The sequence below is a fragment of the Pipistrellus hanaki genome (assembly GCF_964339955.1).
Source record: "Pipistrellus hanaki genome assembly, chromosome: 7".
Taxonomy (NCBI): Eukaryota; Metazoa; Chordata; class Mammalia; order Chiroptera; family Vespertilionidae; genus Pipistrellus; species Pipistrellus hanaki.
The window spans coordinates 19694852-19750200 of NC_140509.1; the positions used below are offsets into that span (position 1 = coordinate 19694852).

At 42.4% G+C, this 55349-nt stretch overlaps 2 protein-coding genes across 2 annotated transcripts; both read right to left on the reverse strand.

Moving 5' to 3' along the window:
* Positions 1 to 2683: 2683 nt before the first annotated feature.
* CILK1 (ciliogenesis associated kinase 1) lies at positions 2684 to 33408 on the reverse strand. Its single transcript, XM_084889453.1, has 13 exons — positions 33289 to 33408; positions 31712 to 31766; positions 26687 to 26808; positions 25115 to 25194; positions 17970 to 18102; positions 17071 to 17242; positions 14252 to 14419; positions 12887 to 13207; positions 11338 to 11528; positions 11075 to 11223; positions 10086 to 10214; positions 7721 to 7843; positions 2684 to 6493 (listed from the first exon to the last, which is right to left on the reverse strand). The coding sequence occupies exons 1-13, from the start codon at positions 33387 to 33389 to the stop codon at positions 6339 to 6341; spliced, it is 1899 nt and encodes a 632-aa protein (XP_084745579.1). The 5' UTR covers positions 33390 to 33408; the 3' UTR covers positions 2684 to 6338.
* Positions 33409 to 33418: 10 nt separating this feature from the next.
* LOC311625324 (uncharacterized protein) lies at positions 33419 to 33538 on the reverse strand (the record flags this gene model as incomplete). Its single annotated transcript, XM_084889479.1, has 1 exon — positions 33419 to 33538. The coding sequence occupies one exon, from the start codon at positions 33536 to 33538 to the stop codon at positions 33419 to 33421; it is 120 nt and encodes a 39-aa protein (XP_084745605.1).
* Between the last annotated feature and the right edge of the window lie 21811 nt (positions 33539 to 55349).

A 55349-nucleotide genomic window follows, 5' to 3' on the forward strand; every position in this document is an offset into this window, starting at 1 on the left:
GATCTGGCTGGCTAGGCGGGTGTCCCCCTCCTCCCTCACCGATCCATGTGCGTCCCTCCCGAAGCTGCGCGCTCGGTCGAAGAGGACGACTTTCCCCCAAGAGGAGAGGACCGGTCTTCGGTCAAGGGTATACGAGTAGCTGCGCTCCCCTGCTAGAACCTCCAAACAAGCTCTCAAGGTCCATTTGTAGGAGAACGTAGGGTAGTCAAGCTTCCAAGACTCCAGACACATCCAAATGAGGCGCTGCACGTGGCAGTCTGCCTTTCTTTTCTAATTGCAATCAAAAATTATTTTTTTTTAAACAACCTTTTTGGTCTTATAGTACCAACTACAGTTAAAGATACATTACTACTGCTGTTTCACAAACTAATTTTTGTCGTTTGTAGATGTTTTTTATTATTGCCTTGAGAACCTATGGTAGGTTTACCTGAGAGAAGTGTGAAGAATAAATTGGGACAGTGCGAGTGTAAGGTGAAGGATGAGATGGGGAAGGGAGAAAGAGGGGAAAAAAAAATCTACAATGACCGCGACCCTCCCCACCACACACATTTCCTTTTCCACTTTCCTTGCCTATTTTTCATCACATTTATTATCATCATACATTTTATTTTGTTGCCTGTAGATTTAATAGGATGTAAATTCCACGAGGTTAGGAATTTCTAACATACTTTTGTATATCTTGCTCCTAGAATAATGCTGAACAGAGTGGAGATATTTACTGAAAGAATGAATGATGCCTTGGTTCCTAGCTCCATAAAGCCTGTTGAGGGAAACAATGAGCAGATTTGTCTTTCAATCCTTTGAGCCATCCCATTGGTAATGTCCACTAGACAGTTATACATATAAGCCAGTGATGACTCAGGGGGGAGGACTGGCATGGATCAAACTGGCAGCAAAAGGCTGAGCTTATCTAGAGGAAGCATGTAAAACAAGAAATAAAGCAAAGTGAGAATAGTCAGAAAAGTCACTTTCAAATATAAGTATGTTCAATTTCATCTTTCTAATTCTGACCTAACACAGATGACTCGCTCAAACATAGGTACGAAGCCCCATTTTCCAGCCCCACTGAAAGTGGTCATTCATTAAAAATATATATATATATATATATATATATATATATATATATATATATATATATACATATGTGTGTGTTTATATATGTTAGTGTTAGATATTACAAATATCTTCCTTTACCCTCTCCAAGTGATCATTTTTTTTTTAATTTCTTTATTGATTATGGTGTCACATAATTCTCCTCAGCAAGTGATCATTCTTGACCCATCTTTTCTAACCTACCTTTCTACACAGATTCACTTTAATTGAACTAGATAGCACAAGCATTATTTTAACTTTTTAAAATCTCATGTATCTTCATTCCCTTATATCTAATTGGTTGAACCGTATGACATTGTTGATACTTTACTATTTTTTTTCTAACCTACAAAAATGACAAGTTCCTATTCCAACCTAATAAAATAGGGGTCACATCATCCTAGCAATCTTGTTTACGTGAAGCAGTATCATTGGACTCTATTAATTGCACAGTCTTGTGGAGAAATAAAAAGTCCTGTTAAAATGATTCTGCCATTCTACAATATGTACCCTTAGGCCATTTTCTTCTTTGGAAGCTCTTGAAATCTTTTCTTCTTGGTGTCCACCTACCAACCAGATATATTTTCAGAGGTTCTGGGAAATCTTGTCTTTAAACCTTCACCCACCTACTCAGTGGTATGTAAAATTGCCTTAATAATTTTAAATTAAATTAGCTTTAAATCATAGTTTAAGAGAAGCTTGATATGTAAACACTCCAGGAAGAGGGAAACAAATTATTTAGCTACAAATGGCTAGAGTCAGACTAAATCCTACAGGAGGTTTTTGCCAAGGAAGAATGGCTGAAAGCTTGAATCTGCATGGCTCCTCAAGAGTCACTCTTGCCTAGAGGTTACACAAGTGCTGACGATTATACAGTCGGTCGGCGGTGTTCTGATCATGAGGAGCACGTTTAGGGATTCACCAACTCAAGTCTGATCGGTAAATCACATTCCTATAAAACTCCGTGGCAGATTCTAAGAAGGTTTGGGAAATGAATTTCCTGTGGAATGTTGTATACCACATGTGTCAAACACAAGGCCCGCGGGCCAAATCCAGCCCGCCAGGCCTTGCAATGTGGCCCGCACCGCGCTGTCATCACTGCACTCCGCTGTCAGTTTATGACATTGTCAGTTTATGACTGTTCAGTAAACCATTCGGCCCGCGATTTAGGCTGGATTTTAGATTTTGGCCCCTTCTCTGATTGAGTTCGACACCCCTATTGTATACAATTCATAAAGTTAGGATTTTCTTTTGGAGGTTTGTATTGTACACATGAGTGCACTGTGAAAGCTAAAAACATACAAGTCAGGTATTAACCATGATCGAATCAAAAGTTTTAGCCTATGCTTGTGGTTTTATTGTTGTTGTTGTTTTTTAATATCTTTAGTCACCAAACTTACTAAAAGCTAAAGCAAAAACAAACAAAAGCCCTCCACAATGCAGGATAACTTCACACTGCTGCTCTAAGTATATACTTCTAATGTACAAGTATTAAGAAAAGGTTTTAAAATATCAAGATGCCAGTTAGGAAAGATTAATATTATCTTTTGATGAAAGAAAGAACATGAAAAACAAAAATAGAACACTCAAATCAATTTTTCTTAAACCATAACTTTATTTGGAGCAGAATTTTATAAATGTAAAATTAACATTTTTAAAACACCTTAGGATGAACTATTCAAAAAGCAACATTTTTATTTCAGAGGGGCTTACATAAGTGGTTTTCTGTCCTCTTATCTTCTCATCATTATGAATATTTGCTTTATAAATAAATATATTTTTAATTACTCCCTTGTAATCAAATCAGATGATTAAAATTTCTGCCAGTGCCCATATCTGAGATCAGAAGACTATTTACTTATTCAGGTCATTTTAAATTCACTTTAGCACAGTGTCTATAAGAAACCAATAATACAGATGAATGTGATATCTGCCCCCAGTCTGTCTCCTTAAGGGTTTCTGTGAGAAGGTCCTCACAATAAATTATACAAAATACAGTACTTTGGTTGAAAATGTAAAAATAATTCTAGAAATTAACCACATATATTAAACAAACAAGTTGCTACAGTATGCTTTAAATGATATATAATTAGTAAGTCACATATATTGCTTTTGGTCATATACTGAGCTGAAACATACAGCCTACTTCCTTTTTCTCTCCTAAATGGCACAAACAATGGCTTGACGGAAGGGAAATGCTACTTCATGAGGAAATGCGGTGCCCATGAACTCCAGCAGTACTGTGATTTGTACTGGAAAACAGAAGTTCTTGACAAAATCTTGACCATTCTTGACAAGAATTGGCTTTTACATGTGTTGCCTTGATTGTACTCAGTCTTTGAGAACCCCAGAAGATGACATAGATATTATCTACATTAGTTAGTCCTTTCGGTGAAATGTGCCTTAAAACTTGTTTGAAAATCTATATTCTTCCTATTTAAACCATATCATACATGAGCTGGGGGAGGGCTTAGCAATGAATGAGATTTTTCTATGAAATGAACAATCACACCAGGTAACGTCTGTGCCCGGGCAGTTCACATGTGGACCCCTTGGCACACCTGTCACTGAACCTCTGGGCCCCAAATGAGAGCCATCCTGGAAAGCATTCTCACTGGAAACGAGGTATAGTCATGGAAGGTACAGTTAAACTCGGCGTGCCTCTTGGTGTCTTGCAGTACACTTTACAATTCAATTTTAAGTGAAAAATACATGCATGGGTAGCATTTATTTTCACTAAAAAAAAGTCACTATTTCCTTCTATCGTAAACAGCTTGCATAAACAATTTGTCCTTTACCCGCATTAGGGCAAGGGGGAGTATTTTATAGAAATTTGCTAGTTCTTTAGAGTTTACAGTTTTTTAAGTTTTCTCAACTGAACATAGTTTCTTGACTTTCATATGGATAAATATGTTTAGCTTCCCAAAGGAAGTTGTTTTCAGATAAATGAAAAGGAAGAAAAGGGAAATATTTCCTGAATGTGGACCCTACAAAAATATTATTTTTAAAATTTTTAATAATCCTCACCTGAGGATATTTTTCTATTGATTTTTAGAGAGAGTGGAAGGGGAGAGACAGAGAGAGACACACATCGATTGGTTGTCTCTCACACAGGGGATTGAGCCTGTAACCGAGGCACATGCCCTTGATAGAAATGGAACTCAGGACCCTTCACTCCAAGGCTCTATCCACTGAGCCAAACCAGCTAGGGCCCTACAGAAATGTTAGAAAAACCACTTTATAATGTGTATTAACCAAGTAAGTAGTTTTTCAATTAAAAAAAAATGTAATGACCTTAGCATAAGCTAGAGTTTCAAGAATATGGTATTCACAATCCATTTGCTCCTCTACAGGGTATTTACAATTTAAACCCAGCTTTCCAGCAAGCTGAGGGAGGTTACAGATTAACTTACTCTGTATACATAATACAGAAAGGGAAATAAATATTAACCTCAGCAAAGGACTCGTCTCTGAAAACACATTTTCTGTTGCTTTCAATCATGAGTTGAGGATATAATACAGAAATGAATTCAGGTTCAAGTTGTGCTTACACATACACATTTATTTTCTGAAGCTCTGCCGCCAGTTTGTTAACAGGAAAATATTACCTAGTAAGTCCACGTCCATTATGTGCTTTTCTCCCGGCCCTAGGATCATAGCGCTTGGTCAAGTATGTTTTTGAGCCAGATTCTCCAAAGCAGAAATTACTCCCGACTTCAGGTGAGCGCTCTTTGGGAGCCACGGAATAATTGGTTCAGGTCAGGCTACAACACAGTATTAACACACTGAAGTGGCAATTTCCCGCCTTATTAGGCCGAGCCATATCAAAGGGCCAATATTCATTTCAAAATGACTACAAAAATGACAATTTCATATGGTTCAGCTTGCTATCTCCTGGAACCTGGAACCACACGAGAGTACTTGAGCCCTGGGAGAATGAGTCCGTACACTATTGAGATTATACTGCATTCTCTGGAGGTGACCTTCCCTCTTGCCTGCCAGGCAACCACGAGTGGAGGCAAATGCGTCCTACAGAGATGGAGGAGAGTGGACCTCTTGTCTTTTTCTGTCTCCAAACTAGCTTTGTCATTTTCAAAATTGCTGTAAACATTCCTCTCAGTGGAACAGCCACTGCCAACCAATAGAGTTCTCACTGTTGGAAGAAACTACACAAGGGTTAAGAGTTCAAAGTTCAAATGTGGCACACTATGACACTAGCGTCACGGTAACTGTGGCTTCCTCTGCCGTCAATCTTTTCTGGTCCCCAAGGTGCCCTGAGAGTTTGTTTGTTGTGTGTTCCCAGCCAGGCCTGGGGAACTGAGCTGAATGCAGCATCCTCTCAATTATTATCATAAAAAAAATCTGCTGTGTCAAAACTTAGCTTCTTGGTCATGCATCTTGGCAGGGATCTCAGTTTAATTGACTGTATTCACCTGTATGTTGAGAATCTTGTGGTTACAAAAGCTTCCCTTTTGTGGTACTGATAGAATTTGATTTTTAAAATGGAAGAAATAGAAGGGAATGGCATAGCACAATAGAGCCTGGGTTCAAATTGTGGCTATCTCCAACCACAATAAAGGGTGTTGTAAAAATTTCAAGAAATATTTACTTAAGAGTTCTTTCAGGTGGGGAACAAACACCAAACCAAATGAATTAATTACATAACAGTACTTTCAGAAGGGCACAGCGGTCTCAAAAAATCAAACCAGTGACATTGAAAAGCAGAAGACCATTTTTCTAGTGCTGAAGTCAGTCCAAGGAAGCCTGAGGTACCCCGTGTACCACATTTAAAATGTAACCACTCCACAAATAATCCGCACGCGCTGAGTAAATAACCCTCTGTCATGTAGCTCGACATTGCACCCCTGTTGCAATACTGCATCAATATTATTACGTTTTTTTAAAAAATCTGTATAAAATATTATCTGGAACCCCAAAAGAAAATCAATTAATCTTTAAAAAGTTTGTTACAAAGTTGACTGTATAAAACACTAAAACATAATCCATATGTACAAAATGTTGCTGTTTAAGAAAATAATGGGACCCAGTATTAGAATAAAATAATTTTGTACAAATCAATATTTAAGAAAAAAAACTTTAAAAAAGAATATTGAAATGTCTCAGTTCAGAAGAACGACTACAAAGTGTGTGTTTGCTTTTACGCCATCCGAAAGTTTCCTGCAGGGAGAACACCAGTGGGCGGAGGGACAGGGTCCGGCTTTCCCCTACGGAAGGGATCCCGACTGTCATCGCCGAGAGGCGTACTTGGAAGCCCAGTCGGTCCGGCCGTGCACGGGCTGGGCAGCCGGAGGCCGTGGGATCAGCCCAGGAGTGCTCCTCGGCTGGGTGTGGAAGAAAGGCCGTCCAGGGTGAGGTCTCACAGCCTTCAAGGAAGAATAACCTGCAGTGAAAGAGGACAGTGAGCCTGGTAGGTAGAGCACCCATGCAAACAGGTGTAGATAAACGCATCTCAGTAACAAAAATTATGAGAAAAGGAGAATTCAAGAGGAGAACTTTGCCTCCTACTCATAGTCTTCCCTCCCTCCATTTAAGACAACCTAATTCTATAGCGTCAGGCCAAAAATACATATGTCAATCCGGACTCCTCTCTTCCTCTCAAATTCCACTTGTAATTTGTCAGCAAATCCTACTGGCTCTACCTTCCAAATATACCCAGAATCTGGCCCAACTCAAACACTAGCACCCCAGCTCGGGCCAGCACCATCCCTTGCCTGCCAATCAGTGTTGCTGCCTCCAATCGTGCTCTTCCCGTTCAGTCTAGTGACAGCTAGCTTTTAAGTGAGCGTGAAAGATGCATGTCAAATCACCTCACTCCTCTGCTCAGAACCTTTCAGTGGCTCCCATGACAAAATGCACATGGTAGCTGCAGGGCCTCATAGCATGGGGTGTCTTCTCACCTCTCTGACCCCCTCTCTTCTTCCTACCCCCCTCCTCTCACTCATGCCATCCTGTACTCTGTCTCCTTGGTATTCACTGAATATGCCAAGGCCTGTCCTGTCTCAAAGCCCACACACCTGTGCCAAACCAGTGTGGCTCAGTGGTTGAGCGTCAACCTATGAACAAGAAGGTCACAGTTTGATTCCTGGTCAGGGCACATGCCCAGGTTGCAGGCTAGATCCTCAGTGTAGGACTTGTAGGAGGCAGCCAATCAGTGAGTCTCATCATTGATGTTTCTCTCTCCCTCTCCCTTCCTCTCTGAAATCAATTTAAAAAATATGTATTTTTTAAAAAGCCCACACACCTCAGAATCCCATATGTGAAACAGTCTCAGCTATTTTGTCCGCTTGCTCACTCACCTCCTTCATACCTCCTTTGCAATGAGGTCTTATTTGATTACCCTATCTAAAATTGCAATCTGCACCCCACCCTCCAACTCCCACATTCTCTACTTCCTGCCTGCTCTATTTTCTCCTCAAAAGTTACAAGCATCTTATCTGGTCCTCTTATTGTCTATAGAGTATAAGTCCACGAGGACAGGGAGTTCTGTCTGTCTCCTTCACTTGGGATCTTAGACCTACAACATGCCTGTCCATGTCTGCAGTGACAAAGCCATTGTTCAATAACTATTTGTTGAATCAATTCATGAATAATCCACAATGGAACTTACCAGGGGAAGGGTCTGGAATAGGTGCCAAGTGTACCCTCTGCACAGCAGAACCAACTTCTTTTTTCAGAAAGGAAGGGATATAGTTTCCAGTCAGTCCACTAGAACTTGTAGAGCCGGAACCAACTGATTTGCAAAACAAAAGTTCATTAATACAAAGTCATGTGTACATGACAGGGTTAAAGGGAAGTAGTACAGAACAATAAGGAATTAGGTTTTTATTTTTGGAGGGGGAAGAATTATGATAAAAACATATTCTGATCAGAGCATTCCAGCACACCACACTGTCAGAAAGGTGGGGTTAAGGGGAGGTTATGCTCCTGTAGCCCACCCCCAAATGGAGGATAGTTGGTTTGTACGAGAAAAGGGAAATTTGGAATTTTCTTTCTCTTAGTATAATCAGTTTGGCCTGTTCTGAAACAGCTTTTTCCACTGCATAATAATATAAAACAGTTATCATTGCATGTCAGTATATGCAAATTCTACAATTCGGCTACACCATAATACATTTGACTACTCTTTTATTCATCAATACATGGGTTATGTTAATTATTTAGCTATTATAAGTAGTTATATATTAAGTATTCTTGTCTGTAATCAGAACAATTAACCATTATTAAAATATATTAAATACATTCACATATGATGCCATTTCCATCTTTAGAATGCTTTAAGGGCCAGAACTATAGCTACTCATCTTAGTATTCTAGGATGTTAGTGGAATGCCTGACATAGCAAGTAATCAATATATATTGGATGGGGGAATGAATATCTATAAGTCTTACTATGAAGGCATAAACCTATATATGGAACGATGAAGAATGTTATTATGGCCGTTGTACAATGGAAGTCCTAGCCATTAAGGAAAGAGTTACTGGGTAGTAGAACTGCTCTATGTCTTCCCAACACACAGAGCATCCTTGCTCGGAGAAGGGCAGGAACCATGGTCGGAATGCCTGTCTGGGGAGCTGTGTTGGTCAGCTGGAGCAGATTTTGCATTTTTGGTGAATAGACAGATATGAAGAAAAAGGAGAAGAAAACTTGGATAGATAGTCACAAAAGGGAAAAAATGTAGTCAATAAACGCAAGATGCTCAACCTCATTATTGAACAGGACATGCAAATGTAAGCCACAATAAATGCTATTTCACACCCATCACATTAGCACAAATTTTAGTCCAGACAGTACCAAGTGGCATCAAGGATGCAGCACAACTCCCACACCCTGCTGGAGAGCAATCTGGAAATATCTGCAGAGTCGAAGATGAGCACACTCTTTAACCTCGCATGTTCACGGCACACCCAGGGAAACCCCACACAGGTGCACAGCAAGACCCAATTCAGCACACTTTCTAACAGCAAAAACCATACACAACTCACATGTTCATCAAGAAGAGAAGGGATAAGTAAATATGGTCTAGTAGAAGTAATAAATGATGGTATTGTATGGTTATATATATTATATATATAATATGACATATAACATACATTCATTCTATATATGTGTAATTGCCACATACATAATATAATTATTAAAATGAGTGAATTGGAGATCCAGGATGATGGGCATATGAATTTTAAAACACACAAAACCATACTATGTGTTCCATGTATAGATATGTTTAAAAGCATAGAAATAGTAAATACCCAAATCAGGCAGGTGTAGGGTAAGAGAAAGACAGAGGGAGAGGGAGGAAAGGCCTAGACATGGGCTTATCATCTATTAGCCAAGTTTGACTTTGTAAGCCCGCAGCGGGTATGTGGGTGTTGATATATTATTTGTATTCCTTGAAATAAATGCCCATGTAATGGATAAAGGCAGGAGAAGTGAAGCCCAGATGTGTCCTTGGAATGAGGAGGGGGAGCAGCACAGAGCAGGGCTGCCGTGTGAGGGACCGCCATGTGGGAAACTGGCCGGCTGGGAACAGGGTTAGTCAGCCTGCACAGCTTAGAAAAAGTCATTTTCTTATTTACGAAGAGTGGATGGGCCTCCCAAACTGTCCTTCAACAGGAAGTCTCGATGGCCTGGCAGGGGCTGGGTAATCAAGCAGAGGGGACAAGCTGGAGCTGACTTCTGAGGTCATGCACCTTAGAGGGTCAGACTCTGTCAAGTTTTTTACTGTTTTTCCCAGGAGCCAAGAACAACTATGCTTTTCTCACCAGATACTCCTGGAGGTAGAGCCGTGGAGCAGGCTGAGTCCCCAGGGCATGCTGCTGAGAGAGAGGAGCACAGGCCAGAAAAGAGGCCAGGGGTTGGTGTAGCAGAAAGGCCCCGTGGTCCCACAATGGGTACCCTCGTCTCCGTTCCCACTCTGCCACACCCAGAGAATTTGCTTCTCGCCATTTAGGAGTCAATAACTATTACTCACCCGAATTTATCTTGCTGATTACTGACACTGTCCCTGAAGACTTCCCTGACAAACCGGAACTAGACCACGGGTTCGATGGAATGTAGTCCTTGCCTGGAGTCGGGAGGATGCCATTCCTTATATTTATGCCTAACAGGGGAGAAATGTGTTTTAAAGGCAAAATATGCACCAGACTTCAGAGATAAAACTAATGCAGAACTCAGTTTGTCTGAAAGTTTCTATGGCTCAAAAATCTAAGCAAAAATTGACTGTGAAAACGAAAGACGCTGTCTTTGGGTTGAGTATGTTGCCTCCCTGGCACATGGCCTGAGAGAAGTGTCTGAAACTTCTACTACCAACCGCTCTGTCCCATGGCCTATGTTTTGATGCCCTCTGGTGCTGTCCTGGGCTTTAGTGCTCCTGGACATTCCTACTTGTCCCCTTCACAGACCACGCCTTTCTGTCATCTAAGTTCCTCTCCACCCCCCTCCAAAGTCCCAACCTCTGTAGCTCTTCCTCCTCTTTCTGCCTCTGTCTCCCAAGTTCCATCTTCTTACCTGACCTAGACCACTTCACCATCCCATGCTGATGGCTCCAGTCTGTATCAACAGCCCTCACCGACTCCCTAATGTCCAAGGTTGCCTTGACCTTAACCTCAAGCCAAACCACTTTCCCTCTAGATGCCTTCAACCCCACTTGAGTCAGGCACCGCAGGTTTCGGGGAGGTGGGATGTTGGGGGGAAGAGAGATCTCAGGCATGCTGCCTGGCTCTTATCAGTTCCTCCCTCCCTGGGGGCTGGGCCCAGTATCCGCTACCAAATTTCTTATCTTAGGCAACTATAAAAACTAAAAATATGAGGCCTGAGCTCCAGCAAATATTTTTACGATGTTCCCAACAGTTGTGAAGAGAAGCCCCAAGTGCCCTCCAAAACAGAATCTCTGTGAACATGGGATTCCAGGGAAATGGTTTCTTTATTGATGGTCAGAGAAAAGGGAATTGCTTCTATTACCCGGCAGGTATCGGGAGTGCTTCAAGTAGTGCTGCTTGGCCGAGGATCTCAGGGTCGGCGTGTCTCGCCTCTGATACGAAGTCTGGGTGGGGGCGCTGTTTCCCGTCCCCATGGGCTCAGAGGGCTTCAGGTCCAAAACACTCTCAAATCTGAATCGAGAGAACATGGCTCAGGTCATGCTCGAGAGGAAGCATCGTCAGGTGGGTAAAGGGCCCTCCCAAGTCCCAGATCCAGTCCGTCCACAGACAGAAGCGCACACTTGCCTGCAGAGAGTCTCGTCGCTCTGTCTCTTCTTGTTTTTCAGGTCTATCCTGGTGAGGGATGGACTGAACTCCAAGTCATCCAAGTCAGCCCAGTCATCGGAATCCTTTGTTGACCAGGAAACAAGACCCCACCTTCTCCTACTCTTTGGCTTGATCTCACCGTTCTTGTGCTCCAGCCCAGCGAGGATTTTCTGTGTTCACAAGGAGAGGGGTGGGGAAGCGATACTTGGCATTAATAGAGCTCACCCAGGGATATTCCCCATCCCAAACTTTCTTGGTCATTAAAAGGAGGATCCTGGGGCATAGCATTCCCTAATATGCACTGCTCATCGGAAAGGGCAACCGAGGCGGCGCATACCCAGACTCTTGTCTCTCGTCTACCCTTCACAGATGACATCGGTGTTCATCCTATGGAGACACGAGTCGTATGGGAAAAGGACTTTAAAAAAGAAATTTAAGGAACTTCTCCCATAGTAGGAAGATGGCTGGATTCTCATTCAGGCCTCGTCTCGAACAGTTAACGTGATTTATAGTGTTATAAATAAAGATGTAAGAATATAGTGTTATCATTTGATTAAATCTAACACCTGTTGATTCCTTTTGACCCCCAGCCCAAGAGAAGAAGAAAGATCTGGGCTCAGTTAACAGCCCAGAGCCATTGGTGGGATTCATGGGAATAACAACCTAAAAATATTCATATGGCACTTGGTGACTTTCAAAACACCTGCACAGTCCATCCAGCTTGGCTCAATGGTTTAGCATTGACCTATTAACCAGGAGGTCATGATTCGATTCCCGATCAGGGCACATGACCAGGTTTTGGGCACAATCCCCAGTGTGGGGTATGCAGGAGGCAGCTGATCAATGATTCCCTCTCATCACTGATGTTTTCATCTCTCTCTCCTTCTCCCTTCCTCTCTGAAATCAATAAAAATATATTTTTTAAAAACCCAAAACAAAACAAAAAACAGGTGTACAAGCATCAGGAACTTTGATCCTCATGAACAGCCTTGTCAGATGGGCAAGACAGATGTAATGATTTTCTGTTACAGATGAGGAAACTGAGTCCACAGGGATCAGCATCAATAACTAATACTTATTAAGTTCTTCCTAGGTGCCAGGTATTAGTTTAAATTCTTTCAAGCATCAACTCATTTAGTGCTCAAAAGAATTCTGTCAGGCAGGTGTTATTATTTCTATTTACAGAGAGGAAACGAGGAGCAGAGAGCCTGAGTCATGTGCACAGGGCCATCGAGCTGTGAAATAGGAGAGACGGGACTTGAGACCTTGGCAATCTGGTGGCAGCATCCAGCACTCACCCACCACAGTGCCATGATTATCAGGCAGAGCCAGAATTTGAACTTGGCCCTTTAACACTACGGCCAAAGCTCTTTTCACATGTCCATGATATTACAAAGATAAATTCATTACAGTTAGACTCTAATCTAATCTATATGCTGAAAAGGAAAACAGGCCACACAGTAAGTGAGGTACTAGTAGAAGAAGAACAGACCAGACAGGGGGCTCACTAGCGAATTTTGCTGCTTACCGCTGGAGGATTCTTGACGTGGAGGGATGGGAAGAGTAAGGGGTTTGACTTGTCCTCCGGCAAGTGGCTCGGGTGATCTGTCCTGGGCGCCTCTGCTTTGTAGGGGTACATGAGATGCTGAGGGGGCTGGCTGGCTTGATGCTGTCTCGAAGAAATCCTCGTGTGTGGCTTGGTCGGGGGCTGGGCAGGAGGGACTGGCTTCATGTGAGGCGGTAGGCCTGCCTTTTCCAGGATGTCCTTCTGTGGTTTTCCGGAATCCTGAAGGCTCTGTATGGTGCTGCCCAGGGGATGCCTAATGTGGAAGTAAGGATATCGGAGCGCCTGGAATGACACATATGGCTGCTTCAGGAGAAAAGTCTAGTGGGCAGGTTAGCACCATCAACTCACAGGGCTACATTCCACTGACCAGTTTACTGCAGTTTCTTAGCCCAAACCAACTACAGGGTGGGGCAAAAGCAGGTGTATAGTTGTTTGCATGGAAAATAATATAATAATTAATAAATAAATACAAAAGAATAAATCTGTATTTTTTGTACTCACAAACCTGCTTGCCAGCACCTTGAATCTGTAACACCCCTTGTGATTTTTCTTATCTGAAGTATTATCGAATGTATGAACATAAAATTACCTCACTAAAGCAGCCAGTTACACTGCTATGACCTTTGCTACTTCTGAAAAGTATTCTGGCTCAACACAGCTCATAGCTTTGTAACTTATTATTTGCTATATGTCTTAAATATAATACTTCACTTTTCTAAGCCCATTTCCTCATTCCAAAGAAACTATGTTGTTTAAACCTTGACTATTTTAACTTTATAAGTTTCAAACTATTTTAAGTTCTTATATATAACTAGAGGCCCGGTACATGAAATTCATTTGGGGGAGAGGGTCCCTCAGCCTAGCCTGCACCCTCTCTAATCCGGGACCCCTTGAGTGATGTCCTGTGGGGTCAGCCCTAAACCAGCAGTCGGACATCCCTCTCGCAATCTGGGACCGCTGGCTCCTAACCGCTCCTGCCCTCCTGATTGCCCCTAACCTCCTCTGCCTGCCAGCCTGATTACCCTAACTGCTCCCCTGCTGGCCTGATCGCCCCTAACTGCTCCACTGCCAGTCTGATTGCCTCTAACCACCTCTGCCTCGGTCTCTGCCTCTGAGGCTTTGTCTGGAAGGACATTTGGAAGGTCATTTGGTCTGATTAGCATATTATGCTTTTATTAGTATAAATACACCAACAGTGGTATTCTATACTTTTTTTTTTTTTTTTTTTTACCATATTAAGTACTTCCTATGAGATTATAGGACTTATTCAGAGTTAGATATGAACTTCATAAGAAATGCATCACACAAAAGAAGATGGAAGAAAACCTGACTAGCTGTTGGCCGTTTCTTGGGATCCCACTGAAGCAGGTCTCTGAGGAGCTGAATTGCTTCGCTGCTAGCGTTGGGAATCAGGGTCTTCAAGTTATTGGGGACGCACTGGGGCCAGTGGAAGTTCATAGCACTTGAAAGTTGGTAGCCTTCCGGCCAGTCGGTCTGAAAAAAGGAAAGATAGAAAATCTTGTTCAGCCACTCTCTGTGACAGGAGTGCATATCCTGGCATGTGCTTACAACGGAAAGGCATTCATGTCATGACCACGTCCATATCCATTCTGGTGGCACCATGATGACTGACACACAGGAGGATTCTAACGGGGAGACCAGAAAGTACGTGAAGTCTGAGAAAGCGTAGAAAAAGACACTGGTTTTGCTACCAACCTGCTTTATAACCTTAACACAAGAGAGCACCTCTCTTAAGATTTGGAGGTTGAACCAAATTAGTATTTTCCCAATTGTGATCCACGAGACAGAGGATTTAGAAACTGCTACCGTAGTGAGATATTTTTTGGGGGTGGGGGAATAAAACAAAACACCTGTCCCCAGTTAAATAAATTTATCAAAACCTACATGTCCCCATCTTGATGAAGTCCAGCGGTAAAGAAAGCAATCCCACGCAATCTCAAGTTCCCCACTTTTTCACCCATGATACCCATGACTAAATGCTGAAGTGGCCGAAACCGGTTTGGCTCAGCCTAAACCGGTTTGGCTCAGTGGATAGAGCGTCGGCTTGGGGACTGAAGAGTCCTGGGTTCGATTCCGGTCAAGGGCATGTACCTTGGTTGCGGGCACATCCCCGGTGGGGGGTGTGCAGGAGGCAGCTGATCAATGATTCTGTCTCATCAATGTTTCTAGCTCTCTATCCCTCTCTCTTCCACTCTGTAAAAAATCAATAAAATATATTTTTTTTTAAAAAGAAAGAAACACAAATAAACACAAGATAAATCCTTGACCTGGATGAGTGTAACGCCCAGGAAACAGATATGGACACAGATGATTATAATAATAACACAGACCACAGTGGAAGGCGGAGAGGAGAAACAGTGAGGAGAAAGATTGCGGGGACTTAGAAAAACAGCGGATGGGGTCACGGGCGACACTTCAGTTGGGCAGAGTGTGCATATGCAGAGCACTATAGTGAGGAGATTCGGGGTGCATGGTGTGGGGGTACAGGTATGAGGTGGGGAAAGAGAATGACAGTTAAGGTGATAGGAGCCAGCAGCAAATATTTTTAGAAGCAGACGCCAGTACCAGAGCTGTTCTTCAAGAAGGTGAACTGGCTACAGACTGAAAGATTAGCTGGAAGGAAAAAGACCTGAAGGCAGAACGATTGATACCCTCATTCAGGGATGGCGAGCATGGCCCAGTCTGTAATGGGGCCAGTGGACTCCAAGGATGAGAGCTGCCTGAGACTGTGCAGCAACAGTCAACAGGATGTAAGAACCCACTACTTAGGTGAGGGGATGGGGTGTAAGGGAGAGAGAGAGAGTAAAATGGACATTCAGCCCCAAGGCTGGGGCTCTGGGACTATGATGGGACCACAGACAAAAATGGAGAATGAAAGCAAGAAGCCAGTGGGGGTAAATGAAAAACAATCTGGTGCACCTTAAATCTATACAGCACTGTGTCCATTGTATCTCAGTAAAATGGAAAGAAAAAATTGCAGTATGTTTGTGTTCTTTGGAAGAAGTTTAAAAAAGCAAACTGGCCAAAACCGGTTTGGCTCAGTGGATAGAGTGTCGGCCTGTGGACTCAAGGGTATCGGGTTTGATTCCGGTAAAGGGCATGTACCTTGGTTGCAGGACATCCCCAGTGGGGGTGTGTGCAGGAGGCAGCTGGTTGATGTTTCTCTCTCATCAATATTTCTAGCTCTCTATTCCTCTCTGTTAAAAAAATCAATAAAATATATTTTAAAAAATAAATAAATAAATAAAAATTAAAAAGCAAGCTGTCAGATGTGTTGAGTCCGAGGTGATGGGGAGGGTGTCAGGAGACCTCTCACAGAGAGATGTAACTATGTGAATGGAGTTACAAAGGGAGGTGAGGGCTACAGATTGCCTTTAGGAGACTTCTGAATAGCTCCTAAGTGCTTGGCCATGAGAACAGAGAAAGGCTACAAGGGAGGTGCGGTGCCCTGGAGAGGAGAGGAGAGGGAGACAGGACAAATGTCTTCTACTTAAGAGCAGAAGGTATGCACTAGCTGGTTTGGCTCAGTGTATTGAGCATTGGCCTGCGGACTGAGAGGTCTGATTCTGGTCAAGGGTATATGCTGGGGTTGTGGGCTCCAGCCCCAGTAGGGGGCATGCAGGAGGCAGCTGATCAATGATTCTCTTTCATCATGGATGTTTCTCTCTCTCTCTCCCTCCCTTCCTCTCTGAAATCAATAAAAATGGAATCTCAGAGGGAAGGCAGGGGCGGGTGTGTGGGTAGAAAGTTATCAACCAAGGACCTTATACTAGTATGCATTTATGCATGGCCCATGGATACAGACAATGGGGCGGTGAGGTCCTGGGGCGGGGGTGAGGTGGGGGGCAAGGGAGAGCGGGGGGAGCCTGGAGGGGGTCAATGAGGGGAAAAAGGAGACATATGTAATATGTTCAACAATAAAGAATTATTTTTTAAAAATAATTTAAAAATTGAAATGAATAAAAAGAGAAAGTAGAAGGAGGGAGCCAGGGCCAGGTCTGAGAGGTGGGCATGTCTGAGGGCATGGGCGTGTATGGAAGATTGCTGAGGCCAAAAGAAAGATTCCAGAAGGAGCAGATAGTCATGGCTCAGCGGAGGCCAGGGAGCCTGGGGAGCCGGCTTACCTTTTTCGGGGTCCCCAGGACTTGGCAAATTTTGAAGATTGTGTCGATCTCACTGGCCCCGGGGAAGAGGGGCCTGAGGGTGTACACCTCGGCCATGATGCAGCCCACAGCCCAGATGTCAATGGGGGAGCTGTAGTTGGTGGACCTCAGGAGCACTTCGGGGGCCCTGTACCTGGAGGGACAAAGGGGCACTGCCTGTTACTGCCTCCACTGGTTGGAGCAAGTTAAGTACATCATCAGCGAGCAGTGAGAGGGCTTCCACATTCCCGTTATCTGTGTGGCTCAGGGTGGTACATGCAGGCGTGGAGATTAGCAGCTGATTGTGGCTGCTGTAGAGAGCAATGCCTTAGGGTCATTTCTATTGTGCATGTCACTACAGGACTCCTCTCTGCAGCCTCTTTGGGAAATGCAGAGTGAGAATAAAAGCGAGGAAGAGAGAGAGAAGGGAAGGGAAGGGAAAGAGAAGGGAGGAAGGGGAGGGAAGGGGAGAAATGGAGAAGGGAGGAAAGGGGAGAGAATGTAAAACATTGTCTGTAGGCTACTTCTTGCTCATGGCCAACTACTTAAAGCAAATTCTTAGGGTCTGGAAGTTTTAATGATAGCGGTTATTCAGATAGGTCTTTGGAGAATCTTTTACACGACTCTTTTGTAAATGGTCTTTAAGAAGGTCTATAAAATATGATTCATATTACGGAGAAGCATAATGGATTTCCTTTAAAAATTATTTACAGCACAAGCTTTTAACCCTTGCACAATGCCAACATATTTACCCATATGTTTTAAACTGCACTGTTTCTCCTAGTGAAAAGTTGATGTTTGGGACATGAGTAGCACCCTCAGTATGATGACATATTTTTAAAGAAATGTAAACAAATACTTTTGAAGAAAATGGCATTCACCATCTGGTAGATACGTAATCTGTGTAGGGAGGTCTGGATCGGATTTCCCGGGCCAATCCAAAGTCTGCGATTTTCACCAGATCTGGTCCCATGCAGAGCAGATTCTCAGGCTTTAAGTCCCGATGGAAGAAGCCTGAGAGAAAACAGAGAAGGATTCCAAATGCAAGCTGGCCTCTGTGTATACTCTTCCCAGCTGAATCGCTCTTTTCATAACTGCCATAATTTGAATTATAATTCAGGTATGACACTGGAGGCTCTATACATCCATCCCACTGATAGAGTCCTTCAGACCTCTCAAAGGACTTCATTCATTTCCCTTTGATGAATTCAAGACGTAAAATTATTCCTAAATTGATCATCAATCATACTTTTTTTTCCAAGAGAGAAAACTTATTCAAAATCATCAAAAAACTTTATGTATGCAATTTATACTTCTATAAATCTGACAAGAACGAGACATAAAAAAAAAATCTTCAAGGAGTTCTTCCCTAGTTTCTGTATCCGATTCTCATTTTATTCCTTGTTTTCTTATTTTTAAAAAAGCCTTAATAGCTGCATAATATCATTATTTGGATAAATTATCTCTGGCACACCAGTTCTTCTATTTGAGCATTTAAGCTGTCTTTTCATTTTTCACTATTATAAATAAAATTTGAATATAAAAAAATAAAAATAAATAAGTAAAATATCAAAACTCAATTATGGACTGAGATAACTTTGCAAAAAGAAATTGTCATTCAAGGAAACTGTCATTTCAAAAGATGAGTCTTACTAAGAGTTTATACCACAAGCAGAAACACAATTACAATTTTTTTTTTCAAGAAACAAGGGATTTATGAATAGGACTTACACATTGCTGAGATTCTGTTGTCACAGATGTTTAAATATTAAATACTACTTTGCCTAATGAAGAAGTACAAGTGCAGTTCATATCTTGAAAGGCAAAGCTAACTGATCAAATGGGAAGCCGGCCTCAGCTTTAGCAAAGCCTTGGGGGTACATGCAGCAGACACTCTACATGCCAACCTTCCAGGCGCACTCAGACACCACTGATCAGCAGTATATGCCTCTGAAAACCCAGAACCCCCCACTTACAGAGAGCATTGCTGACAGACATCTTAATCTCAAACTCCTAACATTGTACCAACATATACCTAATGGCCTTCCTTAAGTTTCCTAACCAAATTAAGAGTAAATTAAACCTAAATTGTAGGAAGAACCAAACTTGAGGCTGATTCAAATTCAAACAGTAATTCAGTGTTGGTCAAAAATGGCCTTTAAGATGAAAGAAAGGATTTCAGATGTGGGCAAATTTGGATGGTTTCTGCTCAGCCTAATTAAATAAAGATGATCAGCGCCCACCAGAGTGGGCGAGGCCTGTTCTGAGCCTGAGTCACTGTGTTTGGACCCTCTGTTCCTCAGAGCACCATCCAGCTCTCAGAAGGCCTGACAGCATGCTTCCATCTTGGAATTGACTTAAGAACGTGAAAATGCATAAGCAGTTATTAGAGAGTGACCTTTTATCAGTGCATCTAAGATGACTCCCGTGACCCCTGAAGATATATGAACCATGAGACCATGGTCTCTCTTCCTAAAAACTCAGAGAATTAGCCAAAACCAGTTTGGCTCAGTGGATAGAGCGTCGGCCTGTGGACTGAAAGGTCCCAGGTTCGATTCAGGTCAAGGGCATGTACCTTGGTTGCGGGCACATCCCCAGTAGGGGGTGTGCAAGAGGCATCTGATGATTCTCTCTCATGGATGTTTCTAACTCTCTATCCCTCTCTCTTCCTCTCTGTAAAAAATCAATTAAAAAATATAAAAATAAAATAAAATATATATATTAAAAAACAAAGCAAAACTCAGAAAATTAAAATCACACCAATGAGCTCTGGCCAGCATGCTCACTGGTTAGAGCATAAGCTCATGCACTGAAGGGTCAAGGGTTCGATTCCCGCCCAAGTGGGGGGCGCATGTGGGAGGTAACCAATAAATGTGTCTTGCTCACATTGATGTTTCTCTCTCTCCCTCTAACCTTTCCCTTCCACTCTCTCTAAAAGTCAATGCAAAAAAATATACTCGGGTGAAGATTAACAACAAAACCTAAACACTTCAATGAGAAAAGAAATGGTAGACATTGTTTTCTGACTGAACAGATGGGAAAGGTGAGTCATGGTGGGTGGGTGAATCAATCACAATCCTCCCAAGAAAGGTGCCACAGCTGTTATACTACAGAGCTCCACTCTGTCCCTCTCAACCCACACAGCTAATCTAGGCTTGTGGTTCTGGTCTTCTCAGGTCCAGATGAACGCTGCTTCTCCTTTTAACTCCCCCTATCTCCTCTTGTTGGGCTAAATTACTATTTCTAAACTTTCGTGGCATTTATGAATCATTTGTTCTCCAGCCCCCAAGCGCCACTGCCACCACCTATAACACCCACCTCAACACACTCGCATCTTCTCCCGCACATCCCACCACATCCACCTGTGCTCAGACAAAAGTATTCCCGCACTCCTTGCTTCCATGCTGGTCATGCTCCTGTAAACACGCACTGTCTCCTCCCATCATCCAGCTTTATCCTCTCCCTCTTTACTCCTACTTCCACAGAGAGCATGTGCACTAATGAAATGAAAAGAGTGAAGATTCTGGTTCCCCATATGTCCCCCTAAGCAGCTTTCTTTTCTATGGATCATACTTCAGGCCCCAAATAAATAATCAGAGGGAAAATGACTAGGGGAAAAAAATTAATTGCAAACAGACCCTTAAAATTGGCTGGTGAAAACTGTATCTGTCAGTTGACATATGTTGTCTGTTGTTGACATATGTATACTGTATTTGAGAATAAGCCTTTATAACTGGGAACTAGGAACATGTCTGTAGAATCTAGCCCTCTCTTTATTACTGAATAATGGCAAGAGCTATTATTAGCTCTATGCCCAGGCGTTCTATTCCTTGGTAATTAAAAGTATAAGGCCCTCCTGTCATGGACATTTATTTTTCATCTCTATTTTAACAGAGCATTACCACAGGAGAGGCAATCCTGCATAGTGGTAAATTGTGCAGACCACTCAGATTGCCCTATTTCAAGTCCCAATTCTGTTCACTGGCTGGCAAATCACGTAACCTCTCTATGCCTCACTTCCCCCATCTGTAAAATGGGAGAATAACAACATCTACCTGTGGGGTTGTTTTGCAGGATTCAATGTGTTAACATTTGCACAGCTTTTAGAGCAGCACTTAGCACATCGGCACCTTGCAAGAACTTGTTGGTATTAGTAGTATGAATCCTGTCATTTTCTCTTCCCAGCAAACTGTGAGTGAGCAGTAAAGTGAGCAGGCAGACATGGCTCCATGTTTGTAGATGTAAACCATTAAGGCTGTGAGGCTAGTGATGTGCCCCATCACCCATGAGGAGGTGGCGCTAGCTCTGCTCTGACTCCTGGCAGGGTCCACGCCCGGCGGATGCGTGCTTTGGGACTTGTAACAAGAGTCCGATTCACAATGCAAACCCTTCGAGCTGGGTCACTCAGGGGTCATGCAACAGCAAAGTGCTGTTAAGAGAACCCTTCCTGTTCAAAACTGTTTGGCTTTCATATTCAGGATCAGCCCTTCAATCTAATTTCAGGGTGCCCTACACCAATCGCGTAACAGAGGAATTTCCTCTTTCATCCTGGCAGAAAATGTGTTGTGCTTGCTTTTCATTAAGAACCCTGGGGCAAGGAAACCACGAAGCCACAAAGAAGGCTTTCTCCCCTCTGCCACATCCTGTTAATGATGATCCTGATACGAACGTAGGGAAACAACCAGAGAATACTTAAACACTACGAATTCATGCAGCACACCTTCCTGGGACGGGAGGTGTAATTTCACAGATGTTACCGAGTTGAAACCTACGATGTTTTTATAAAGAAGGCCAGGAGGCCAGCCACACACAGAAAGGCCAAGGGTGGGCTCAAGGTCAGGCACAGGAAGACAGTGGTGAAAACACAGAAGCAGAGAGCCACTTCTTGGGGCAAAACATTGCTCTCAAGCCAGCTGTGCATTTCTGATGACGGGCATGGACGAGCGTGACCTGAATATTTGCAAGGGCAGGTGAAGGAAGGAAGAAACACACTGTGCATTAGTGTTTTAATTTCCGCAAAGTGCATGTGCTTTGGCACTGCTCAGTCGGCCCCAAGCAGGATGGTGTCTTCGTTCCCTGGGGAAAGGGCTCGGTGACAGGGACTATGGCCATAGCAACTGACTACCCGCAGGGCACCTCTCCCCTCTCAGAGGAGTCTGCTCCCTAGGGACAAAACGTGCCTTCTCACATCAAGAATGAGCAATAGGAGCCTGAGACTCACTGTGAAGTGCTTTAGGTGATTTTTCTTTAAAATACTGGAGAAAAGAAATAATACGGAGTTACAGGTGCACTTAACCAAAGTCAAGCTGATTCCACCTACATACCATTAAAATGTTTCCAGAAATCATGTATCAATGAAAATGAGGTAGGACCTGTAAAGTTAATATCCACCTATAATTATTATCACTATTTTCTTAGACTCTTACTCTCTTGTTCGCTGGGAAGATACGTTTGTCTAGTGAAGCGGGGCCAATGGGCACAGGTATCTGAGCTGATCTCTGCTCTTCCACTTCATTGCAGACCTGGGACAGGTCTGTAAAGCTCTCTAGACCTCTTTGGAAGGAACAGATACCAGCTATCCTTTCTACCTGAGAAATTGGCATGGAAATACATAAAGTGACAGATGAAAAGTTAGTAAGTTATACCTGGAACTGGGCACTTAACAGCTGGGGAAAGTGTCAAGAAACTCTGGTCATAGCAACGGTGCTGGAGTTATAAAATAAAGGTGGTTTGACCTTCTCAATAAGCCCAGCTTCTCATACACAATCCGATTTCAAATCCCAATTCTGTGTACTGGCTGGCAAATGATTTAACCTCTCTGTGCCTCACTTTCCTCATCTGTAAAATGGGATAATAACAGCATCTACCTCGTAGGGTTATTTTGCAGAATTCAATGTGCTAATATTTGCAAAACTTTGTGCATTGGGAATTGTAACAAGTCGAAGGTGTATAAGCAAAACTGATAGTGTGGAGTTCCAAAGAACTGCTTTGACACAATAGTATATGGATGCTAGATTATTAGATATGTATATATGTAGATCTGTGTTGTGTGTGTGTGTAGATACATGCACATGTGGGTATGTGTACATGTAGATGTGTATGCACATGTATGAGGGTATGTGCATGCATTAATTTGATGGGTTAGAGAGAGACCTGGATAAAAGGCTACCTGCTCTTTTTGGAAATATATGAGTCTCATAAAAGCAGCAAAAGAAGAGAAAGCTAAAGAATTTAACTTTCTTTTAGGTGCCAGCTCTGAGCATGGAGCCCAAGCAACCGAGATGCCATCACTGGTCCCGATTTGAAGACATTCTGGTTGGCTTTTCTCTTTTGAGAATCTCTTTGATTTCTTATAATTTCTTTTTCCTGTGCTCTTAAATCTAGTAAGTGACTCTTTCCCCCATTTGTCCCTGATGCCTTACTATAAATGTTTCGTGTTTTGCAAATTAATACTATGCCTTGTGAATTCTGGTAAATACAGGCTGACGTGCTAGTGCTATCAATGTCAGCAGAATCAGACACACCTTTTACTAAAAACTTTTTACTAGAACTAGTTCACAATTTGACTCAGTCTTGCAATTACTCACTGGTTACTCAGCATGTGCGTGAGGCTGACAAGAATTTGTACAGATAGCCTGACTGTTGTTTGTGTTTAATTTAGTCTCTAACTGTAAGCGGCTACTTAGGGGTTAAAGAACAGCCTGGGAACAATCCCAGATGGACGGTGGCACGAGGTCTTTTCTGCTCACTACCAATCTGTATCAAATCTGAACTGACTGTATTATCAAAGGGTTTCCACCCAGTTTCCTTACTAGGAAATTCATTTGTTGAATTTCTCTCTGGGAAAGATCAGCTGCTTAGCCCATCTGTCTATATATTAAAGTGACCTCAAATGACCTCCTGCAGCATCTCCTGGCTCTACTGGTGCACGTGTCCATCCCACTGCTCTGTGTTCTCAAGGAGGTATTGATTCATCCTAGGTGGGCCGCGTGCAGCTAGTAACAAAGACTAGTAATGCCCCAGATACTTGCTGGAAAATATAACCTCAAACTCATTATCTTTCAAAAGCTCAGCCAAGAAGAACAAAAGTGATAGAGGCTTTCCTAAAGAGTATGCACCATCCATTATTCTAAACACTCTCTTTCCTCGGACTAACCAGACCATCCCTGGAGGGAATTATCCTGGGCCTCAGTAGAACTGTTTTCTCTGATCAGGTGATGATATAACTGGCCTGTATTGAGGGGGATGTGACATGCGACTTCCCCATGTCACTGTGTTTACCATGAAGTATTACATTACATATTATTGCTTCTATAAGGGCACATAAGAGAGCCTCCCTGGTCTTGGTACCAAGAATAGTCTGCTTCTCTTGGGCAAGCAGACTGTTTTTTACCTCGGGGAAACCATGTAGCTTGTAATCTGTCATGCTTCACATTTCTCATTGTGAGAAAGCAAGCTCAGAATCAAATCTGTAGCCTGCTCCTTCTACTTAAGTAAGACAGGTCGAGATGCATTTTGTGGATTAACCTTACCCCCTGGCTATAGCTGTACTATAGCTTGCTTGGCCTCTGCTTTTTTCTTTTTTTGCTAATTTTTAATTAATTTAATTTCCCTATGTTGCATAAACCTTGATAGACTATTTTTGAACCCCTCTGAACAAATTAAAATATAAATACCTTAGGAAAATGAGAAGCCACGGTAAATCAGTGTTAGTGGGTTCAACATAATATGTGAAATTTCTCTGATTTCTAATCTCGGGTTTCTCATTAATAAGTCAGGGATGATTTTAGATCTATAACTAACAAGCTTAACATTAAAGCCCAAAGAAGAATACACAGGCATGAGAAATAATGAGGGATATTCAGAAATCAAGTAATGGAAGATAACGTATTCCAAAATCCACTGTCAACCTCTCAACTCTTCAACCTTCTCCAAGAGTCAATTGCAAGATACACAATGCTTTCTGCACCCACCTGATGACAATACTTCACTGCTATTCAGAAGAACAATAATCCAAATCACCTACCGTGTTTGTGAATAAATGCAAGTCCTTGCAGTATCTGAAACATGATGTTCCTTATATCAGACTCAGGAAACAACTTATTTCTGTATGGAGCAGAGGAAAAAAGTTATAAATCTAGATTTACAAATGAAAATAGGATTCATAGTAAGAACTTGTGAAAACATTTGCTATGTGCTAATTTGACCAGATCCTTTGATAATACAGAGCAAAAACAGCCATTTGCCCATACACACTAAATATATTTAATTATGTTACAAAGAAGCAATGATGAAATATCTTATAATAAATCCCCACCCAACAAAATTCCTGCTATCCTATATAATAAAGAGCTAATATGCAAATTGACCATCACTTCAACACACAAGATAGCTGCCCTCATGTGGACACAAGATGGCCAACAGGGGAGGGCAGCTGTGGGTGATCTTGCCTGGAGGGGAGGGCAGTTAGGAGAGACCAGGCTGGCAAAGGAGAGAAGTTAGAAGTGACCAGGCCAGCAGGGAAGGGCAGTTGGGGGCAACCAGGCCTGCAGGGGAGGGCAGTTGGGGGCAACCATGCTGGCAAGGGAGGGCAGTTAGAGGCAATCGGGCTGGCAGGGGAGCAGTTAGGTGTCGATCAGGCTGGCAGGGGAGTGGTTAGGGGGTGAACAAGCTGGCAGGCAGAAGCGGTTAGGGGCAATCAGGCAGGTGAGAAGTTGGCAGCCAGGAGTCCTGGATTGTGAGAGGGATGTCTGACTGCCCGTTTAGGCCCACTGAGATCGGGCCTAAATGGGCAGTCAGATATCCCTCAAGTGGTCCCAGATTGAAGAAGGTGCAGGCTGAACTGAGGAACACCCCTCTCCCCTGTACACAAATTTCATGCATCAGGCCTCTAGTATAACATATAAAAATCTCCTCTCTCAATATAAAGTCTTTAAAAAAATTTTAATGGGGAAAATTTCAGGCTTTATGATATGTAGTAGGGAGTAACATTTTCCTCAATGGTTGGGCAAACTACACATCTTCTTTACTATGATTTTCAATAAGGACAATCCTTGTCCGTTGGAATCACTCAGAGGGATTCTGTGAATGGCTTTCATCTGCCACCAAGAAAATGTGCCCAAGAGGTTCTACATGGCTCACTTTTAAAGTTCCTAATTACCAGAGCAGGTAAATTTTTTATGAGTGTCCTCTGTCCCGTGCACAAGCCCCTGAGCACTGTGGTGAGAAAGGAATGGAAATGAACCCAGAAGTTTTCGAGGGAGGGCTCAAAGTGAATGAAGCTTTTACACCTTGACTTGCAGTTGCTCTGCCCACAGGTCCTTGTGGGAATGGAGAACTGCAGAATGTCTGTTACATGTCTGAGCTTCTTTGGGTGAATAAGCCATTAAAACATGACAATGGCTTCATTGAAACTAGATTCTATGATTCCAGCCCAAGGCCTCCGAAGTAGGAATGGAAGTCTGGCCTCTAACAGGCAGCTTTAATCAGCACAGCCTAAGGAGCATGACTGATAAAAATAAATAAATAAATAAAAGCAGAAAGAAAACACATCCACTTTGCAATAGTTATTTCTAAGATCACGAAAACCAAATCGTACCTTTCTTTAATGAGCTGGTAAAGATTTTCCTGCATGTACTCAAAGATAAAATAAAGATGATCATTCTCCCGGATAACTTCTTTTAATTTCACTATATTGGCATGGTTGAGCTTCTTTAAAGACTGAAAGGCGAGGAAGAAAAACCAAAAAAGGTTCTATTGTTGAAAAAGAAAAGCAACCCCATGTAGACTTAGAAGAAACACCCAATTCTACCACCACAGAAAGACCACAATTCATATATTAACAACAATTTCATAAATATGTCAATGAAATCCACAGCAACTTTACATGGAAAAACTATCTTGATTAAAACTGACCGAACGGTAAATGCGTGGCCTTAATGGATATTTCTGGTGCTGCCGGCACCGGGCAGTGGGCCAGGGCTACCTGACGTGTGTTCCCCTCCAGATAACAGAACTCATTCCTGGGAGGTGGAGAGAGGAATCTAATGGAAGATGAGGCTTTGACTGTTCTAGCACAGGCAAGCCTCATTGTATTGCACTTCACTATATTGTGCTTCACAGATGTTGTGTTGTGTTTTGCTTTTTACAAATTGGAAGGCAAGACCCTCCACCAGCAAACAAGATTACAGCTTGCTTTATTGCGGTGGTCTGGAACTGTATCCTCCATATGTCTGGGCTGTGCATGTATTGGAGAAGGCAGCTGCCTTGCGGCAAGATCCCCAGTTGACAGTCTGCAGACATCATGAACAAGAAATTGTTCAAACAGGGGCCGATAGCCTGATTCTGTCAACTCTCATCTGGTTCACCCATGTCCAGAGGACACAGAGTGCTCCTTACGTGGTGAGTTCTGAAGGAGAGGGCGAAGGAAGCGAAATCTCTTTGGAAAGACTCTGAAGCGATATGGGAGGAATATCTCTGCTTCCAAGAACATCAAAGGCAACACAAGTGAGCCACAAGGAACAAGAGGGTGACTTGGAAAATGCTGCCTGACCTCATTATTCAGCCTTGCGTACATGTAGGTTTCCTCTTCGGGGAACACACTCGTGAGTATGGCCACGTGTAAACCATTTTTTGCTTGCCTCATTCATTCTGTCAATGGTGAGCAGCGATCCCATTCATGTGTGACAGCCAGAGACACCCAGCTCTGGTGTGCTCACTAGACGATTAGAATTTGATAGACAGGCTCCTTGCAGGAAGCCTTGAGGGGTCACCCTGGCCAGTAGGATGAGCCCTGTCATTCAAAAAGCCACTTCCTCACAGAGAAGGGAGCCCAATAACAACACATTGCAAAGCCCTCTTTTATCTATGCATGTCCTTAAAAGGACATCCCTCTTATAAAACAAGCGCCATGCCTGAAGAGATGTTAGCATGAATATTCAAAGCTGGAAGGACACTCGGCGATAAGGTACCCCAGGGACCAGAGCTTGGGAATGTGCAGGAAGATCAAGTTATTCCAAGCAGCTGGGAAGAGAGGAGGCTCTGGCCAGTGAACGAAAGCAAAGGAAGACTCTGGTGCCTCTTCCCGGCCAGGCCAGCTGCAGCCAACATGCCTCTCTGGCAGAAAATACTCAGCTGTTCGGGCCAAGTGGACAGATCCTTCGAGAATGGCCCCACCGGGCGGACGACTTCTGTCAGTTGGGTTGGATTCCTGATTCTCCATGAGTAACAAAAACAAACATTGCCTAACTTGTAAACAGCATTCGCTGGGCTCTTGCAGACCGCAGCCATCGCTCCTGCCTGCTTGCTAACAGTGCCTCCCACACAATGGCTGAGATGTCCAGGGGACGAGCAGCAAATTTGTTCGGAGAAAAATGAAGTAAGTTTTTAAAATTTTTTCAAGAAGAGAATTCTAGGCAAGGAATAGGATACCTTCTGTTGCTAGCCTGAAGTGCGTTGTGAGCATGAATTACTGGCCCGAGGCTGAGTGGCTCACAGCTCTGGTTTCTAAGCGAGGCTCATGAGCAAGTTAAAGCATGTATTTGTTTAACATAAAAAGAATTAACTTTGTGTGGAGGACTTCATGCGACTCATTTTACAGAGGAATATTTCTGAGAAGAAGGCATCTTACTGTGGCTCAGGAGAGGTCTACAAAGGAGAGGGAGGGGCAGGATAGCTGTATCAACACAGAGAGGCAGATTGAACCCGGGTCCGCAGCCCGAATAGAGACCGTTTGTCCCCATGCATGAAGGTTCCCAACGAGTAACGGAACTACAGTTAAGTGCTCACTTAACGTCATCAATAGGTTTTTGGAACAGCAATGGATAGCAGTGTATAACAATGTATAAAAAAAATCAACTGTATCCTAGGCTAATTGATATCAGTGTTCTAAACAGACACTGAAGGAAAAGGCATTACTTGAGGACCTGCTGTACAATACCCAGGGCCCCAAGGGTATCTGGACGTGCCTGCCCCTTCAGAGGCAAACAATCTAATCCAGCAGAGAGGACAAAATACAGGTAACAAAATTAAGAAGATTGGATTAATGACAGAGACAAGAAACATCAGAGGTGTTTTAAGAAGGAGGACTTATTAAACCTTATTTATAAACTTAATAAAACTTATTTAAAAAGTGGTCAGTGAGTATCATTCACATGTGACTTTAAGGAATAGTAACACTCAGAGGACTCACTGGGAGGAAAAGGATGTGTCAGGAGGGGAGCTCTCACAGGGAAGGGTGTGTGAGCATAGAGTGGCATTCCCTGTGTCTGAGGAATAGGAATGGCCCCGGTTAGGTTCAAAAGGAAGTGTATCGGGAAGACTTTAACTGGAGAAGTGGGCCGGGAGGACACTGCTTGGATGCCAGGTGGATACCCACTGAAACCTTCACACAAACCTGGGTTTGAAACCAAGCTTTGGGGCTTAGAGGTGTGTTTACCTCAAGCCAGTTACTGAGACTGGGTCTCAGCTGTTCTCTTGAGCAAACTCAAGACCCTCACACTTCCCACATCTGGCAGTTGTGGGATGAAGTAAGACACCGAAGGGGCTTCCTGGCCCATCCCAGCCTCTCAATAAATGGTAGATAGTGTATGAGCAGCGGAGATCATTCAGGCAGCAGCACACAGGATGGATAAGACACGGGGAAAGTGGGATCACACAGGCCACCTATAAGGAGCTGTGGTTTCTGGCTGATGTTAATGAGCAGAAGGGAGAGAAAATATGAGCACTGGGGGTTGCAGACGTTCTAGAAAATTCAGGCACTGATATCCATGAGCATTTGGATATAGGGGTCTGCAGCAGGGATAAGCAACCTGCCTCCAAAGGGACAGAGAGTTAAGTTATTTTAGGCTCCCTAGGTGAGAGGTCTGTGCAACAACTACTCAACGTTGCCATTGTAGCATGAAATCAGCCATAAACAATATGCAAACAAACGGGCATGGCTGTGTTCCAACAAAAGGTTACTTACAAAATCAGAATGTGGGCCATGTGCCCATTCCTGGTCTAATGCATAAGAAAGGTCAAAGATATGATGAGACTGCCGAAGCAAGGGAGTTAGCTGAATGACATTACTCAGAAGGAGTGTCAGAGCAAAGAAAAAATTGCCAAGAACAGAAGGCGAGAAATCACCTTATATTTAAGGAGTGGACCCACAGAAGAATTGGTGAAAGGCAAGAAAGAGGTAGGACAGCTAAGCAAAAGCAGAGTCCCATGCCCTGGGAGAGAGGATGTGGTCCACAGCACCTAACCTCGCAGGCAAGAAAGTGCCTGAGAAAATGATCCTGGACTTAGCAACAAGCAGCTTCCATAACAGGGAGGGAAATGCCAGACTCAATTCAGTGGAAAGTCAATGGTAGGTGACAAATGATGGCGTACGGTGTTGTTTGGAAGGAAAGGGGAGGAAGTTCAAGGGAAGAGAGGGCTGAGGCTGATTCGAGAGAATGGTAGGCACATTCAGAGACTGGAGAGAAGGAGCCAGTGGAAAGGAAAAGTTTAAAGAAACAGGAAGGCTCACCATCACCAAAAAGTGAGCGCAGCCCAAGTGTCCATCAATGGACGAATGGACAAGCAAAATGTGGCATATCCATCCCATGGAATACGATTCAGCCTTTAAAAAGAAGGAAACTAAACTATACAAATGCTACAGCTAGATGAGCCTTGAAGACATTTATGCTAAACGAAATAAGCCAGTCACAAAAAGATAAATACGGGCACACCTCAGAGACACTGAGGACTTGGGTCTAAACCACCTCAATGAGCGAGTACTGCCATGAAGTGAGTTAGAGGGTCTTGCCTTCAATTTGTACAAAAGGCAACATGTGTGAAGCCCGATCAGTGAAGCACAACAAGACGAGGCCTGCCTGGACTGTATGACTTCACTCACGTGAAGTACTAAGGGCATCAGATTCACAGTGACAGAAGGTAAAGGTCATGGGGAGTTACTGCTATTTATGGGTACAAAGCTTCAGTTGTGCAAGATGAAATGAGTTCTAGAGATAGAGGGTGATGATGGTTGTAAACAATATGAATGGCCAAAACCAGTTTAGCTCAGAGCGTCGGCCTGCGGACTGAAAGGTCCCAGGTTTGATTCCGGTCAAGGGCATGTACTTTGGATTCGGGCACATCCCCAGTAGGGGGTGTGCAAGAGGCAGCTGATTGATGACACTCTCTCATCGATGTTTCTAACTTTGATAGGAATCAAATATTTTTTGATTTCTAACATCGATCTCTCTCCTTTCTTCTCTGTACAAAATCAATAAAATATATTTTTAAAAAAATAAATAAATAAATAAAAACAAAACAATATGTATGTACTTACAAATTGGTAAGATAGCAAATTTTCATCACAATTTGAGATAAAGAACATTAGTGGGAAATTATTGAAATCTGAATAAAGCTGTGATTAACTTAAGAGTAATATACCAATATATACACTCATTAATAGCATAGCAATCTTCTATCTTGAGCTATTAACTCAATAATGTTAGCATCCCTCCCCCACTTTTTCTTAGGTCATCAGTGAAGCAATTCAAAGAGAATGAATATATCCGCACACAAAAAAGTAAGCATATATTACACTATTTTAATCAACTATACATAAATTATTTCCTATTGTATTAATACATACCTTAACCTCACGAAGGTTCATGCATTCCTCCCAGGAATAAAACTTCCTTTTCATTCTAAAAGAGAAGAAACAAATAGTATGCTTACTCCTAGTCACAGGATAACCTTTCTTTTTGATGTTTTCATTCTGAAACTATTAAATAGTGCTTAAAATTGGCTTTGATTCCTATCAAGTATTATACTATCCAAACACAGCACTTATTTTAAAATCAATCCTACATCACCAATTTTCCCAGGGGAGGTGGTGCAGCGTAGCACAAGGAGGCCTGGACTGCGTCTTGCTTTATCACTAATTAACCTGGCCACGGGGGGGGATCCTTCATTCTTATTTTATCTAGACCAGAGTTGTCCAATAGGACTTTGTTTCCCTGGAAATGTTCTGTTTGTCCAGTATGGTCACCCCTAGATGGACACATGTGGCTAGTGCAACACAGGAACTGAATTCTTAAGTTTACATTCCAACATCACATATGATTACTTGCTACCCTATTAGACATCACAGCTCTAGAGACGCCAGTAAAAGGGTTGGCAAGGTATGTCTCACCCCAACTCCACCCCACATATGTGTTTTTTTGTTTTTGATTTTTAAAAATATATATTTTATTTATTTTTTTATAGAGAAGAAAGGAGAGGGATAGAGAGTTAGAGACATCGATCAGCTGCCTCCTGCACACCTCCTACTGGGGATGTGCCTGCAACCACAGTACATGCCCTTGACTGGAATCGAACCTGGGACCTTTCAGTCCGCAGACCGACACTCTATCCACTGAGCCAAACCAGTCTTGGCCGTTTTTGATTTTTTTTTTTTTAATTTTAATTGATTTTTTACAGAGAGGATGGGAGAGAGATAGAGAGCCAGAAACATCGATGAGAGAGAAATATCGATCAGCTGCCTCCTGCACACACACCCCTGCAACCAAGGTACATGCCCTTGCCCGGAATCAAACCTGGGACCCTTCAAGTCTGCAGGCTGACGCTCAATCCACTGAGCCAAACGGGCTCCAGCCCACCATATGTTTTTGTAAAGCCCATGAGTTAAGACGGTGTTTATATTTTTTAATAGTTGGAATAAAGACAATCAAAAGAAGAATAATATTTTGTGACATATGAAAATTATCTGAAATTCAAATGTCAGTTTCTGTAAATGAAGTTTGATTGGAATACAGCCACACTCACTCATATCTATCGTCTATGACTGCGTTCCCACTACAACAGTATAGCTGAGTTGTGACGGGGGGCCATATGGCCTGCAAAGCCTAAAATATTTACTGTCTGCCGCGTTACTGAACGAAGTTTGCCAGTTCCTGGTATGGAGCCTGAGGTGACGAAGAGAGGCCTGTTCGCTAACCAGAAACCCAGGATGCAAGGGAATGTGTTTAGTGTGAAAGCAGCCATAGACTATGCACGTGAGTGGGCAGGACTGTGTTTCAGTAAAACTTTATTTATAAGAACCTCAGACATGAGCATTCCAGAGTCGACAATCACCTAACCCACAGAAACCAATGTCTAGGCTCCTTCTCCGTGCTTCCCACGCAGTCCCCTTTTGACAACGCGTAGTGGGCGAAGGGTAAAACTTACTTTTTAATGGCAATCAGCTCCCCAGACTCAATGCTTCTTCCGAGCAGGACGGAACCGTAGGTTCCATCCCCGAGCTGCCTGATCGTTGTGTACCTATTCATGGTGTGCCCGCGCAGGCCGGACACTCATCTCAGAGCCGAGGCGGCGCAGTGCTGCGGCGGCAGCAGGCCTCCCCGGAGTGTAACCAGATTTTCCTGTGGCAGCACCCGCACAAGGTATTCAGCAGAGCGTGACTGTCTCCCAAATACATATTTTCAAAGATCAGTCTTCTGCCTGCAGAGAAAAATCAGGAACAAGCATAAATGTTATTGCATATTGTGAGTTTGTGTGTTTTCATAGCCTAAATCGGGTATCAGCAGACTATAATCCTCCCCCGCCAGCCCCGCCACCTGTTCTTTTTTTTCTTCTTTAATTTATCTTCATTGTTGAAAGTATTATAGATGTCCCCCTTTTATTCCCATTGACCTCTACCACCTGCACCCACCACCTGTTCTTATAAATAAAGTTTTACTGAAACACAGTCCTGCCCACTCACTTGCGTAGTCTATGGCTGCTTTCACGCTACAACAGCAGAGTTAAATAGTTGTGACAAAGACTGCCTGGCCTACTTAGCCAAAAGTATTTATTTTCTGACCCTTTACCAAAAAATGTTTGCCGCCTGTGATCTAAATAATGGTCTTTTACAAGTCTTTGTAAAACAAGAGATAGCATTTTTGGAAAGCGAATTTGTCACTGACTCAAAAATGAATCTGCAATTCATAGCTTTTTTGTTTTACTAACCACTGTGGGCAAACCCTGCACGATAGCTATGGTCCCTGAAAACTGCCGAGCTCATGCTAAATATACCGTGTTCTGTAATTCTGCTACAGTTAACAATGCAAACATACAAAACCGAGAAATGCTCAAATCCAAGTTCTCCTGACAGAGAGCGTACTTGTGCTCCATGATGTATTTGTACAATAGCTAGGCAAAACAGTATGATTTTACTACTAGACATTCAGAAGCTAAACAAAGAGCTAGTGATTTGTTTAGCTGTGCCCCTTTTAACATCATTCAGATTTTTATTCATTTATTTATTTATCTTTAAAAAATTTTTTTTATTGATTTCAGAGGAGAGGGAGATAGCATGGAAGATGTAAAATATTTATGTCACAGTCCTTAATATTAAGAAGCTTTTCCTAGTATTTCACCTAGATTATTTTTGCTGCCATTTGAATTCTGTATACCCTATTTAAAAAAGAAATTTATTTGTGTATTTATGTATGTATGCATTTATTGATTTTAAGGGTTTTTCTTTTAAAATTGTTTTATTAATTTCAGAGAGGAAAGGGGAGGGAGAGAGGATAGAAACATCCATGATGACAGAGAATCACTGATTGTATGACTCATGCACACTCCAGTAGGCTGCCACCTGGGCATGTGCCCTGACTGGGAATCAAATGGTGACCTCCTAGTTCATAGGTCGATGCTCAACCACTGAGCTGGCTGGGCAGTCCTGGGCAGGTGTTGTTGTTGTTTTTATTTTAAAAAAATTTTTTAATTCTGTTTTTATAATGCCATTAATTTTTTTCATTTATAAAATTGAGTCATTCAGTTTGCTTATAATAAAGAAAATACAGTAATAACGTATGTGATTATAATGCCTTTACATAAGCATTAATAAAATGTAAATACATTAATAAGAACATTAAAAACATTTTTAAAATACAGCTATTAATTATCTGAAGAATCACAAGAGCAGAAAATATTGATTATTCAGTATTCTGAATCTAAATCCAAATTCAGCCTGCAGCTCCTTCTTCCAGAAGAATTCTTCCTAATCAATAAGAAATTCATTTAGGCAAACATAACAGTGAAATTTGTTACCAACAAGATTCTCTGATGGATGCATATGTTAGTGGATAACAGTCTGAAGAGAAACAAGATTATCTACATATTTTCAAAGCATCTCTAAAATATTTATTAATGTCAAAAAAAAAGATGATAACTCCATAAGTAAAAATCCAGCAGAAACCTCCTTATCCAAGTGATCAAGTTCCACATCACCATTAATAAGACATGTCTTCATGTACCCTGAACATGATGCTCTGAGAAGGCACAACATCACAATATCATAGTGGTATTCTTGTAAAAATGCAGAATCTCAATCTATCCATGAGAAAACATCAGACAAACCCAAAATGAGGGGTATTCTACAAAAGACAGACCAATAGGCTTCAAAAGTGTCAAGATCACAAAGGCAATGACACTGAGGAACCATCACAAATGGGAGGCAATTAAGGAGACATGACAACTAAATGCAACGTGAGATCATGATAGGACCCTGGAACAGAAAAAAAACATTAGTGGAAAAGTTGGTGAAATTTGAATAAGGTCTGTAGTTTAGTTAGTATAGCCTTGTGCCAAATTCACCTTCCTGGCTTTGATCATCATCCTATGGTTATTGAAGATATTTGTTATTAGGGGAAGCTAGGTCAATGGTTTCTAGGAACTTTCTGTCCTATTTTTGTAATATTTCTGGAAGTCTAAATTTTGTTAAAAGTTAAAAATTAAAAAGAAAATCCAGTCCATGTTCTTGTGAAGGCTGTGCATGACCTTGAGAAAACTTAAGAAATGTAAAAGGTTAGGCCTCGTTTCACCATATTCTACCATTTAATTAGAAGAGACCAATCCCCCCAACCCAAACTCCTTCTCCTTCCCCCTAGAATCATTAAGGCCCGTGGTTGGAGGGCATTTTCCTTCCTTTGGAAGCTCTTTAGCATCAGACTCCTACAATTTCCTTCAGCGGCTCTTTTCAGTGACGTATTCCATTGCTGATAAATATTTATAAAGCACAATGTGTGTGACAGACCCCATGTTGACATCTGGGGATACAAAGACCAATAAACTATGGTTTACTTTTTCAAAGATCTCAGAGTCTCATGGAAGGGGATGAGGGTGTTTGGGGGAAGGCAGGGCAGATATGTATTCGTGAATATGCACTAAGATATGTCAAGTACACCTCGGGTCCCAGATGTGGGGAGGGGGAAAGGAGAAAGCCCCCTGACTTCCAGTTGGGTAAGAGGATAGTAAGGAGAGTCTTCATATATGTCTGATTATTGAAAGGAAAAGAAAAGTAGGTATTGTGTAAAGAAAGGGGTTCTAGCACTCCAGGACCAGAAACGAAGGCACAGGGGTGTGAACCTGGAGTGGAGGGCAAAGGGAGGAGCTTGCACCTGGAAAGAGGTAACCCTACAGTTTTGTTTGTGGAAGGCCTCAGATGCCATTTTGAAAAACACAGGCTTTGGCTGGATCGTACAGGAGAAGAAAACACCTATGAAGGACATTATTGGGTCAAAGGAAACAACTGGAACATGGATGGCAGATTAAAATACTGTATTAAATTTACTAAAGTGGATGCCTGTCCCCTGTGGTCCTTGTAAGACCATATTCTTATTCTGAAAGAATATACCCTGAAAGATTTATATGGAAAGGTCCATGATGTATGCAGTTTATTCTCAAATGGGTAGAACAAAAATTTTGTGTGCGTGTGTGCGCGCGTGTTTGGAGAGAGAGAGTGTGTGTGTGTGTGCACAGCACCCAAATGGGGTAAAATGTTAACAATAGGTAAATCTGGGTAAAGATAAATGGATATTCTTTGTACTATTCTTATTAACTGAATGTTTGAAATTATTCTAGATTAAAAGTTGAAAAAATTTAGCCTCAAAGTGTACAGGAATGGGTAACTTTAAAAACACACACATACATATCTTAAACATTTTATTTAATCATAAACCATACAAATGCGGGTTTGCTTATTAAACCTAGAATTAAGCTGTTCCTCAGACAGAACACTATCATACATTGTGGCTCATCCACTTAGTGATTGAAGCTGAGTCTGTCTGGAATTCAAGCTGGGTCTCAATAAAACATAGAAAGAACATTTGGGCCACAACATAAGCAATTTTGGACTCTGTTTATTTTCCCCTCTTTTTCCTATTTATCTCCATCTATTTTTAATATGACATTATTTCTGTATCATTCAGTATTTCATTTCCCAACCAATTAAAATCCCCAAATCATTGTTATACGTTATCTTGCTTTAAAAAAAAAAAAAAAAAAAAAGATCACTTGAACCTTGATTTGTTAAAAATCAGCTAACTAATAAATTAGATGCCTCAGCCCTAGCCAGTTTGGCTCAGTGGATAAAGCATCGGCCTGCAGACTAAAGGATCCCGGGTTTGATCCTATTCTGGTCAAGGGCACATGCTCAGGTTGCAGGCTTGAACCTCAGTGTGGGGCATGCAGGAGGCAGCCGGTCAATAATCCTCTTTCATCACTGATATTTCTCTCTTTCCCTCTCCCTTCCTCTTTGAAATCAATAAAAAAATTATTTTAAAATAAATAAATAAATTATATGCTTCATTAAAAAAAAAAAAAGTAGATGCTGACCTAGAAACAATGGGAAGTCAATTAAGGGTTTGTTTGTTTTTAACTAGAGAATAACATGGTCAGATTTGCATTTTTAATCCAATTAGCTAGACTATTTTTCTTCATAGCCAACCAAAACTTGCCTATTATACTTTAAGCTAATTTCTTCATGCTTATGTTTTGTGGATATAAAGAATATATCTCATAAAAAAATATGAATATACATGAAATTAGTAATCAAATGTGAGTCCCTTGGCCTTTTTGCTTTAATTATGCAACCTTTCCTCACAGGACCTGTTTCCACTACTTTAATTGCCTTTGGCTTTCATCTCTGCATCCTCACACACTTCTCCATGTCCTTGATGAACTGTGGTGACCAAAACTTTATGACTATCTACCTTCCAGAGCATGTGGGCTCCTCCCCACTTTTTTTTTTTCAATAGCATTATACTAGTGAATCACATCTATTAACTATTAGTCATAGATGCCTTTTCTTTGATAATGAATGAGCTACTACTTCTTCATTCATTTAAACTGTATAATTGGGACAATGCTTTCCCTAGATCAGGGGTAGTGAGCCTTTTTTCTGCCAAAGGCCATTTGGATATTTATAACATCATTCGTGGGCCATACAAAATTATCAACTTAAAAATTAGCCTGCTAGCCTGGCTGGTGTGGCTCAGCGGTTGACCAAAAGTCACAGGTTTATCCAAACTAGTTTCGTCAGTAGATAGAGCGTCAGCCTGCAGACTGAAGGGTCCCAAATTCGATTCCGGTCAAGGGCATATACCTTGGTTGTGGGCACATGCCCAGTAGGGGGTGTGCAAGAGTCAGTTGATTGATATTTCTCTCTCATCAAAGTTTCTAACTCTCCACCCCTCTCCCTTTCTCTCTGTAAAAAAATAAATAAATAAAAGAGGTCACAGGTTCAATTTCTGTGGACTCAATCCCCAGTAGGGGGCGTGCAGAGGCAGCCAATCAATGATGTTTCTCTTTCATCGATGTTTCTATCTCTCTATCCCTCTCCCTTCCTCTTTATAATATATATTTTTAAAAATATATATTTTTAATGATTTCAGAGAGGGAGAGATAGAAACATCAATGATGAGAGAGAATCATTGATTGGCTCCCTCCTGCACACCCCCCACTGGGGATTGAACCCTCAACCCAGGCATATGCCCTGCTCAAAATCAATCCCGGGACCCTTCAGTCTGCAGGCAGATGCTCTCTCCACTGAGCCAAACCAGCTAAGGTCTGTCATTCATATATATAGAAAAAAACACACAAAAAAAAACACCTCAGCTCTATCTTTAAATGATATATATTTAAAGATATATATTTACAGATATATATTTAAAGATAGAGCTGAGATTTTTTTTTTAAAAAATAGTCTGCTATATTTAGTCAAATATTTACTTAATTCACCCCTAATGCTTTGGCAGGGCCAGGCCAAATGATTTTACAAGCCTCATATGACCCATGGGTTGGACATGTTCCACCCCCGCCCTAGATGATCACTGGGAAAGCTATTTGTGAAAGCATTACGAACTTTACTGAAATCGAGAAAAAGTGGGTCATTCATTCAACACACAGTCACCCTAACAATTCTTTCTTGTTACAGTTTTTCAGATCATAGAACAAAACTCAATTACTCTGGCAAAATGTAACTCTCACCAAAGCACGGTAGTTGCTTTTTCATCTTGTTACTTCTGGTAATTGAGTAATGGCCCTATAATGGACCAGACTAGTGTCTCTCCAGGCTGAGATGCTAAGCATTATGCAAGGCTTTGGGGGCACATTATGGATAAGATAAGGGCCCTTCCTTTACATAACTCACAACTGACATGTACATGAAAAATGTAGAAAGTGCTATGAGGACATGATAGAGAGAATCACCAACTCCTGGGAGAAGGAGGTCTGGCAACGCTTCAGAAGTGGAAGGGCTGAAGTACTGAAGAGTAATCAAGTTTCATTACATACAAAAGGGAAAGAAAGGAATTAAAAGCAAAGGAGACTTGGGGAGCTATGGTAATTGTTTCAAGTGTCCAAAGGGGTATCCGAGAGAGCGATGTAGGGCTCCAGAGAAGAGAACCATGACCTCTGTCTAAGCTTTCTATTCTCTACTCCAATGAATTATTTCCTATCCTAAAAATAAATAAAAAATAAAAATAAAAAATAAAAAAATGGTATTATTCAAATTAGCATTAGACAAGAAGGATAATCAATTCTGAGCATGTCCCAGCAGTAAGTGGTTAAATGCATTTGAGATCAGTGGTGGTCAGTTATTCATCATTTTTATGGTGGCCTGAATGTGATGACTCATGTCTTAATCTAAAAGTGAAGAATAAACCTCACTGCTGCTCCAAGAAAACAAGAATGATGGACAATGCACTGGAAATAAGAAGACAGGGGTGGAGCCACTGCTTATCTACCCAATAGCAATGCTCCTCTCCTTTATAGAACATCCATGCTGCTCTTCCTTGTTTTCTTGATTTGAAAGTTTCCTCCCAAAGAAACTATTCCTATTATCAATGACATAGATTCATGCTGTATGTCATTGATAATGAAACTTACCACAGACAACAACAGAGCTTAAGTTAAAGGAAATCAGAGAACCTCCCAAAGACTTTCATACAATCATCTGAATTAAGGCAGCGGTGGTTGATATTTATTCAAAAGAATGTATTAAGAATGAAATCAAGAGTATAAACTGTGCCTGGGAGATTCGTTTTCTCGTTGTTGTCCACTGAGACACCCTCTGTGGGAAAGTCATTGGGTTGCTCTCATCTCCTCGTGTCTGAACACGGTGCAGACTAGAGCAGACGTTCTCCTGGGCACCTACAGAAAAGTGGTGGCTGCTCGAGCCCCCAGGAAGGTGCTTGGTTCCTCTACCTCTTCCACTCACTTCACTTCACCTTCCTCGAGGAAAGCTGAAAATAAATATGCAAGAGGGGATCCAGTTTGTGTGTGTCCAACTCCCAAAAGGCAAAATGGAACTGGAGAATTCTTCAGACTGTTCCCTAAAGACTCTAAAAAAGAGAATGGGATTCCTGAAGAGGCAGGAAGCAGTGGTTTAGGAAAAGGAAAGAGAAAAGTACATCTGATGACACAGATGATTGAAAAAAAAAATAGAACTTCCTTATTCATCCTTGACTAATGTCTCCTGTTTACTCTGGTATCCTAGGATGTAAATCTGCATAAATGTATTTGTTCCAGTTAGCTTTGTTGACTAGGCATTTAATTAAAAATGAGGGTTACATACAGTTACTCAAAAGCAACTAGTTATGTTACTGGAAGATTTATGAGATAATTATGGTTACTTACCTTAGTATTCAATATAATGCAGTGTTTGGTTTCTTTTACCTGTTATTAAGCTTCTTGTTCTTGCTAAAAAGAAATCATTGTGTGTTGTATACAACAAATCTGCTGTATTTGAGGTTTGCTTAGGTTTTTGTACTACTGCCATTTTTATTGGCATTAGATTTTTTGGGGGTGGTGCCATATTTTTGTTCCTTTTATTGGATTTAAAAAGCAGAGTCGGATTTACGCGCATTAAAAAAACAAAAACAAAAAACAGTATTAGTTAAACCACACCTATATCCTTTTTAAGAATGGGGGCCAATGTTGAAAAAATTTGATGGCTGTCTTCTCCGTAGAAAAATGTAAGGGTAATTTGATCCTGAGGGTTTCAGGTAGGAAGATTTCATAGACTACATTAAAAGAGAAGAATTTCCTTAGACTATGCATTTGATTTGGTATCATAAAACAGTATCCTCTGGAAATCAATAAAATATGAAAGGCAAATCATGCCATAAACCTAGAGCTATGTCTAAAGTTCTTAGAGCTACCTTTATATTTTTCAAGATAACAGGGGTATAAATGATGAGGTGAGTATAATATTACTTAGTAATAGTAATTCTTGCTTCCTCATCACATTTTTTATTTTTACTCACTGACAGCTGTTGTCAAAATTAACCATGTTTTAACAGATATGTTTTTCTGAAGTTTGTTTTTAATAAATGAATACTTATTTTCACAACTTAAAAAAAAAGAATGAAATCAGAAGTCTACACTTCCCCAATAAGCAATAGAATTCCTTTTTGAAGTATTCAGACTATTTCTGTACAAGTTTGCACAGTTAGCAAGACTTCACAATGATTATGACATTGGCATATGGAGATTCACACCATGTGAACCGGGAGCTTGCAAACTGGCTGTCTGAGGCCTGGAGTCAAAGCTGGGTTCTGAATCTGTATTTGAAAGCAGGAACTTTCCATATAAAAATCCAGATTTGAGTTTTTAGAAAAGCCGAAGGGCTGACAACATGGGATCCTTAGCCTTGTGTGGTAACAAAAAGCCAGAGAAGGGTAGTCCCCAGCTCCTTAGGTTGAGATGGACTCTTCAGCTCATCACAGTTCCCCTCCTTCCTGCTGTCCCTAAAATAGTTTCGATGTCAGTTCCTCAATTTTTTTTTTTTGGAACCATGTATTTTTGTATCGTCACAACCACCTGTGTTATTGAAAGAAAAACATTTCTCTGTTCCTATGCTGCTATTAAAAGTGATAAACTAAAAGGCAACCTGAAAAAAACCTCATGTTTGAAGAAAAATTATTATTATTATTTTTAAATATATTTTATTGATTTTTTACAGAGAGGAAGGGAGAGAGATAGAGAGCTAGAAACGTCGATGAGAGAGAAACATCGACCAGTTGCCTCTTGCACACCCCCTACCGGGGATGTGCCTGCAACCAAGGTACATGCCCTTGACCGGAATCGAACCAAGGACCTTTCAGTCCGCAGACCGACGCTCTACCACTGAGCCAAACCGGCTTTGGTGAAAAATTATTCTTTATTTAAAAGAGAAGAGCATTTTCTTCTCTAGTACATAGCTAGCTTCCTCGAGCCTTTTACATTTCCTCCTCTGCTCTCTCAGGATTTGAATTCACAAGCTCCTGGTACAGACAGTCAACATTGCCTGAGAAGTGAGTGGAATATAGCATCTCATCTGTTGACTTGGGAATTAGCTGACATGCTAAGGGGCAGACCTTTTATATACCTCTCTGACTCCAAGAATAACATAGACAAATCCCTCACTATAACTATCCCACACTCACCTTCCTAAAATCTTTTAAAATAAAAGGCTATTATGTAAATCAACCAAATGGCAGAACGACCAGTTGCTATGATGCACTCTGACCACCAGAGGGCAGACACTCAACTCAGGATCAGGGAGTGGGCCTCAGCTGGCAGGTGTACATCCTCCAAGGAGTCCCGGACTTTGAGAGGGCACAGGCCACGTTGAGGGATCCCCTACCCCCTGCCACTGAACAAATATTGTGCACGAGCCTCTAGCATCAAATAAACCCAAAAGGTATTACTACTAATTTTAGTACTTACTATATATACAGTACTATTGTAGTGCTTCTATATATTAATCTGTTTAAAAGTACCAGGTAGGAGAGGTGCAAATCAAAACAACAATGCGGTACCATCTCACACCTGTCAGAATAGCCAACATCAACAAGTGTTGGCGAGGTTGCGGAGAAAAAGGAACCCTCATGCACTGCTGGTGGGAATGCAGACTGGTGCAACCACTGTGGAGAACAGTGTGGAGTTTCCTCAAAAAACTGAAAATGGAACTCCCATTTGACCCAGTAATCCTTCTCCTAGGAATATATCCCAAGAAACTAGAAATACCAATCAGAAAGGATATATGCACCCCTATGTTCATAGCAGCACAGTCTACAATAGCTAGAATTTGGAAACAGCCTAGGTGCCCGTCAGCAGAGGATTGGATCAAAAAACTATGGTACATCTACATAATGGAATACTATGCTGCCATAAAAAAGAAGGAATTCTCATCATTTGCAGCAACCTGGATAGAATTAGAAAACATGCTGAGTGAAATAAGCCAGTCAATGAAAGAGAAATACCACATGACCTCACTCATTTATGGATATTAAAGAACATTATAAACTGATGAAGCAAAAGACAGATATAAAGACAGTAAAGCAGACTGTAAAATTACAGCGGGGAGGGTTGGGAGATCTGGGGGAGATAAGAGATCAACCAAAGGACTTGTATACATGCATATAAATACAACCAATGGACATAAAACTCTTGGGAGGGAGGGTATGTATGGAAGGGGGAGCAATGTTAAAATATGTACACAGATAATAAATTTAATAAAAAAAATAAAGACTGGAAGTCAAAAAAATAAATAAATAAATAAAAGTATCAGGTAGATACTATTGTTGTTATTATCCATATTTTACAGATAAGGAAACTGAGGCATAAGCAACTTGTCCCTAGTACTATTACCATCACCCCCGCATTTTATAGAGAAGGAAGCTGAGACACAAATTACTTGTCCAAAGTTATACAACTAATAAGTGGTAGGATTGATATAGGAACCCAGGCTGACTGCACCAAACTCAAGGGAAAGGTTGCAAAAGATCCAAAGGTCATAAAATCTTTTGATGATCTGAGAATAAGAGGAATTAGAGGAAGTACTTCGCAGTCAAAATCCAAATATGGAAACCAGTGATGAGGCCATGCTCGTTGGCCTCATTCTGCAAACAAACATCAGTGAACCCAGCGGGGACCTCACCAGCAGCAGCAGCAGCAGCAGCAGCAAAGTGATTGCAGACAAAGAGGGGCTGGTCCCAGTTTCCAGACCTCCTCTGACTCAGAGTGTCTCCTGGCCCTCAGGTTTACTTTCTGTGAAATTAGCACACTGGACATGATGCAGTTAAATGGTTTCTTGCTCAAATGCTCTGTGATTCTGTGACTAGTTCATAATCATGCCAGCATTTGTCTAAGAAAAAAAATAGGATCACTGGCTCTGGCCGGGGTCATCCCACAACACCAAGGTTGCAGGTTTGCTCCCCAATCAGGGCACATGAAAGGGTCAGCCAATGAATGCACAGATGAGTGGAACAACAGGTCAATGTTTCTCTCTCTCTCTCTCTCTCAAATCAACAGGTGGGGGAGGGGAAGAATCAGTTTCCACTTTTCCCATCACCTGCACAAAAGCTAGCAAAACACATGCCCCCGAGGGACCCTGTATGCTACGTGACATTTCTCTTTCAGAGAGGGACAAGCACCTCTTGCCTCAGCTGGGCCCCAAAGTCCAGAATCTGAAACAATCACCTCTTTGTAACCTCCTGCCCCAACCTACACAGACACCGCTTATGGCTTTCTCAAAGTCCCCACACCTTCCCAGAGGTCATGACCTGTAGGCCCGCCCTCTGCATCAGCCAGGTCACTCAGCATGCTTCCTTGGCCTCCCCGTTCTTACACCTCACACTCCACTTGCACACAGCAGTTACTCAAAGATTGTCTGAATGGTCAAAATCTGGATGTTAGTCTTTGCTGCCCATTTTCTGTACCACCCTCGATGAGTATCTCAACTATTTCTTCATGTGCCAAGTAACAATGAAATTGTTTGACCTGACCGCCAACACTACAGAGAAGCAAAGACAGGCAGAAGGCCTGAGCCTTCCCACCGCAATGCCAGAATCACCGAGTCTCAGAGACTCACGGAAAGGCCCCCTCCACATAGTCAGATCAGGTCTTTGGCATTTGGGTAAGGCTGTCCCCGACTAACAGAGAAATACAAGTTGGTTTCACTTTCAAAGAGTTCTAGCCAAACTCGGAAATAAAGTGATGGTTTTACTGGCTAGGTGGCAGCGGGGGAAACCTTCCTGAGACCCAGCAGCCCCAATTCCCGCCCCTCCGGCTGCCATCCTCAGTGGATGCAATGAGCATCTGCTCACGTCCAGCAGCTCGCACGGGGCCCGGCTCATTCACGGCCTGGACGCCAGAGACTGGGCACAGGGAAGCGGCAGTCGTTCTTTACTTTGGAATCCTGGTATTCACTGAATGAACGAATGCCACAATTACTCGTTTGTTAAGATTGAAGACAGAAAAGTGAATGCAAACATGGGCTTCTTGAGAGCTCTGGTTTACCAGCCCACTGACCCCGCTCAGGCCCTAGGAAGGTCTTGATGGTTTTACTTGGAAAGGATTCCATTGCTGTCATCGGCCCTCACAGGAAAACTGGATTGTGTGCAAAGCCATTCAGTGTCCCTTCTCATGGCACCATAACCAGCATGCAACTAATTGCACCTTGGATTCTAGGTTTACATGTGTCGTAACTTGACACGAAGACGTTAATACTGTTAATTTCTTTTTAAAAGGTACTAGAAATAGCACACGTGCTCCTATTTTTCTCTCCGGAGCCCAATTCTTCTGCCTATATACAGTTAGCAGAAATGTTCTTTAAGTATTTTTGCTTCTTGGATGAATGCCTCTTCTGTTTCCAGAAATTGCTCCATGCCTTACCTCTCTCCCCGCCATCAACCCAGCTTCTGAAAAAAGAACTCCCCATGTCCCAGGGCCCTTAATCCCCCGAGCAGGTCCATGACTTCCCATCGCTCCCCCTGTGATACCTAAGGGTGCTCGTGCCTGCACCTTAAAAAAGGTCTTCAATCACACGTGGATTACTTCGAAACGAGGACCCATAATTCTACGTGGCTTTTGTGGACTATAAAGAACTGAAACGGATGTTGACGAATGGAAGAAGGATGTTGACAAATGTTGACGAGCTAGAAGAAGGATAGCTTTACCCTGACTTGTCTGAAACTGTGGATGAGCTGGGGTGGCAGTCCTCAAGCTTAATGAAGACTGTCCAGGGTGGCAATAGTCCTAGTCCCAGCTGCTGACCTGATTGGCACCCCATGTTGTAAGGGTGGGCAAGGCAGGTTGTGGTGAAGATGGGGGAATGAATGAGAACATACATTGAGTGGTCATTATTATGATCTCTGAACGCGTAATAATCTGGCCACTCAGTGTATATCCTATGTAATAAAAGGCTAATATGCAAATTGTCCCCTCAACCAGGAGTTGGACCAGCTGGCAGGCTGGCCAGATCCCACCCATGCACAAATTCATGCACTGGGCCTCTAATACACACACACACACACACACACACACACACACACACACTGAGTGGGGCAAAATAGGTTCGCAGTTGTTTGTATTGAAAATAATACCATAATTAACAAACAACAATAATAATTAAAATCTGTGTTTCCTGTATTCACAACTGCAAGCCTCCTTCCCCCCCACCCTGTATTCAAACGCTGTGCAAACATTACAGCACCTGTAACTCAGGAACTGATCTCCCGTTAATGTATCATGTCTAGCAATAAACAAATCAATAAAATGGGTCAAGGAAGCAAAGACTTCATGCAAAAAATAGTACAGAGCAAGGATAAGCCAATGTTTTCTGGGAAGGGCCAATAAATATTTTAGGCTTTGAGGGCTCTAAGTCTGTCACAACTCCTCCACTCTGCAGTCCGAGACAACACGGAAATAAGTGGGCACGGCTGTATTCCAGGACAACTCTACCGACCAAACGGGCAGCAGGCAGGGTAAGCCTGCAGGGCACAGTGTGTGGCCCCTGGAACAGAGGGAACCCCGCAAGTAAGCAGAGACATTTTAGCTGTCTCCATAGAATCCTCATTTAACCCAAGGTTAGTGTTACATGTGTGAACTGAGATATCCCTAGAATATAAGCAAGGTGAGGGCAGAAATTTTATATTCATGACTGTATCCCCAGCACCTACATGAGTGCCTGGCATACAGCTGGCACAAATAAGTACTCACAAGAAAGGTTTGTTGAATGAATACATTAATGAATGAGCCACTTAAAGGTTTGTAAATGGTCATTTTGCCTACAGGTGATTCTCCTGTGTCACCAACCCCACTCCCACTGCCATCCCATCCCCCTATACCCTTCTTTGCAAAACTGGACAATTATATGGGGACAAGGATACAAAAATTATGAATCCTTCTAAAAGCTCTTACCCTAAAGTAGGGAAACATGCTTTTTTAACAGCTAAGATAACATGTGAGCATGTATATCTTACTTTTTCTCACTCGGGTTTGTCAGAGTTAAAGGAATCTTGAATAAAGTCACTTTCAAAGCAAAGGCAGTGTCCAAGATCACAAAAGCATTAACTATTGTCTTCAGAGAACTACAAGTTCATGCAGACAGTAACTTTCATGCTAGCATCAAACGTGTAGTTGAGTACATTGCACCATCATACTTTATCTTTTTGGTTTCTGGGCCATTATCTTTTATAGTAACCACAAGGGCCATCACATAGTATCAGCATTTCATCACAGGTTGTACTATACCCACAGAAAGATAAAAAATGACACATTGATCTTTCCACCAAAATACGTGGTTCTCAGGCTCTCGGCCATCACTATACCTATATTTACCAAGTAGCTACAAAGAGCCCCCAGTGTGGCGGAAAAGGCACCAAGTGAAACCTGTGGCACTTCCATAAAAAGAAAAATAAAAAAAAAAGAAAAGAAAGAAAACAAAATCCCTGAGTTAGGGTGCAATGTTACAATCTAGGGAACATTAAGGTAAGATAATATGTAGCAATGTTCATTAGTATAGACTGAAAGCTGAGTTCACAGAACCAAAATTCAACATGGGCATAAGAAAACTTCAGACCATAAAATTAGATTTTTTTTTTTTTTCCTGTAAGGCACCTTAATAATCATCCAACACCCTCACTTTACGGATGCGATCCAGAGACCCGACCAATAGGAATGGATTCCTTGTTATCTTGAGATAGCATGTTTTTTAATGTCTGAATAAAAAAATGTTTGTTTTTGTTTTTCTTAATCCTCACTAAGCACGATTTTATTGATTTTTAGAGAGGAAGGGTGAGAGAAAAAGAAACATCGATGTGAGAGAAAAACATCAATCAGTTACCTCCTGTATGTGCACTAACTGTACCCTGACCAGGGGATCGGACCCACAACCTTTGGTCTACACCAATGAGCCACCCAACCATGGCAAGAACTGTTTTCATCATCTGTCAGAGATGTGTCAAATGCTCCCCACTGGCCCCTTTGTAAAAAGTATATGAATGTATTGAAAATTCTGAACCACATATTAAAGAGTAGAAGATCTGCTTTCTTCAAACTCTGAGACAATGTCACAAGACAACGCACACCAGCTGTACCAGCAAGTCTGGCCACACTGTTTCCAAGAAGGCTTCCACTTGCAAAGCACACACATTTACTCAATGAGCGAGGGTGCTTCGCTTTCCTAGGGAGGAAATCAGGAACGGATTGAGTACCATTCCAGGATCTGCTGAGTAGTGACATCTTCCTACCATCGGACAGCACCTCGCTAGGTGCAGCTATTGAGTACAAATGCCCATCCCAACCTTTCTCACCTTCTCGGAAGGAACCTTAACTTCCTCTTTGGCTGCAAGCAAAGGCATCTGATTCCTTCCTGCCATAACACGTTCTTAGCATTTTAATGTAATTTGCCCAGAAAATTATTTGCTTCACTAAATTATTTTTACCGGGTGATTTTTGTAGAGCACGTGTATTTGTAAGGAAGTTAAAAAAAAAAACACTGTGTTTTAAATGTCAGCACAGCTACAACCTAGGCCAAGGTTACACTATCATCCCCAAACAATATGTGAATAAGTTGTCCTGCACACACCTCTGTTTGCACATCAGCCACAAGCACGGAGGCCCAGATAGGAGATTCCTGGTACTCTAGTCAGAGGTCCTTCTCAGAATGGTTTGTCAGACTGCTGATGGGAGAATTTACAATTAAGTGAGATACTGTTCACAGGCTGACAGATCGACATATACACAAAGGTCACTGTAATCTGCCAAGAAAGTGCTAGGCAAGTAGTTCTGCCATAAGCACACACACTCATACATACCTCACAAACATAAAAATAGAAGGACGTGTGAGATCAAACTCCAATTCGGCAAGATCCTGCCAAATGAAATGGAGGAGCTTGCCTCAGGAGAAGCAGTTAAAAAAAATTTTTTTTTTAAGGCAGTAGTGTTCCTGGCAAGGTTCAGATGGAAAAACAGCAACAGATCCCAGAAGCAGAGCTCTAGCCAGGAATAACCTAAGCTCAGGCCATTTTAAGGGCGGGCAGGATAACGCTCGCTAAGCTTCACTGCATGACTGCCCATGCTCTGGGCTTCCAGGCCAAGCCAGGACTCGCGGTCTACTACAAGTCAATCAACAAACATCGACCAAATATGTGTCATGTGTTCAGGTCTCTGTGAGTCCCTGTCTGGGGAGGAGCAGGTTTCTGTCAGGTATATGACAGGCACTGTTTAGGGCCATCGTCACCACACAATCAGCCGGGGAAAGCATTTCCCCTAGTTTACATGTGAGAGGCCTAATGCTGGGTGAATCCCACAAGGCCACATCACATGCGTAATAAGTGGAGTCAGGCCCTGACCTCAATTCTGCCTGAATCCAAAGCCCACAATGCCACATTACCATGCATAAAATATGGGTCCTGCCCCAAAGAGGCTTAAAATAGCCTAAGCCACTTAGAGGTCAATATGGCCAGTATAAGGAAGGGCTAAAAAAAAATAAATAAATAAAAATACACACACAAGTATCTTAAGACTCTAAAGAAAGGAGAAAATTGAGTAGTGAGAGAAGACATTATGATAAAAGTAGGACTTGGGCTCCTTCACAGAGGATGGGTAAGATTTAAAATTTGCACAGGAAGTGGAGAGAAGGGAGGGAGTTTCTAGGGAGAGCCTGGCCCCTTTAGCAGGGGAGCAAGAAGACCAAACCCCATTGAGCACAAAGATAGATGCTACACTGAAAATAAGATTTAGATGGGAGGGATGAAGCCTAATAAAGGCCTTGGAAAATTAGACAAATTATTTTAGAGAATGGAGAGGAACCACAGGTGGGAAAAAGCTAGGAGCAGCATAAGGAAGTGATAGTTTAAAAGTTTATACAAACAAGGAATGCTGAAGATTCCAGAAAAGGGAGCATCTCATTCATTCTTCATTCATTCATTCGGCAGACATTTACTGAGGACTTACTAAGAGCCAGGCTTGGGAGGGTAGCTAAAAGGCTGCTCCAGTCCGCAGGAGAGGAAAGGTGAGTTTCTGGATTAAAATATAAAGGGAGGGATCTATTTATATTATGTTTAACAGGTGGAGATGACTCACTGATATAAAGGAGGAAGGAAATGAAGAAAAAGATCATTCCAAAGTTCAATATTAACATGATTTCCATCTTACTAGTAACTTCAAAAAGCAATGAGAATAAGACTAACTATGGGCTTTAGTGATGTTGAACAGTCAACAAATAGCCACTCCCAAAAGGCCTTTCCTTTATCCTGGTAGCTCATTTACATATGTAGTCAGGAGTAGGAAAGTTCACCGAGAAAAACCATTTCTTTGTGACTAAATGCTGAGTTCCCTGGGTAAGAAAGACAGGCCTCGGCCTACTCAGATAGGCTCCATCAACCCTCCAAAACATCCCTCCATCCATTCGTCAACATGAGTACTGACACAACGGAATATCATGCAGCAGCAAAAAAGAAGGATCTCTTACCCTTTGAGACAGCACGGAGGGACCTGGAGAGTATTAGACTAAGCAAAATAAGCCAGTCAGAGAAAGACAAGTACCACATGATCTCACTCATATGTGGAATCTAATGAACAACATAAACTGATGAGCAAAAAATATCCAGAGACTTTGAAGCATGCAACAGACTGGCATATTTCAGAGGGAAGGCAGGGTAAGAGATTAACCAATAAACATATATGCATAACCCATGGACAGACAATAGTGCCAGGAAGATCTGGAGAAGGGGTGGGAGAGGAGGGGTTTAATGGGGAGAGGGGGAAGGACATCTGTGAAACTTTCAATAATAAAGATAAATTTTAAATTAAAAAAAAAATCCCTCCATCTAAAATTAAATGGGTTGAGTCGAAACTGGTTTGGCTCAGTGGATAGAGCATCCGTCTGCGGACTGAAAGGTCCCAGGTTCTATTCCCATCAAAGGCATGTACATTGGTTGTGGGCACAATCCCGGTAGGGGGTGTGCAGGAGGCAGCTGGTCGATGTTTCTCTCTCATGGATGTTTCTAGCTCTCTATCCCTCTCCCTTCCTCTCTGTAAAAAAAAAAAAAAAAATCAATAAAATATATATTTTTTAAAAAGTCAAATGAGTAAAATTAAATGGGTCTCCTTTAGAAACATGACTGTCCACTCCTGCCCAACCACCAGTTTTGACTTTGGAGATGGGGACAAAGCCAAGTGGAGGGGGTGAGTAAAAAGTCACTGTGGAGGGTGGGACTTTAGGGAGAGGGCAGTGGTACAGGATAACCTTTTACATCAAGAATCCCAGCACAGCTCTCATTTCTACACCCACTTCTCAGTGTTTTACAAGGACTGGCCCGCAAATAGATGGGAAGGCCTTCAAGATCCTGTACCAAATCGTAGCGCTTTGTTCAGAAACTATTTCAAATGTGCATATTTACGCATCCATTAACTCCCAGCACAGCTAGCATATGGTTGAGACGCAAGTTCTTCCTAATGACTTATACGTTGACTACACAAATGTAAAGCTCATCTCAATTGTATACCCAGCAATAGTACAATTCACTATTGGGGCACATCCAGGAAGTCCGCTCATTGGGAAAAGTGAGAAATGAAAAAAAAAAAGGGGGGGGGGGGGACTATAGCTATCAAACTTCTATTGCTATAAAGAGTGGCCCAGGGCAAAATAAAAAATAAAAAAAACACAACTGCCAGTTTCTTTGAAAAATCCAGCCCCTGCATGCAAAATCCAAGGTGGTATCCTCTCAGCACAATCCCAAGCTTTAGCAAAAGCAGATCTTTATTTAGTTTGTAAGTGGAAACGAATCCTCTTTTCTGCAGAAGGATGCATTAAACTACTTTGATATTTACAACCCAAAGCCCTCAATGTTAGTGTCAAAGTCAAACTTCGGAAGGTGCATGACAAAAGGAACTCTTGTTCTGGAAAATCCTTGAACATCCCTCTCCTAACAGGTACTCCCACTGGTAAAGAAAGGACCAGAGCAGAAAGAAGCCCCGTGAAAAAAAAAATGGTTGCACACAAGTGTGTGAGGATTCTTGCTCAGACCCCTTGCGGGACAGCCAAAGGCCTAGTCGGGGAAATTCCAGAGCAAGTCCTCCACCTCCGACGAAAGGGGCTTCCAATCGGGCACGAATCTCTCCCCCCACTCTTAAACACTGCAAGGTAAACACCCATCCAAGCCTCCAGACTCCCAGGAAACGGGAGTTTTCACGCCTAGAGGGAGGGAGAGACCCACATGACCGCGCAGAGAAACTACAGCCCCTGAACCTCTCCCTCCCGCCCCGATCACCCCAGAGGCCACGGGACGGGGATCCTTCCGCAGCCCCAGTTCATCCCCCTGAGTGACAGGTCGCCGGCAGGAGCCCCTCCATCCCTGACCCCACTTACTGGCGCGGCGAACACAGGCGGGGGCCCGCCCCTGCGGTGAGCTCAGCTCCTCGGGCGGAGTGGGGCGCAGCAGCCCCTCGGGAACCGGGAAGGGGGGCGATCCCCGCTAGGACAGGCCGAGGCGTCCGTGCAGGGCCGCCCAGGAGGACCGGCGAGTCGCACGGGCCGCGTGGCGCATGGCAGAGCAGCAGGAGCCCGGCCGCTTTCCAGCCTCCAGCAGGAAAACAAACAAAAGGCAGGGAGGCTGCTAGCGAGGACGACGGGCCGCTTTCCCTCGGAAAAGTGACCCTGCAGCTCCCCTCACTGGCCCTGCGCGTTCCTGCACCGCGAGCTGGGCGCCCGCCCGTGAGCGCAGAGCCGCCGCCGAGCTCCAGTCTCGCTGGGGGCCCGCCCGAGCCCGGGGCTCCACGCGACCAGCTGACCCAGAATGCGACCTCAGCATCACACACACACACACACACACACACACACACACGCATGCACACGCCTCCTTGCAGCACGGCTGCACACGTAGGGAGATGTAGAAATGGTGGCCATGCATGCACACGCCGAGAACATTTTCTTACAGGTAATGCAAATACATTTTTTCTGGTTTTTAAAAAAAAAAGAAATCCTAATTGAGGTTGCAAGACATTGTAAAGGAAATCAATGCCACTGAACTGTACACTCACAACGGTTAAGATGGCAATTAGGTTGTATATTTTGTTGCCACAATAAAAAAAACAAACGTTTAAAATAAAGGCACAACTGATTGCCTGTTGTATTCCTTTGGACTGTAAGAGCAACTTTAGTTTGAAAGGCTGAATTGTTATTATCCAGGTAGGAAACAGTTGTCTTCTGTAACCGGTTACAATACAAAATTTAACACGTAACACTTTTTAAAACACATGCGCTTGTATTGTAGACATTACCTTAAATCATTCCTAGAAGGACTAACTCTGAAGCACTTTGAAAAAAGAAATTGCTTCAAGGGCCTCCATTTAAATGTACATAATTGCCCCAAACCAATGGTTCCCAAACCTTAGTTGGAGGCATCAGACTCGCCTAGAGACTTTGCTGGGCCCTGTGCCCAGAATCCTGGTGCTGGTCAAGGGAACCACATTGCCCCAAGCAACACTACTGTAATTCTTAAAGCAGTAACCCCTTACATACTGGATCTGAGATGAAATCCCCCAGCTCACCACTATATCAGTTTTCTCTCACAATTTTATTTTTGAATTGGAAGAACTGAAAACAGATTTTCCCCCCTAAAGAAGCTGTACAGAAGGAGAAACGTACTAGACAGTCAGGCTTTCTTAGACTTCCTGTCCTAAGTGGGAAAGCGTCATCAGGCTATCTGGCAAGTGTATGGCAGTTATCTACCTTTGCGTTTACCTAGACAACACACAAACCACATGGCAAGTGAAAATGGAAAATCATTATCAATGGCATGACAAGGAAATAAGAGGGAGCCTAGCAAATTTTATGCTACTCTCGTGAGAAAAAAAAAATATTTTTAAAGTATCTAAAATCATCAATTTTAGTTAAATTCAGTTATCTAAGAAAGTCTACCTCGCAAATAGAGGGACTATCTTGGTTTACTTTAACAAGGATCTACTGAGCTAGTGAATGGCTTAGTCCGGGAAAATTACAGCCCTGTAGATGTAATATGAGGCAGGACAGTAAGAAGCTACGAAAATTCATGGGCAAATGGAATGGGGAAACTGAGGCAAGAACAAGGCCAAACAATTTGAATAACTTACAGCTAGTGAATTGTAGGACTTTGTATTAAAAATGCACCTGGAAAGCAGATGCATATTTTACTGAAACCCTCCCCTAAGTTTCTCAACCACAGAAAAAAGGTAAAAACCCTCAAGACAAAGATCCAATGCAGGATCGCTCTAGAGTACAACATGAACTCTTTACTTTCTTTCTCCTAAACTGTAAGGGTCTCCATGAGACTTATAATCGGAGAGCAGTGGGCAGTGGCAGCTTGTCCAGGCTTACCCCCTGAACCTGCCTCCAAGGCCGCCTTTTTCTCTGACTTCCCAGTGAGCTAAAAGCAGCCCTGCCTTGGCTCATTTCTTTCCTATGACGTTTCTAGGGAGTCAAAGTAGCCCCACCTAGGCTCTCTCCTGTTGCTTCCTTTACCCTCAGTCCTTCCTTTGGTTTACTCTCCCCAGCTTTAATAAATCTACTCTCAAAGTCACTGGACTTGTATTGTGAAATCTTTCCTGTACAAAGTCAAGAATCTACACACAACAGATTGGACTGAGGTATACCTCCTCTGCCCAGTCTGGTGACAATAGAACCCTGTAAATAGGTCTAATGGACACTGATCTAA

What these genes read in the sequence shown, in the direction of transcription:
- CILK1 (XM_084889453.1), bottom strand. Translation starts at nt 33,389, where the DNA reads ATGAATAGGTACACAACGATCAGGCAGCTCGGGGATGGAACCTACGGT. An exon ending in GATTACGTATCTACCAGATG is followed by an intron (nt 17,243 to 17,969) that starts GTGAATGCCATT and finishes TTGTCCCTCCAG; the next exon opens with GTACAGGGCCCCCGAAGTGC. An exon ending in TATTCCAGACCCTTCCCCTG is followed by an intron (nt 6,494 to 7,720) that starts GTAAGTTCCATT and finishes CTTTCACTGCAG; the next exon opens with GTTATTCTTCCTTGAAGGCT.